The sequence below is a fragment of the Xyrauchen texanus genome, chromosome 36 (assembly GCF_025860055.1).
Source record: "Xyrauchen texanus isolate HMW12.3.18 chromosome 36, RBS_HiC_50CHRs, whole genome shotgun sequence".
Taxonomy (NCBI): Eukaryota; Metazoa; Chordata; class Actinopteri; order Cypriniformes; family Catostomidae; genus Xyrauchen; species Xyrauchen texanus.
In genome coordinates, this window is record NC_068311.1 from 34,782,583 (window position 1) to 34,854,671 (window position 72,089).

At 40.4% G+C, this 72,089-nt stretch overlaps 1 protein-coding gene across 1 annotated transcript; it reads left to right on the forward strand.

Moving 5' to 3' along the window:
• The first annotated feature begins 11,548 nt into the window (after window positions 1–11,548).
• LOC127630064 (transforming growth factor beta-1 proprotein-like) lies at window positions 11,549–49,897 on the forward strand. Its single transcript, XM_052107472.1, has 8 exons — window positions 11,549–12,065; window positions 12,277–13,361; window positions 32,135–32,398; window positions 37,444–37,536; window positions 37,655–37,802; window positions 38,016–38,166; window positions 43,455–43,565; window positions 46,320–49,897. The coding sequence occupies exons 2-8, from the start codon at window positions 13,037–13,039 to the stop codon at window positions 46,365–46,367; spliced, it is 1,140 nt and encodes a 379-aa protein (XP_051963432.1). The 5' UTR covers window positions 11,549–12,065; window positions 12,277–13,036; the 3' UTR covers window positions 46,368–49,897.
• Window positions 49,898–72,089: the final 22,192 nt, after the last annotated feature.

The window sequence follows — 72,089 nt, forward strand, 5'->3', positions numbered from 1 at the left end:
TCATCAATCAGCATCATCTCTTCCACTCACACCTGATTATTCGTATCACCATCCGCAGCAGCCAAAACTGTATTAATCTCCGAAATCACACCACCTTCATCGTTTAGCAACCACTCCTCATCCATAACATCGTCTGAAACCACAGGTCCGGCAGGTGATGAGACTGCATTATCTCTGTTGTTTGGAACAATCTCCTCGCTGAAACTACTGGTGTCCCAGGTGCTCACGAATGCCTCGCCCAGATCGATGTGGTATCCTCATCACTCAGCAAACTGGTAGTGTACAGATCTATATAAAGAATGAGAACAGAATGTGTATTAGCGAGGGAATACCATTTATTTTAAACAATGTTAATGTGAAATCATACTCACCGACTCGTTTAACACTGAATGGAGTTGTCTTGTCGGGGTTTGATCATTTCTCCGTTCTCCTGATAAACTCCTGATACATTTTTTTTTCAACAAAATAGCTTCTCGTATTGTTTCCAGCAACAGGGGATACAGCATGTAATCTGGCACATTGTGAATTCCTCGGAATACTATCCTTGTGAGTTACCGTGCATCTCCGTGAACGAGGTGACAGTGGGGGCAATGCATTTGTTTCAGTCGTGATGAATCCTGGTTATGAAGCAAGCGATAAGTCAACATTTGAAATGACTACAAACACAGAAAATACTGTTTTTTTTTTTGGCAATACTGTATGATCAAGAGAGACAGCAAATAATGTATACATACCTTGCAGAGCATGTCTGTTGACAGAGCCGCTCTAACCCGTTGTTTTATTAATTAACGGAGCAGACACTAAAAATAAAATAATATAGTCACATAATATCTAAACACTTCTAATATATGTAAACTTACACAGTTAATCAATGCGGTCCAAGTTTTCATGGTCGCCGATGTGTCCTGAATTACGTACACATAAAATGTTTAAAATCCTGTTAACCCTCTGGGGTCGACGGACGCGCCGGCGCATCCTGCTGGATATTTCCGTCATTACAGCAGAAACAACTTAAAATACTCAATTTTTGAGTATACAGATAAGTGTAAGACATCATTAGAGACTATAAAGGGTCTACTTTTATTTGTGTACACTCACAATATCAACAACATCTTGTGCTTTTGTAAAATAAAGAAAATAAAAAGGGTGAGCTTACAGCAGTCTCTGTGTTCACGAGCATATTTCAGAAACACGTCACAAAAATGAACTGAATCTCCGCGACTACTTATCACACAAACATGAAACATATGTCCAAAGAAAGCTTAAAATGTCTACCTTTAAAACTATTCAAATTTAAAACAAATATTCTCCTGCAATGTCATCCGTATGAAACAAAGCGATGTACAGTTTTTACTGGCTCAGCTTCATTATCTGTAATGTGATCCCACCCACCAGCAGAGCGCGCCATTCATACGCTAATGTGCTGAGACGATCAATGCAAATGGTGAACGCCCGACAGTGTTCAGAGGTTTAATGTAAACACAACACAGCTCAACTTTTCTGTGTGTTTGTAAACTCCTGGATGTAAGGAGTTATCATTTTCCTCAGAAGAAGAGCGGGACTCTGATGAACGTTTGTATTTTGAAGAGAGGACTTGATCCAGACGGGGATACAATTTCGGATGAGTAAGTCATTTAGTTTTCATTAGCTGACATGCTATTTTATATAAACATGCAGTGGCGGAACTAGAGTTTTATATTTGGGGTGGCCACTGCTACTTTCGGGGGTCCACACGCACGCACGCACGCACGCACGCACACACACACACACACAATGTTGGTTTTCCATGTTTTATGGGGAATTTCCATAATGATTTTAATACTGTACAAACTGTATTTTCTATCCCCTAAACCTATCCATCACTTAAATATATAAATGTAAAAAAAATTTGGTATGTATGATTTATAAGCTGTTTTTCTGGTATTGATACTAATAACACACACACACACACACACACACACACACACACTCACACAGTGCTCACATTGAGGAAAGTATTGGGTCACTCTGTTTGTTTCTACAAGTGTTGAACATCCTAAATATTTTCAGAAAATAAAGTTTAATTACCAAGGAGACAAGATACAGTAGCATGTGTCTGTTACGTTAAATGTGGAGTTTAGTTACAAAAAACCTCACATTTACAAAAAAATACATAAAAGATTTTCACTCAGTACTTACAGAGAGGAATTTGGTCACACTGTTGTGTTTCTAAGTGTTGAACATCTCCTGGCAGCTCTGGCTCACTGTCTTTCTCAGAACAAGAGGTCACTGTGTCATCCCTTGATACATCTTTTTATAGCACAAGAACAATTTGTGTATAATCATAATATAAATGCCACAGCCATCAACAACAAGAACACACATGAACCAACATTTTAAACGTCCAAACCTGTATGACTGACTTTCTTCTGCTGAACAAAAAATATTATATTTTGAAGCATGCTGGTAACCAAACAGTTTTGGTTCCCATCAACTTCCATAGTATAGAAAAAATATATATATAAAGGAAGTCGATGAGAACCCAAAACTTTTTGTTTACCAACATGCTTCAAAATATCTTTTGTGTTCTGAGAAGGTCATACAGGTTTGGAATGGCATGAGGGTGAGTAAATGATTATTATATTATTTTTGGGTGAACTATCCTTTTAATTGACAAAATCATCTCAATGTAAATTCCTGAACTTGGCATGTGACTGACTGCCTGTGTCTGGTAGATGCTCTGACCTGTTGGTGATCCTGAAGTCCTGATGCAAGGGCTGGGGTCTGTTTGTACCTGATCTGCCTGTTTGTGCTTCTTTAAAAATAAATGTTACAAATATGTCTTCAGGTGTAAATGAGAAAATGCACTTTAAATATGCCCATATTAGAAAATCAGCATATTATAATGCTTTCTGAAGGATCATGTGACACTGAAGACTGCAGTAATGATGCTGAAAATTCAGCTTTGATCACAAATTGCATTTTACAATATATTCAAACAGAAAACTGTTTTTTAAATTGTAAAAAGAGTTCAGAATATCAGTGTTGTTTCTGTATTTTGGATCAAATAAATGCAGTCTTGGTGAGCAAAAGAGACTTCTTTTAAATGGTAGTGTAGGTCTAAAATTAAGTAAAGTCTTTATGTAAAGAAAATGTATAGTCAGATTACTTCTTTTAACTTAACTTAATTTTGATCATTAAGTCCCCTCACATTCATTCTCTTTCTGTCACATTCCTCATTGATAGGCCCAGAGGAGTGTGAATCACATAAATATTCGTGATAGTTCACGCCTCCTCGCATATTACCTATCAACACTAAAAGTGTCTTACAAAAGTTAAATTACTATATTATTTTGTATAAATGAATGATCAGGATGGTTTTCACATCATTTTGTAGCAAAACCTCTAGGCTACAAGATCCAATTCTCAAAGGTCTTGTGGACAAATGTTTAGTATGTGTAATATGACCTTATTTCAGTGATTAAAATTTTTTGTTTTTTTAAAAACCATGCATAAATGTCATTTTCTCAAAAATACAAACATGTACACACATGTTGCTCACATATTATTGTATCCCAGTTTGTGCTGAATACAGTGTTTTCAGACTTTAGCCATTAATATGTTTTTAATCATCTGAAAAAAGCACAAATGTCAAGGCATGTCAAAACATCTCAGGGCCCAAAACACCCTCAGACCCCAGAGGGTTAAACATCAAGTTACAAAATGTAAATTTTTCTTGTAAATTACAAATATTTTTTTAAACAAATCGTACAAGCAACACATACTTTTGAAAATAAATGCCATTTTAAAAGAGTAATGCTGAGTTAAACAACCCGCTGCAGTCTTGCGCACAATCCTGAATGTCTGAACTGTGACACATGTACACAAAATACACCTGACATTCTGTTTTAAATAGGGCGGAGTTGCTCCGGAGAGGTGTATCCAATCTGAGAAACACATGTAATGGTCATTTGTTTTTTTTTTTACTATGGCTTAAAATATATTTTTTTTTCGATTGACTACCGATTAAACACATCATAAAACATTTTGTAGGAAAGAGGTATTAACTAATAAACTATATATCCAGGTAAAGTAAAGAACATATGGCGTGAAAGTGAAAACGGCATGCCTTTTACAACTAAAAGAGATAGTTATATTGTTTGTAGCTGCTTTTTAATTAGACTATTATTGATTGTTTTTGTTTCTTTTTAGTAGACGATTGTTTGTGAAGAAACACAGACATGAAATTTACAATATTAACAGTACAAAAGTGTATACAGTGATTCATTGAGTAAACTAATTCTTGGATGTATATTTATTTAAACTCTTTTAGAACTGAATAAAACAACATTGGTAAATTTGATAGTTTAATCTATGCTTGAATTATTTAAAAGGACCCGTTTTTGTTGTGAAATATTCAGATTTGAAATTACACTAATCAAAAAACCTTCCTGTTCCAAGCATATAGACTGCGAACAGGTGACATCATTCTGTTGAAATAATTACTTTTAAAAAACACATACTTCCTAAATATTTTCCCATGAGAATACAGAATACCAATATGTAGCCGGTTCATAAAAAGTAAAAAAAATAATGCATTAGAGATTGGCCCTCTCATGAGAACTAGTTAAATGCAATTGCATTTTCAAATGTTTTAATATACCTCAAATGATGATGTCAGTAGTTAATGAAACCATTCATAATGTAGTTCACACACTGTCAGTATGCTTGTTCTTTTTGTAGAGTATCAACAATCATGTGAATATTAGTGCAAGTACATGTGGTGCATTATAATGGATTCACACACAAGTGGCATGTTTATTTTCAGTCTGTTTTTCATGCACTATTCTGAGAATGCACACTCTCAACACTGTGAAGATCTACAGACCCCAGATTTCCTGACAGTCACCATGTTCTCTCCGTTTAGTAGCCTGGCGTCCTTGGCTTCAGTTTGTGACCGATTTCTCAGATCAGTATTGGTTGTACCAACAAAAACAAATGGTGTTGGATGGAGTTTTAGACTTGTGTCCCACAGTAACCTGAGGGATTCTTGAAGATTGAAGGACAAATGTTTATGCTTAAATTATTGAAAAGTTTGTAGACGAACATATATTGTGCTTACATAAGAATTTATTTAGAAAAACTAAAACTTTATAAATATTTATTGAAATGACTCAGCTGGGCTAGTGAATGAAAAGCAGCCAACGGGTGACAAGCATACACCCGTATGCTAAAACATTTTGACCACTCTCAGTAGAAGCAAATAATGTTGATTATCTCCTAACTAGGCCACATGTCAAGTTCTGAGTAGATTAGATGGTAAGTGTACAATCCATTATTGTTTTTTTTTTATTGAACAAAACACAAATTAACAAGACATAACAGCTTATACAAGTAAGGGACCAGTGAAATACATATATATATATATTACACTCATAACAAAACACACAAAAAAGAAGAAGAAAAAAAAACTTAATTATAGGTGTATAGATATAGTAGTGTCTAAATGTGTTGTAAGTTTAAGGTCTAGGTTAATTTAATGTCATATAATAGTACATGTTATTATTAATTAAAAAAAAAATTCTGGTGATGTTGGTGAGATGGAGAAAGAGAAAGATATAGATTTAAACTTTGATATGGAACAATCAGTTATAATAATAATATTAATAGTAGTAGTAGTATAATACTAGTAATAATAATAATAATAATAACAATAATAGTAGTGGTAGCAGTAATAATAATAAAAACAATTATAGCAGTAGTAGTAGTGATAATAATAATAATATAATCTCAGCTTTATGAAATTTTAGACTAGTCAATAAAATGATTGCCGATATACGAAACTCTCTAGGTCTGGGAGCCGCTCCACCACTGCTGGTGAGCACATCGTCAGCAGAAAGACTTGATAAAATGTACGTTCCTCTGATCACACCATGATTTGTTGATTATAAAACATACACCACCACCCCTGCTTTTATCTGAGAGGTTTTTCGCTCTGTCCGCTCTGCACGGAGAACCCAGCGGGTTCGATGACAGAGTCTGGAATCTCCGCAGACATCCAGGTTTCTGTTAATGATAATGCAGCAATCCCTCGTCTCTCGTTGGAAAGAGATCCACGCTCACAGAGCTTGTTGTCCAGAGACTGAACATTTGCCAGTAGTATACTGGGTAGCAGGGGTCGATTTGCGCGACGTCTCACTCTGATGAGAACGCCAGCTCTTTTCCCCCTTTTCCTTCTGCGTTTCCGCGGCCGGGCAGCCCAGACAAAGGGCTCCTCTAGCGTTTTTGTAAACAGCGGGTCGGCGTTGAGGAATTTGAAGTCCGGTTTTCAGTGTGTAATTGCAGAACCAATGTCCAAAAGCGTTTGTCTGTCATATACATTAAGGCAGACAACATCCAAGACAAAAAAACAAAAAACTGTAAACAAAACAAACAATAAACTGCAGTGTTGTGTTGGAGCTCACAATGCAGCAGCCATACTCTGCGCCATCTTGAGTCCAGTTTGTTTATCTGTGTGCCATTTACCTGGGGAAATGATGGCACCAGGATGCACTCTGAGAAGACGACAAGCTGGTGGAGGGAGTGTGATGTTCTGGGCAATCTTCTACTGGGAAACCCTGGGTCCGGCCATTAATGAGGATGTCAATTTGACAAATTATTTAAGAAACATTTTCTATCACTACATAATTTTCATACTATTCATCCATTTGTGCCTTTTCATAGTGTTGATGGATATAGGATCATCCTTAAGACCACTGCGGACCCAAAACACTCTTCAGTAACCTTGCGATCTGCTCAACTTGGTCAGTGACACAGCTGTTCTCTCACACAAATATTCTAACACACTCAGACACACACGCTCACACACACTTACCATTCAAATCCGCACTTTTGATGTGTGTCTATTGGGGAGAAGTGAAGTGAGTGTTTTTGTTTGGTTTGTACCCCTTCTATTAATTGCTTATTTAATGTGTTCTTTTACATGTACAAATTTGGAGTTGACGTGTGTCTGCTGTTGTGGAAACCTGGTTACTTCAAACTGTGACCTGTATCTGCATGGATTTGCATCCTATGTGTTGTGTGAAAGTGAAAAAGAAAATAAATGAGTTTTTGGGACTGGAACTATTGTTCAATGATTGTTTATTTATTTGTTTGTTTTTTATCAAATAATCTTTTGACTTTGTTATTTAAGTGGTGTTGGTTAAACCCTTTTATGTTCATTAAATTGTAAGAAAATTGTCATAAGAAAAGAAACATAAAATTGAAACATAAAAATGTACAGGGAGTTTTCTTACGCTATCCTGGGTTAAATTACATTGTGACAGGCATAAACCTGGCTGGCGCCCAAACTTTTCAAAAATCAACTAATTAAAAAAAGAGAAAAATGTAAGATTAGGGCTGCCACCACCGTTAAATACTAACAATCATTAGCTGAGTGCATGAGTACATAAACATTATACTGTATCAACGTATCTACTAACATATGTAAATACAAGCTTGAAATAGCATACCTAAAATATACAAAACACCGTTCAGTCAGATTTAAACATTACAACCTTTATTACTCAGCTAAGGGAACTAAAATGTAAAGTGTTACAAATATTACATTTAAGAGCAAAAGTTATTACATTGACACTTTTATTCCCAAGAGTTGTTATTTAGACCCCTTATTGCATAGGACCAAATTTTATTTCATTGAGGGTGTTAATTACATTTAGAAACAAATCTATTACAATTAGAACCAAACGTGCAACTTAATTACATTTTGGACTATAAAGCATTTATAACATTTAGAACCAACTGTTATTTTATTAAAGGGATAGTTCACCCAAAAATTTTAATTCAGTCATTGTTTACTCAACCCTGTGTTGTTATAACCCTATATGACTTCTGAAATCGAATGTATTATTTAGTGAATATGTTCACTGACCATTGATCTCCTGTGTGCGTTCATGATAAGGCACGAGAGAAACATTGGGGCATTCAAGGGAAAACTTTTTTTGTAAAAACAGGTCCTCCCACAGCAATAGTGACAACAAGACACAAGACCGCTGAACATAAAACAGAGAACAGAAATTACTAAACATGTCTGAAAAGTTTGTAGTCAAAGAATTGATGCATTTCTATGCCCAGCCTTATTTTTTTTAACTGGAGTACTCGTAAATCAAACAGAAACATAGAGGAAGATACAGGCAGTCACGATGTGTAAACCGACGGCAAACGACACAAGATAAAAGGTATATTTTTTATACATTCTTTAGATTGCTTGATTACTATTTTCGGCCTCGCGTGGGTAACTCTGTCCACTGTGAACTGGCACTAGTCCAAAAACTTTAAAAAAAAAAATAAAAAATAAGGCTGGGCAGAGAAATGCATAAATTCTTCGACTACAAACTCTTCAGACATGTTTAGTAAGTTCTGTTTTCTGTTTTGTGTACAGCGGTGTTGTGTTCTGTTGTCACTATCGCTGTGGAGAACCTGATTTTAGATAAAACAAGTTTTCACTTGAATGCCCCTATGTCATGAGGGCGCTGCATGAACTGTTGCTCACATACCCTATCATGAACGCGCACAGGAGATCAACAGTCAGTGAACATTTTCACTAAATGATACATCAGATTTTGGTGTGTTTCTCACCAAACCTTATTGTGTGCTTTCATAACAATTATGAGGCTCATGGAATCATTTATTTATGGTAGTCACCATAAAATGCCATTGTATGACATCACTGAGCCCAATTTCTCCCTTTGTGTGAAGAAAAATAAAGTCATATAGGGTTATAAAACACAGGGTGAGTAAACAATTACTGAATTTTCATTTTTGGATGAACTAATCCTTTAAGTGTGTTTATTACATAAACAACTAAAAGTCACTACATTTAGACCCCTAAATTATATGCATGACCAAAAGTGTTTGCACTTTTAATTTAACTTAGTACCAAATGTTTTTTACATTTAGGTCCAAGTTATTAAATGTATCCTCTTTAGTACATTAAGGACCAAAATGTTTTATATTTAGGGGCTTTATTTGATTTAGGGCCAAAAGTTATAACATTTATAAGTTATAAGCTTTTATTGCATTTAGGACCAATTATTACATTAGTACCCAATACACATTAGGGCTCCTCACATTCCAGAACATTTCCAGTGATGAGGGTTACCCATCATTATAAATGATATCAGTAAATTACTGACTTCATGCATGTAATTGGAGTTAACAATAATTAAAAGTTGTTTGAAATTGCAGGAGTTAAAGCTACACTATGTAACTTTTGGCCTTCTAGCGGTTAAAAAATAAAAACCGCATGCGTCTTGCGGAAGAACATTGTTTTTATAATGACGTAAGTTGCGCTTCGGCTCTGCTCCTCTGTGCGGATGAATGTGGTTCAAGGCATCAGTGTACACATGGATACGGGGCATCTTATCAAAGCGAATGAACAAATAAATAATGAAAAAGAAAAAGACGGATAACTGAAAACATGCCATCTGAGCAGGTAAGGCATTTTGTGTGTGATTACAAACCTACACATAAACCATATCAATAAAATATTTTACCTGTTGAGTAATAAAAAAAGTCATCTATGGGTCGCTTTTAAATCCTTTCCGATCTCTGAGTTGTCGCCACCTCTGAAAAACCAAGCTGATGTTGATTTATTATGGACTCTGTCACATTCCCATTTTGCTGGTAGACTCTGTTCAGAGTTTCAACCGGTGATTTCCCCAGAGGTACTCCCACACCATACACACGCTACAGTAGCTGGAGCTTATTTTCTCTGTGCACGGATATGACGTCAACACGCACGGGTGAATAACGTATGTATGCAATTTCCCGCAAAATCCGTCCCGGAATTTTGAAAATATTAATCATCATTATAGATTTATCAAAGTGTATTTGGGTAAAGTAGAGATATGGTTTGGAAGATGGATTTTTGTTACACGCTCTCATTAATAACATTTTGTTACGTAGTGTAGCTTTTTAGCCTTGAAATCATCATATCCTTTCACTGCCCATGTAATACCACAAGGGTGTGCCATAAACCTATCAACATGGATGCTGTCAGAGCATTTTGCAGACAATTTATAACTATATAAAAATAATATCTAAATTACCCCAAACTGTACCAAAGCACAAAACAATTTTACCTTTGTATTGACATTGAAAACAAACACTGTTATGCATTAATGCATCAGTGTAATTAAAAAAAACACCTTTACTAGGTATACATCTCTTTCACACACTAGCTGAAACTTTGTGGAAAACCATAATGGAATTTTCTCAAGTCCAGTAATGTACCTAGCTCCCCTTGACAAAATCATTTCACAAGCAGTAAGATTATCTGAGAAATAAACTAGGGCTTGCAAGGGCATTGTCATTTTGGTTGTTGGAGTGTTTTCAGTGCGTTGCTACAGTATGCAGTTACCAGGGTGTAATTGCTAGGAGGTTGTTTGATAGACATTTTTTCAAAGTTATATCAACAAGTCTTAGTACTTAAAGGTGCACTAATTTTTTCCTCATAAAAAGTTTAACACCTAAAGACATGAATTGTAATTTTGAAACATATGTATAAATCATGACCACTCATGTGAGATGAAGAGTTCATTCATATCTGTAACCTTATAAAAGCTGTTTTATTGTACATGGAGAGGGTCCACACATGGGGGCTGCCATGTTAGAATCACATGACCAGTGAATACTACACACTTAATCTCAGTAACTGTCCTGTTATTGGACACTTTCACTCTGACTGTGAATAATAATAAATTTCTACAATGGCATCTGAAAAATATTGATTTTAAATGATGCTGCATCCAAGCCACTAGGAGTCAGTGTAAGTCCAAGATGACACAAAGACAAAAGTTACTGAGTGTACCTTTAAAAAGAAATAGCACACCTCTCCTTAATAAGAAACCACACAATCTGAGGTATAACATGTTCGTAACACATAAATGCTTGCACATTTTAATACTTTACCTTTGCAAACACCACCAATCAATTACCACTACTAATAATAGTAATAAAATGTAAACAACTACATTAAATACCATAAGGCAAACATAACTGTAGGTGTTTTATAGGTACAGAGGGATCATTCTTTCTTTAAAAAAATATTCTTCAGGCTCTATTCAGCAAAATGAGGATTTGAATCACGTGAATAATCTTTCAGCCTCACATCTATTTCATAAACTATCCTCATTGAAACTGTCATATAGCTGTCATAAACCAGAAAACCAACAAAAAGGTTGGTAAAAACTCAACGCATTATATAAATGTGTGCATAATAACAGTCTCCTTTTGTGCAGTGTTTAGTTTGGTTTGTTGGGGAATTCTGTGTGCCTGTCATCATCTTAATTTGGCACATAGTTAGTAAGGTGTGTGGTTAGTTTGGCCAGACATTAGTGCCATGCCCATGTTATTTACCTGTCTGTTCCTTCCCTATGTGTGTGTGTCTTCCAAATGCTGTGAGAGCTTCCTGGCCAGTATAAGAGAAGGGCTGTGTGAGCAGCAGATGTTTCAGAGAGTCTGTTAGCCTCATTTCCTGGGCGGAGAGCTCTTGACTCTAATAGTGAAGCAACAGGAACCCGAAAAGAGAATGAGAGCAAGAGTGGGAGAGAGAAGTTATTGGAACGTAAAGCTCTCACAAATCATTTTGTCACCAGCAAGCTCTGACAGGCATAAAGGGAGTGTGTAACGAGAGGGAACTAATAAAAAGTGTGCTGTGCTGAAGAGAAAGGAAGTGTGAAGGACTCTTTTACTCAAGACTGAAGTCAAAAGACATAAAAGTGGACGGACAGAACAAAAGTGAGGCGATCATTCACTGCCGGCACTACTGCAGTACACTGTTGGATGCTTCTGGAAGCTCTGTTTATTTCGCTATTTTCGTTTACTCCATCTGTCACTCGAGACTTGTGGGTTGGACGTGGTTCATTTGATTTGCCTGACATTATATCATCGAGACCAAAACGTCAGGGTATTTTCCAAGAGGATCTGTTTTCCTTTCAATTCCTCAGTGAAATAGTGTGTGTGTGTGTATGTGCAGCATTAGGCATGTAAATGGATCCACCACTTGTCATTGAAGGGAACATGAGGTAGTATCTTTTTGTAGATCCAAAACTTCTTATTTTACTAATTTAGAGTGAAGCTTTTGCTCTGTCCTCAGCTATTCGAACTTGCTGGAGTGGTTGACAGCATTGTCCATAATGAAGAGTTTTGAATACAGCTTGTTTACTAGACCTTTGCATATTAACTGAAGTATTTTCAGACTCCAAGTCATCATTACTATTATCTGATTATCTGTAGGCTGAGTCAAAGCTTCCGGAAATTTTATCTGGCCGGGGATCCTCTGATCTATCTTCTAAGGGAATTGCTCAGCTATCTTAAGTGGACACAGCTGGTGTCTTTTTGGGAATGCCGGCTGCAGCACACTGGGTTATTGAGACAGTTAACTGGACTTGTTTAGAGGGTTCTATGTGAGCTGACAAGCCTTTGGGTGAAGCGTCAAGAGCAGAGAAGCAAGCTGTGAGTAGAGGGGAAAAGTTAGAGAGCAAACACGCTTAACAGACGTGTCATTGTGTCTGGACGCCTTTGTGTGTTTTCACAGCAGGGCTGAAAGCTTGTCTAAGACTATTTGAGAGTCAGTCCAGACACGTGGATGTGAACAAGCATTTCTGTGTGCAACTGCCAGCAATCAGACAGTGCTAAAGTTGTGCCAAAAATAAAAAAGCACTCCATTTGCTTGTGTCTCTACATGTCAAGGCTTAGTTGTATTCAGAGTTGCGCCCTAGGAATCCTGCATGCTATGCAACTCTACGCCATCTGGATGTAGCTTTGAGACAGGTGAAATATCAGGAATCTCCCTAATCCAACAGATATCATCTGTTTTGTTGCGTCATTTCAAGGTGCTTTCCAGCATCACCATCAGGTAGCATTACCTCTGCAACCAGTACACACTACTGCTTTTGTTTTTATCCCAAACGCTTTACGTCAATCCCAGGTTTCTGACGAGCCACTTGGCTTCTTTAAAACTGATTCAAGCCAGTTTGGATACAGATTTGCCACTATGAAGTTGTTGTTCTTGTCGTTGATGCCTCTGTTCATGGTGGCTGGAACGGATGGTATGTCTACCTGTAAGACTCTAGACCTCGAGGTGGTGAAGAAAAAGAGGATAGAGGCCATTCGTGGTCAGATCCTAAGCAAACTGCGCATGGCCAAAGAACCCGAAGCTGAGAAAGAAGATAAAGGGCAGAAGGTCCCAGAAGCCCTGCTCTCGCTGTACAACAGCACAGTTGAACTGAGCGAGGAGATGAGGACAGAGCCTGTCCCATTTCAGGCAGAAGATGAAGACTACTTTGGCAAGGAGGTGCACAAGTTCATCATGAAGCAAGGTAAGTGTCTTTTCTCTAAATACATTACAGATGATAATCTCACTGTGTTCTAACTAGGCATGACGTGGAAAAGAATCGCAAAATAAGTTATCTCATCCATGTTCATCTTCCATGAGTTTTTGTCATAAACAGCTGTTACCAAAAAAGTTACAAGCAACAGGACATTTTGTCAATAACATGGTTTCTACTTCTGCATCATCCAACATAGTCTCATGACAACTCGTAATAATTTGTATGAGATGGTGAAATCATAAGACACAGTACTGTACAAAAGTCATAGGCACATAAGATGTTTCACAAAAACATTTGTCTTAAGATTTTCAGCTTTAGTGTGTTAATAGGAAATATACATTTTAGACTCCCAAACGTTACTTTTGCAAATAGAAAAGAAAAGAATAACAGGGAGCCCTGCAACAGATGGCATGGTCCCCACAGAGCCCCCCACTGAATATTGAGTCAGTCTGGGATTACAAGAAGAGACGCAAGCAATTGAGACCGAAAAATAGAGAACAACTGTGTCCTAGGAGGAACTAGGAGAATTGATGCTGTTTTAAAGGAAAAGGTGGTCACACCAAATTTTGATTTAGATTTTTAATGTTCACTGGACTTTATATGAGGCTAATTGATAAATGAAAACTATGTATTGCATTATTATGAAGGCATCCTCACTATGTAAAATCTTTCCCAACTGCCTAAATATTTTGCACAATATTTTATAATATGACTTGGCTCGTATGACAAAGTATATCCCATACAGCCCATCTAATCAACAAATACAATACAAGCATTACATTTTAGCTAACCCCCTTATAACCTGTTTTAAGAGAGAAACATCTGTGAACAAATTTGTTTGCCCAGTCATTAATAAATATGGAATGTCTCAACCATATACATGCCCAAATGTCAGAAGTCATGCATTTTTAGTTCTGTATGCAACACCTTAATTGAAATACACAAAAATAGTTTTTTTTTTTGGTGTAGTCTGCAGAATGGATAACTGAAACATAATTTACATGAGCCTCCAATTTGTTATAGAATAAGCTTCAATATGCCGATTGTCAAAAATCTTGCTTGTGAGACTATGTCTGCAGTTTAGAACATAACTGCAGTTCTAAATCATTTTAATAGTGACAACATTATGAGGCATGGGAACTTAGTGGTCAAGAGAAGTTCATTTTAAGAAAAAAAAAAAAAACATTCGGGGCTTAAGCCCACCCCAAGCACCACTCAAGCCTAACAAATTTCTTCTTGTGAAATGTTGTGCTTGAAAAGTCTACTTGTGCTACAGAAACTTTCTTTAGCATAAATGACATTTGCTTTGATATTTTGTTTTCTAATGCAATGATTTTCAAACACTAATCAGAGACGGATTATGGTCCTAAGAGTCTCCGGGGCACCAGCTTCCTGGAGGCCCCCCTCACTCCACTGCCTCAACATAAGTTCAATGTATGGGACGGAATTTTAAGTGAATCTATTAATTCCATAAATGCTGCGTTTTTGTGTTGTATTTACTGGTGTTATTGCATTATGTGACCCTCCAACTGTCTTACTGATCTGCAACGCGGACCATAGTCAGAGCAGCTCCTGAAGAGCATGTTAAGATTAACTGTGTCTGAAGTGCTCCAAAGTGCGTGCTGCCTGTTGAAGTTCGCTCCATTTTCACGCAAGGATTTTGATAGTGGTTTCACTTTAATTTAATCTTTGCGCAATGGCAAATGTTCTTGTTCATTGTGGGCTAATGAACAGTTTGGGATGATAAATTATACAAGTATCCACGCCTTTGCCTATCTCTATGGATATCAAAACATCGTGACCAGTTTAGTCACGCAAATTATGTTTGATTACTTAATGATGTTCTTTAAAGCAGTAATGACTTGCGTGCAATTAATCATCCTAACCTGTCTCTCATTCTTTTGCATGTGTTCCTCTCATGCGTTTGCCAACATTTCAGAGCCAGTAGGGGGGCAGTATTTAATCCTACATGTGTTAAGATGCCATGCGTTTCCCTCCGAGTATCTGTGGTATTTTAATAAGCCACTTGTTTGTGCTTTTGGCTTCATGTGTTAGATTTTTAAAGGTCTGGTGTCCACATCCAAATCTGCTCAAGTTCTTGCTGAGTGGCAAACATTTTGTGTGCACTTCTGTCTGTTTGATCATTCTGACAGATGTTTGTTCACATAGCACTTTAGAGACCTTAGAGACCTTTTTTGAACTATCCTTTAAGTGAGCAGTATTCGGCTGGTCATGTGATTCTAAAATGGGAGCTCCCTTGTGTGGGAACCCTCTCCATGTAAAATAAAACAGCTTTTTTAAGGTTAAGATATGACTGGAGTCTTCATTTTAATGTGAGTGCTCATCAATTCTTACATATATTGCAGAATTACAGTTCATGTCTTTTAGGAGTTAAACTTTTTTAATGAGGAAAAAATTACTGAGTGCACCTTTAAGGGGGCAATACATTTTTAGATATTGGTGGATATTTGAGATAAAATAGATATTTCCGGTTCTGGATGCTGATCGATACGGCATTGCAGCTGTACTAAAATATATGTTAGAGTAACGGCTATAGCATGAGACACCTGTTCACTATATGACTGCACAGCATCCATAGCTGATCTTTATTGTTGCATAGAAACATACAAGACTATATCTTGTAGTGGTAGGATGGCAATTTACTTGAATCCCTTAATATTTGTATTATTATATATAGCCTACTTTTATAAAAGTAATATGATAAACTGTATATATTGCTATTTTTGCTAATTTAGTTATACACTTATAAGTTATACATCTTTATCATCATTTGTGTTTGCTACATTCTGACAAACTGAAGCAGAAGTTGCCCTACATCCAGGAAAAAATATTTCAACACACACTTAATGGACACTTATTGTTGTATATTTCATATTGTACAACACTCAACATGAGACTTATAATCATGTTTATCAAGTGCAACGTGTCGACAGATCCTCACAAGATCTGCTGAGAAAGAAAAATATTTGTGGTGAAAACATCAATGACCTCTGGGCAACTGGCTCAGTGTAAGTTGAGTTATTGGAAAGAAAAATGTAACATGATATGACACATATTCAGATAATGTTACCTGGGGCAATGCAGTATGAAATATACACTTTATTAGGAAGCCCTTTACACCTACTTATCATGCCATTTATCTAATCGGCCAATCATGTGACAGCAGCGCAATGCATAAAATCATTCAGATATGGTTCAGGAGCTTCAGTTAATATTCGCATCAATCATCAGAATTGGGAAAAAATGTGATTGGTGATTTTGAACGTGGCATGATTGTTAGTGCCAGACGGGCTGGTTTGATTATTTTTGTAACTGATCTCCTGGGATTTTCACACACAGTCACAAGAGTTTACTTTGGTGCCAAAGACAAAAAACATCCAGTGAGCGGCAGTTCTGTGGACGGTAACTCGGGTAACTCCTCTGTACAATTGTAGTGAGCAAAATAGGACCTCAGAATGCACAACACATCGAACCTTGAGGCAGATGGGCTACAAAAGCAGAATACCATGTCTGGCACTTCATTAGGACCATAGTGCCCTTAAACACATGCTCAGTGAGTGTATATGAGATGTAGAGGACATACAATTGTGTTGTTTAAGAAAGATATTAAATAGGTGATTTTATTGCATTAATGACTGAAATGAAGTATTTCCCAGACCTCCAAAATAATGTGTGGTTTTCACTTAGGTGAACATCACTGTTAGCCTGGAAGTGTTGTTGAACGCATGGGCACATGTGAGCTCCAGTTCTCGGGTGAACTGTCCACAGAAGGGCGACAAAACGTGTTGTTATGTTGTAAATTAACGTTATTATTTCTAGTTTCAATGGGACCAGAACTTGTCTCTGAGGCTACTTGCACAACTCTCTATCAGTCATGCCACAAGAATTGGTAAAAGCATTTGAATTGATGCAAAGATGTCAAATCAGAGATGGTCCTTGTTAGTAACTCGGCAGAATAGGATTGATATCAGGGTGCTGGAAAATTCAGAAGATTTTTTTTTTTAAATAGTCCCTGTATGTTATCAGAGACCTATCGTATAAAATAAAAATGAGAAATTGCTCACTGAGAGGATCAACTTACATATTGCCTGTGCTCCATTACAGTATCTCAGAGGAGGTCTTCACTTTTATTGCTAGTCACTTTATTCTTTTGCTCCGCATTTGAATAAAGTTAAACTTTTCTCAATTGTGATACTTTGTTAGATACGCTCATTTCAGTAGTTTGCAAGCGAATGTAATCCTGCTTAGAGAATAGTGTAAACGTTTATGGCTCGCTGTCCTGGGTGAAGGGCTCGAGGCTTGACTTAAATTAGTTATTAATAAATAGATAGGGGAGAAAGGGGAGTTAGAGGGATGCCGGAAGACTCGACACCATGTAGAGTTAAGTGGCAGTTTATATACACTTACTCTAGTGATGTGATTGGTCGGATTAGTTGACCTTGCTCCTCCTGAACCTGAACATATCGTGTTACAAACACTCAATAGGGATTTACTGGCCATAGGGTGAACCAGGACTTTTCCCGGTGGGCCAGACGGTCAAGTAGTGGGACACTTCAAATACTCAGTGTCACGAAACGGTAGCCCCCGATTAAACCACAGTGTATCCACCACCAGCCACAGCACAAAGACCACTTCAGTGGTTTACTTCACCAAGACCAATGTAAACAACTAGCAATGTCATAGCTACCACCCAGAAAATATTAGCAACCACCTAGTAATGCCTTCAAACCACCCAGAGCACCCTAGCAACCACACAGAAAAACGCTGAAAACTGCCTAGCATTATGATGGCAAGTTTTCCACTAGCTGTTCTGCAAGTTTTGCACAAGCTCCAAACTTAGCTTAGCTTCACATACTGTGCATAAGTAAATTGTTGTCATGTAGCATTGCAACAGTGAGCAATTACTACAGTATTAATGACCGTAAATACTGAGAGGCATTGAGATTGCATCAGAATGTTATGATTTATTAACATTTGTTCCGCCTTAACCAAATGTATGAAGCTAAGCCAAAACACAAGCTTGCTATTTGGGACTGTTTCCTCCGAACCTTACTCACACATCAGAAACAAGCAGCCCTTTTTACTGTCAAATGCTCAAAAAAAAAAAAAAAAAAACAATTATAAAAGAAATGAGAGAAAAATCCAGAAACAAAGAGACATGGAGACAGAAATCTCGAGTTACAGGAAAGCCCCCAGTCCTGAGAAATCTGGATGTCTACCCTCATTAACAGATTCTAGCCCTTATTTCTCTTTGTTTGTGTCTTTGTCTTCTGTTTACACCCTTAGAGCTAGCCCCATCTCTTCAGAGGTCTCATTCCTAACGTGTGCATCTGAGCACAGGCCTGATATGATTATGTCTGAGGGGTTTGAAGTGGTTAAAGGAGAAAAAGAACAAAAGACGATACTGTAAAAAAGGGTGTAGAAGGATGAAAGCAGGTGGGTGGCAAGCATCAAATGTGAAGTTAGTTAACCATCAAAACATTTTCAAAAATGAAAATTTTCATGATTTACTCACCTCAAGATTCACTCAAGATTTTTATAAGCACATTTCAGCACTTTTTGTCCATACAATGCTGGTGCCGTCAGGCTGCTGGCTGATTGACGGTCCAAAAGGCATATTTAGGCAGCATACAAGTACTCCACATGACTCTAGTTGATCAATGAATGTCTTCTGAAGCAAATAGATAGGTTTGTGTAAAAAAATACATTGATAATTAAAACTTTATTAACGCTTGCTGCAACCAGTCGACCCATCACAGAGCTGTCGCATGACATAAGCAAAATGGCGAATTCATGCGAGAAGTGGGATATGTGCACTTTGTATACAACAGAGGAACAAACGTCACACAAGAGAAAGGTCATTTCAAACAGAAATACTGTAGTGGGCGGAAGCAACGATTTAAAGTTGAAAACTTTTATTTATGGATTTGTTTCAGAAAATATTTATTGACCGACTAAATATGACTTTTGCACCGTCAAACAGCCAGAAACCTCACAGCACCCATTCCCTTTCATTGTCTGAACAAACGGAGCTGAAATGTGAGAATTATAATTTTTGGGTGAACTAAACCTTTAATCTCAGGAACTGTCCTGTTATTTGACACTTTCACTCACTAATTAAAGTATTCATGGCTGACTGTGAATACTAAATTTCTACAATTGCATGTGAAACTTATTGATTTTAAATTATGCTACATCAAAGCCGCTAGGTGTCAGTGTAAGTCCAAGATCACACAAATACTTGAGTAACTGAATGCACCTTTAATTAGCTATTATTGTGATTATTTTTGTTAGTGGCTTGTAGTATAGCTAACTACATCCATCAAAAAGGGTATCATGACTGAAATTTAACTCATTTAAATTATGAGTAGAGTTTCAAAGTAACTTCCCCGACACTTGATTATAGGTTTTTCAGATAACGGTATTGGTTTACGGATTCTTTAAAGCATCAGTAGATTGTCTTAGAAATAACTAGCTTCTAATCTATAATGACATGTTGTTTTCTAGGTTCTGACCGAGCATTTATCTAATCATAAATTTTGCTGGCAAATAAAGTGCACTCAAAGACACTTCAGTTTACAGCCATGGCCCTGCAGGCATACCACTGATTTTACAAGTCCTTCAAGTGGCATCAGTCTGTTTTTTGCTGCATATGTGTTACATTTCAACTCATGTTATTACATGTCAAAGATTGTGCTGACTGCACAGCTCATCTGCTGGGAAATTGCATCAGGGTTTGTGTGTGTGTGTACGGACTGTGGAGCACTATAGAATGTATGGAAAAGTGTTGGGAGAAACTAACTAAAAGTAGTGATGCTAAAACTAAACTATGTCTAAAAATGGTAGTTATACAATTAAAAGCTACTTTTCCTAACAAGTACAAGAGTAGTGATGCAAAAACTCTACACCACTGGGGGATGACCCCGGCGTGAGCCCCACTCGTTTGCCCTCCTCTTTGTACCGAAGGCGACTCATTCGCCGACCCTCATTGGTAGATTTGGCTGTCAGGCCTACCTGCTAGTACTGGATCCTTCCTTCCTCCCGGCTTCCCCTGGAGTGTGAGCGATGCCGAGGACCATTTTGACCACTTGTAATACCTGACTTAGGTCTCCCGTTGTCCAACTGGGAAACTGTGGGATATCTGGTCCAAGATCCATGGTCCCTGACCTCATCTAGGGGTTTGGGGTTGATGGGGTGTATAGAACTTGGAATTTAGTTCATAGGAAAACCAGGTGCATAATCCGCCTTGTGCGGCCGCGGTCTCAAGGAGTCTGGTAAGGACGGGTTGTTCTCGAGACTGGCCCTTCAGTCTCTCTGAACGATCCCGATGCTTCTAGTTCGGTCCACCCTTTCTCCATGCAGAATGTCAGGACCTCGTCATTGGAGGTTCGTCATGCAACACCATTTTACACCAAATCAAGTGGATATTTCAAGTTTAAAACTGAAGCTCCAACTTAAGACAACACACTGAGATAAGTTGTGGCTCTAATGATAATGCTGGATTTTCTGTTTAATGGTGATGGTAATTTTCATGGTGATTCTGTAAATATGGGCTCAGTTTTATCAGCAATCTATCAGTGCGCTTTGTCCCGGGTTCCACATGTCATGAGTAGTATTTACGCATTAACCCCACGCCTTCGAGGAGGTACTAGAAACTATCGCAGCTACTTCAGGCCAATTAATGCAGGGAAACATCCTTAACAAGTGGATTAAACTGCCTACTGTATAAATCCATGTAAACATCCACATTAAGTGTAAACGCTTTTTCCTCTGCCGAACGTGTAATTGACAACTGGAGCGTGAACAGACAGCATTTCTGCACGTGGTGCCCTACGCAGACTGCGTACTCTGCGTTTAGGGAACGGTGGTACTGTGTACAGAACTAATGATCTAAACACTTTCGACACTGAAAACTGTGACTACACTAAAGTAACAACTGAAAGCTATGAAAGTAGGCATTAAGAAAACATGATCTTGCTTTGGTTTATATTTCAGCATTATATATATATATATATATATATATATATATATATATATATATATATATATATATATATATATATATTGTTCCTGTGGGACGTTGTTCACGTTTTCAATGTAATAATTACTAGAAAGATTTCAAACCCTCTCTTCTTATTGACAAATTCATCCAGATCTGACAAGCCCTTAAATGGATAGTTCACCTAAAAATAAAAATTCTCTCATTTGCTCACCCTCATGCCAGATGTGTATGATTTTATTTCATCTGCGAACATAAATGAAGACTTTTAGAAGAATTTCTCTGCTCTTTTGGTCAATACAATGAAAGTGAATGTGTGGAAACATTTTAAAGCTAAAAAAAATTCAGCATAAATACTATTGTTATCAAGTGTTTGTTTGTTTTTCTTTCAAAATTGTCTAAAAATAAATGTACTTGAGAAGCAACATATATTTGTCTCTTAAAGCATGTCTTAATATCTTATATACTGCTTCTCAGGTGAATGCATATTTTTTTAAAGGATTTTTAGATATTTATTTAAATTTTTATTATTTAACATTCTCAGATAATATTTTTTTTCTTCTGCTAAAGTAAATGTCATTGTTTTAACTGAGTTTAAGATATTTATATTGGAAAACAAGCCAAAACAAAACAAGAAGCGGACTACCACAACTGGAGTTACAAGTTCGAATCTGAGTTACTCCAGTCAGGCTTCCTAAGAAACCATTTGGCCCGGTTGCTAGGGTGGGTAAAGTCACATTGGGTTAACCTCCTTGTGGTTCTCGCTCTTGGTGGGGAGCGTGGTGAATTGTGTGGAGAATAGCGTGAGCCTCCAAACACAACGTGCTCATCAAGCCATGTGATAAGATGCGTGGATTGACAGTCTCAGACGCGGAGGGATCTGAGATTCGTATGCCACCACAAGGACTTAGTGCATTGGGAATTGGGCATGCCAAATTGGGGAGAAAAGGGGAGAAAATCCACAACAACAAAAAAAGATGTAACCCTGAGGGGTTTCCATTAAAGACGAACTCTGCTTAATCCACAATGAAAGTGCTTCTGTATTTACTTATTTGGTATTTTTTATAATTCCCTTGTACTTTGGGATCTACATCACCTGAAGCTGTTTGGAAAATTTAGAGTGCATCTGGACTGTAATTCTTCCATTCCTCTGTCAGGCGTGAGCTGCCGTGCTGCTCTCGCATGTCATCATTAGAGTTTAATGTGATCTCATGTTACGTTAAATGAGATCAAACGAATATTCGACAGCAAACATTTTTGTCAACAATTTTTTTTTATTGTCAATGTTGTTGATAACGTCAACTAATCCTTTCAGCCCTACTTGAGTACTCTTTTAATTGGATACTTTCTTTCTTTAGAAGTAAAAGTACTAACATAAAATAATTGTACTTTTACTTGAGTACAGTATTTGGCTACTCTTACCCACCTCTGCTTACATGACACCTAGTGGCCTGGATGCCTCATCATTTAAACACAGTAGTTTTCAGTTACCAATGCCATTGTAGAAATTCACAATGTACAGTAAACCAGGATTAATTTAATCCATTAGTGAAAGTGTCCAATAACAGGATGGTTACTGAGATTAAGCAGGTAGTATTCAGCTGGTCATGTGATGTTAACATGGCAGCCCCCATGAGGCGCCCCTGCCCCATGTAGAATAAAAGAGCTTTTATAAGGTTACTGATATGACTGTATGATTTTGTACATATGTTTCTTTAGAAGTAAAACTTCCTGAGTGAACCTTTTCTTTGAGTTCTGGTAAATACAACTATGAAAGTATGCTATACTTTAAATGTTGTCACTTACACTCAAATATTTGTACTATTTCGGACACAAATAAGCTAGCCTTAATGAAACGAACTACCTCATGAGTAAATACTAACTCCGTGTATATCCAGAAACAATACTAATTACTTGGACGTTAAGGAATCAGATTTCAAAATTGGCCAACACAAATATTTTGTGCACATGGAATAACTATAGAATTATGATGTGCTAACATCTTCGTACATTGCAAGATCATGTCACCTTAAACTGGATTAACAAAAAACACAAAAGCACAAAAATGACACAAAACACAGCTCTATAATGTACCAATTGTACAACAATATAAACAGTAAAAACTGTGCATACATAGTGAAGACAAGAAGTTTTTTTGTCAAGAAGACAATAAATATGCCCTCAGAACTAAAAACATGACCCTGCCAATTAATTCCATGGGCCAAATATTTAATCTTAATAAAACATTAATTTCTGGCACAGCCCAACTCTGGTCTGGAAAAAGAGAGAAACCTAGATATTTAAAAGAGGACAGTACAGTAAGAGGAGAGGAAACATGTAGGAGAGGCAGATATTTAAGCCTGCTGGAATCTGGTTGCACCCATCAGTAATGATAGACCTGTCTCAATGCTTGTTAGGACAGCTGTCCTGAGCTTACCTGAGCGACAACCTGCGTAAACACACAAATCACTCTCCACCCTCATCTTACTGCACCAACAACAAAGAGCAGCTCTTTCTGTCCTTGACATTTTTTATTTGTGAGCACAGGTGTTGATGCATGGAACACATTGGATAGTTTCCTAATCAAGACAATATTTCGCTCAATAGTGTTGAACAATGGTGTCGAATAGATATTTCTGTTAATAGCGCCAAACTAATGAGAATGAAATGACAAAATTAGCATTCCTGTGACGTCTACGGACATTCAACAGTCTTATGACTGCTCATAATACTTCATACGAGATAACAAAACTGTAAGATATAGTATGAATTTGATCGTACATAAAGGTTTCAATTTTAGACCAAACAAATCGACAAACAGAATTTTAAATCAATACAATACAGGCATAACATTTTAGAAAGCCTCATATCCAACTCGTTTTATTTTAAGAAAGGAAACTTGGTTACTCTTTAGTGGTCAACCGAAAGTGGATTTTGATGATACCGATAAATAAGGTGATGGGAAAGGCTGATAACCGATTCATTGGCCGATAGTTTCTAAAGTTGATATAGAAAGAAAATGTCTTATTCTTTTCTTAAAGGTGCTTTCAGCAATTTTAAAAAGTTTTACACATTAATGAATGAATTGTGTTTTTGTAAAGTGTGATCTGAATGGTTTACGCTCATATGAGATGAAGACTGTACTCCTAATAGTTTTCTTTAAAAAGTGTTTTTATTATACATGATGCGGATCAACGCTTCAATGTGTTTCGCCATGTTGAAATCACATGACCTGCAGTGTTTCACTTCATGTGGAGGAAGAAAATCCTTGCGCTCATTGGATGTTAGTGCAGTGTTGTTTGGTAATGCGAAGAGCAAAATGTATGCAATGGAACATAATTATTTATTGTGCTTTAGAGGCACAGACAACAGGAGATTCAGTAGCTGTACTGCCAAAGAAGCAAGACGACTGAGACCAGCAAAGGCAAAAAATTTGAGTAAACATCTGTACAGCATACACAAGGTGGAATGTATTTATGACAGAGAAAAACATTAGTGATGGCATATGTCTTCATTGGTTTAGTAGCTTGGCACAGCCATTAAAGTACACAAAGAAAAGCAATGCTAACGCTAACTAGAGAACTACTGAATGCCCCTTTAATATGGGGTGCACAGAAAAAGAGTCCAAAATGAATAAAATTCCAGATGTTTTATTGTTCTACCAAAATCCCAATAACAACCAGAAAACAAATGAAGATTTATTGCATAATGCTGAAATTTTAAGTATAAATAATCATGAAACACACCAGGGAATCATATTTTGAAAATAAAAAATTACTATTATGAAAATAACTAGTTATGAAAAAACGATCAGCATCTATCGGCATACATTTTTGCCAATAATGATAGTTCCAAAAAGCAACTATCGGCACTGATTAATCGGTAAAACCGATATTACTATATTACGATATTACTCATTCCATATTTATATATGGAATACAAATGAGTGATGTCACTAGTCTGTAATACACTTCAAAACCCTTATGTTTCCTTTCTATAATGGTACACAATAATGATTTTCCTATTAAAATCATGGTTAGGTTTAGGCTTAGGTTTGGGGTTAAACTTAGAGAAATTTATGAAGTGTTGGCTCATACAAAAAAAAAAACAACAAAAAAAAACTTTTATTTACATGAACCATCAAACAATGTTATAAACATTTTCTGTCTCATACTATTATTATGACATGGATGCAGTTGGGACATTTTACATTTGAGTTTTGGGGGTGAAATATGACCGTGTTCTAACATGTGTTTTTTTATATTTACCCTATTGTTTTGTAGGCTACTACAGAGTTATTGTGTTTCATTTACAGAAAATTCCTATCTTTGATTAATGATTATACAAAGTCAATATTTGTACTGTATTCTAATCTCACTGTGGGTGCTGGCAGATCATGGAGAGTAATTATGGTTTGGTGACAGATAGTTGTTGCGTGTGTATGGATGGTTAGTGGAATTAACCAGCATAAATGCTCCACCCATCCTCCCACATTCTCTACTCAACGGCCAGCATCCTTTGATGCTCTCAACCATCTTAGCATCTGTTCTCCGAATATTACAATGCCAGGGTTTCAGCAAAGGAAGTCCCCTTTCTGACAATACAAGCTCTCCCTTTAAATGTCAGACTAAAAAGAGTTTTGTTTTAATGTCTTTTTAGAAATAGTGACAAAGTTGTGTTCTTTAGGAGGAAATAAGCAGTATACTGTATATCATAATACTTAACGTTCAACTTAAATTTACATGACAATGACAAAATGTTTGCACATGAAAATTAGTAGTATGTCCAAATTCACAGTATTCATGAAACAATAACTGAGATATACCCAGATGTCCTACTGTTTCCAGCGAGATTTTGAAGTGCGGATTGACTGGACACTTAACAATCCCATAATCCCTTGGGAGCTGAGGCAACATCACGTTCAAAACACTGGATTTAAAGGAACAGTGGTGAATTGCAAGGCGGATGCCTCATAACTATAAATGCTATATACACACCAAGATAATTGTTCCTTGCATTTGAATGGTGCTTGTTTAACAAAACCAAAGAAGATAGTTTTCACGGTTGTTGTTATTACATCATATATTCGGGTCACGAGACGATGCCAATGTCCCTGGATGAAGTATGTCCAAAATCTATTCATGCTATACAGGTGAAACTCGAAAAATTAGAATATCGTGCAAAAGTTCATTAATTTCAGTAATTCAACTTAAAAGGTGAAACTAATATATTATATAGACTCATTACAAGCAAAGTAAGATATTTCAAGCCTTTATTTGATATAATTTTGATGATTATGGCTTACAGCTTATGAAAACCCCAAATTCAGAATCTCAGAAAATTAGAATATTACATGAAATCAATAAAAAAAAAAAAGGATTTTAAATACAGAAATGTCGGCCCTCTGAAAAGTATAATCATGCATATGTACTCAGTACTTGGTTTGGGCCCCTTTTGCATTAATTACTGCCTCAATGCGGCGTGGCATGGATGCTATCAGCCTGTGGCACTGCTGAGGTGTTATGGAAGACCAAGATGCTTCAATAGCGGCCTTCAGCTCTTCTGCATTGTTTGGTCTCATGTCTCTCATCTTTCTCTTGGCAATGCCCCCATAGATTCTCATTGAACCAGGTTTTGGTACTTTTGGCAGTGTGGGCAGGTGCCAAGTCCTGCTGGAAAATGAAGTCAGCATCTCCATAAAGCTTGTCTGCTGAAGGAAGCATGAAGTGCTCTAAAATGTCCCGGTAGATGGCTGCGTTGACTCTGGACTTAATAAAGCACAGTGGACCAACACCAGCCGATGACATGGCCCCCCAAACCAACACAGACTGTGGAAACTTCACACTGGACTTCAAGCATCTTGGATTGTGTGCCTCTCCATTCTTCCTCCAGACTCTGGGACCTTGGTTTCCAAAAAATGCAAAATTTGCTCTCATCAGAAAAGAGGACTTTGGACCACTGAGCAACAGACCAGTTATTTTTTTCTTTAGCCCAGGTAAGACGTTTGACATTTGAAGCCCATGTCCAGGACCCGTCTGTGTGTGGTGGCTCTTGATGCAGTAACTCCAGCCTCAGTCCACTCCTTGTGAAGCTCCCCACACATTTGAATGGCCTTTTCCTGACAATCCTCTCCAGGCTACGGTCATCCCTGCTGCTTGTGCACCTTTTTCTTCCACACTTTTCCCTTCCACTTAACTTTCTATTAATGTGCTTTGATACAGCACTTTGAGAACATCCAACTTCTTTTGCAATTACCTTTTGAGGCTTTCCCTCCTTGTGGAGGGTGTCAATGATGGTTTTCTGCACAACTGTCAGGTCAGCAGTCTTCCCCATGATTGTGAATTCAACTGAACCAGACTGAGAGACCATTTAAAGGCTCAGGAACCCTTTGCAGGTGTTTAGCTGATTAGAGTGTGACACTTTGAGCCTACAATACTGAACCTTTTCACAATATTCTAATTTTCTGAGATTCTGAATTTGGGGTTTTCATAAGCTGTAAGCCATAATCATCAAAATTATATCAAATAAAGGCTTGAAATATCTTACTTTGCTTGTAATGAGTCTATATAATATATTAGTTTCACCTTTTAAGTTGAATTACTGAAATTAATTAACTTTTGCACGATATTCTAATTTTTCGAGTTTCACCTGTATGCATGCATGCCTAAAGCAATGTACTGTTTTGCCAGCAGATTAGGGAGTCATCAAATACTGTACATACTGTGACATTATGTGGTTTCAGACACAGCATGGGTCTACGAGTCCATAGTCCAACACTCTATCTGGTGAGCTACAGTGGATGCTAATCTTGCTATATGTGTGTAAATGTAGGCATTAAATGTACATACAAGCATTAAAATGTACCATTTTACAAATTCTACGTTAGAGTACAAGTGTTTTGATATGTGCGAAATATAAGTCTTTATAAAGTCATAATCAGCCATAGGACTGGTGATTTGTGTGAAAGTAAATACAACCCACAGTTGTTGTAATGCCTCAAGAGTTAATTTCACCAGGAAACTGCAGAAAATGTAGAAAGCTGCACGAAAAACTCAGTTTTCAAAAATGTATTTCATTAGTAACATTCATTCTATGAGACTGTATATCCTCAATTTTTGCCTTGTTACTGTTCTAAAACCTTTCTATAACTGTAACACTTCCATACTTGCCCTAGGATGTTCTATGGTATGACTAACGTTTTAGACAACATGATCACAAAATAAGTCGGCATGTTAAGTCGAAAGTTTTGCTACCTTAGGATCAGCTACATTATGGCGACTCACTGACAATCGGCATCTCCTGTCAGACATGTTTGCATGGAGCAACAGGATGCACATTACTTTAGCAGCATAGGAGACAAGGGTTCATATCCCACATTGAAACCAGGAGGTAATCATATTTGCATAAACACTGACAAACGTGATTCGGAAGTTGCATTCCCCCCCCAACTTTCAATTTTTACTCCACTAATGGTTAGGCTTAGGTTTGTGGTGTGGTTGGGGGGGGGGGGTTATAAAATAAACATTTCTCTTCACTGTATTACATCCTGCACAGCTGAAAGCAGCTCGCTTTACAGCTCACACATGCTGATACGCCCAGCAACACTTAAGGATTTGGCCACTGGGGGGCAGTGTTTTGAAATTTCGTCGGCATAGATCGGTCTTCGCTAAAGAAAAGTCAATCTAAAAAGTAATTGTGCTATATACTTAAATTGTATGTAATCGCACTAAATAGAATGATATTATTGTTTCAGTTGATTTTGGTTTTAGTGCAAAATTACTAATGATGGATGAATGGATAAGTGAAGTTTCATACATTATGATAGACTTTATGTTGGTGTTTTTATTTTGTTGATATAGTGTTGTTTGTATAACTATTACTATTAAAGGTGTGAGCTTCACTATTATTATTATTGCTCATATTTGGGGATTTGTTCAAATCTCAGACTTTAAGTATTAACTTTGGTGTGTAAATCGTCCCACATACGAGCTGCCACTAAAGTAATGTATTATGGTGTTACAAATATACAGTACATCTCGCTGTCCTTGTTAAGCCCCAGCTACACCAGTTATAGGTCTTAACCCTTTATACAGACTAATGATGGCTTGCTCTCGAAATAATACAGCTAGAGCCAAATTCAAGTGCAGCATTAGCTTTGTGTAGCCAGACATTTGACAATAAGATGTAAAGGGGTCATGAAATGCACTTTATGTATAGTTTTAGTATCTTCCATGAGTTCTACTTATGTTATTAGGGTTTCTTTTTTTCTTCAGCAAAACAGTCATAATTTAGTAATATATGATAATTTTCCACCCGGTCTCTGGCCCGCTGTCTGAAATGGTCAAAGACGTCCATCTAGCGCATGTTTTCATACACCAAAAATTATCTAGTTAGCGCAGATGGGTGAAAAAACACATCCAAGAACATGTTTGTGCTCAAAACAGCAAGAGGCAGAGCAGCTGAATGAAACTGTCTCATTTTTATGAGTTGTCACTTTTAAAAGGCGCGGTGTCAAGTGCATGAATAAATACCAAAATAATCCAAAATAGCCCAGCTGGGTACCCTTTGATGTTCAGAAATATTGAGGCCACATTAGGACCTGAGCACCTGTGGGTGGGGCCAAGAGTGCGACGATGTAAAGTAGGCGTTGATGTATTTTCACTGCTGAGGCAGTCATGAATTAATGTACCCCTATTAACGGAGGGTAGTCGTGGAATTTGAGAATGAGGCGTTTTTGAAACTTGGTTTCAATAAATGCTTTTATTGCATTCGGGATTCATTTTTTAGTTTTGACATTTATAGTATGTTTTTATAGCAGAAAGACTTCTGCGGTGAAACACTTTCTTATGATTTGTTTAATTCATACAGTAGAAGCGCTTTCACACTGTTGTGAGTGAAAAGGTGGATATGACATCATTGAGGAATTTTCCCTTGGGAGCTTAATAATGTTTCTACAGTTAACAAAAAACAGTTAGAAATGCTTTGACAGATGAAACATAAATACTAGATTACATGCCTTTTCAATGTTTTTTAGGCTGAAATGCTAACCAATATAGCCTTTAACATCATATATAAAGCTAATATATTTATTTAATAAATTTTCTGCATCATTTTACGAACAGAATCCACATATGATCAGAAAAGGATGTGGTTGTGAATACTGTGGGGTTTTGAAGTTTGGAGCAGCAAAAATAGTTAACCTTGTTTAAATTGTCATGTGAACATTTAGCTTTATGCTAAGCTACAGAGCTTTTTCTTGCCTTTACATGAATCTGTTACCAAGTGCGATTTTTATATTTTATAATTCATTCTATGAACAAAATTCACGTTTGAGCATAACTTATTTTCTGAACTTATTCTTCACTTTTTACAGTGAAGTGTATTTTCTTAATTTTTTACTTATTTATAATCAAAACAAGTGAAAAAAATCTGTCAGTGCTAAAGAAGTAATCCAAAGTATTTAGATTGTTACTGACCTTGTGCAATCAACCTGGAAACTATGGTAAATAATAATAATAATAATAAATTTTATTTGTAATGCGCCTTTCTCAGACTCAAAGCGCTACAGCATGTACAGAACAAAATAGTCAAACATGTGAATAAAAATATATATAGAAGTATCAAAAAAGAAAAAATACATAAAAAATACAATTATAAATTGAAAACTTGACTAAAAAGATCCACAGAAGCAGCATCCCTAATAGATGAGGGTAGTGTGTTCCATAATTTAGGCGCGTTATAGGAAAAGGCCCTTCCCTCCATGGTTTTTAATTTACAACGAGGCTGACAGAGAGAGAGAGCCAGCAGAGCGGAGAGAGCGAGCGGGAATGGATGGAGTAACCAAATCACAGATGTAATCTGGAGCCAACCCATGTACTGCTTTATAGGTTAAAATCAGAATTTTGTAATCAATACGTGGCTGAACTGGAAGCCAATGCAGTTGCTGGAGCACGGGTGTAATGTGATGGCGTGAGGATGTATGAGTCAAAACACGTGCGGCAGAGTTCTGTATATATTGCAACATCCTAATAGAATTTGCTGGTAATCCCGCAAAAAGAGAGTTACAGTAATCAAGCCTTGATGTAATGAAGGCATGGATTAGCTTCTCTGCATCAGGCCTAGAGAGAAATGGTCTAATAATGCAATGTTCCTCAGATGGAAAAAAAAGCAACCTTTGTTATGTTTTTAAAATGTGAATTAAAAGTTAGCTGGGCATCAAAAATCACAATCCAAAATCACATCCAAATTACGCACCTGGCCAGAAGGGGACAATTGGGTATTGTCTACTGAAATTTTAAAATCCTTACATTTACTGACATTAATTGGAGTACCAATTAATAAGATTTCAGTTTTGGAGCAGTTTAGTTTTAGAAAGTTGAGTTTCATTCAATCTGGGTGTCATTTGTGTAACAATGAAAGCTCAGGCCATACTTCCGAATGATCTGCCCAAGAGGCAGCATATAAACACTAAATAAAACAGGACCCAAAACTGACCCCTGAGGGACACCCTGACCCAGAGGCACAGTCGGACTAGTGAATCCTAGTGATTAGATCTTCCTCAAAAGTGTTCATTGTATTAGCCCCATACCTTGGACTGTTGCACTACTGACTCCCAGTTGCAGTGTTTGTGCATCAGACAGTCAGTGAATAGACCGTTGACAGTCATTCACATTTTTTTTAATAAGTGGATCATAATCATAATCAATATCTTCTTTATTCTCTCCAATCTCTTTTGCTTTAGTCCAGAATGATACGAAATATCAGCTCCTTTTTAACGTGTCAGAGATGCGACAGAGTATTCCTGACTACAGGTTGCTGTCGCAGGCTGAGCTAAGGCTTCGGATCAAGAATCCCACCATGGGCCAGGAGCAGAGGCTAGAGCTGTACCATGGAGTGGGTGACCAGGCCAGATATCTGGGCACACGTTTTGTCTCAAAGGACTTGGCCGATCACTGGCTCTCATTTGATGTGAAACAGACAGTCAAAGAATGGATGCAAAGTTCAGGTGAGGTCACAGCTGCCTTTAGCTCACATGAACCTCAGCTTCACGAGAGTCAGTGACTAATTTCTAATGACTCTCTTTAACGCAGTAAACACAGTCGTAAACACAGCGGTACTGCATTAAATTGCAAAATGCATTGTTGTCCATAATATTCTCAAAATATAAATGGTAAATAGTCTGCACTTATATAGCGCCTTTTTTAACATTAGAGGTTACCAAAGCGTTTTACACTGTGTCCCATTCACCCATTCTCACACACATTTACACTCACACACCAATGGCGGCAGAGCTGCCATGCAAGGCAGTATGTGTATAACAGATAATGATAATAATAATCAGTTTTATTTATATAGCACCTTTCCACAAGCTCAAGGACACTTTACACTCCATATAAATTTAACAGGACAAAGTACATTAATGTACATTTCAACAGAAGTTACAATCTCAATTACAAAGGGGGAATAAAACATCAGTCAGTAATAGACAGATGAGATGCATTTTAATTTCCTCTTATTTAGTGTCTATAAAATAAAGTCATAACATACAACCCTACTTAATGTAGATAAAGATGGAGAATTTAAAACAATTCATGACTCTCTTATTGGTGTTGAAATGTGAAGTTAAGAATGCAGACTCTACACGATAAGCCAAAACATTATGACCACTCACAGGTGAAGAGAATAACGTTGATCATCTCCTAACAAGGCCACATGTCAAGGTCTGGTTAGATTAGATGTTAAGTAAACAATCAGTTCTCGAAGTCAGTTGAATGCAGGTGAAATGGGCAGAAATAAAGACCTGAGTGACTTTGACAAAGGCAAAATTGTTATGGCCAGACGACTGGGTCGGAGTATCTCTGAAACTGCAAGGTGGTCAGAGTGCCAATGATGACCCTGTCAACCATCGAAGGCACCTACAATTGGCACGTGAGTGTCGGAACTGGACCTTGGAGCAGTGCAACTTACAGGACTTGAAGGATCTGCTACTAATGTCTTTGTCATGTATTACCCTGTCATGTTTCACCTTGCTCCTTAGTTTTCACTTTTGTCCTTTATTTAACTCCATAGTCTCCTTGTTAGCGTTCGTGTTCACTGTCATTGTTCTCACCTGTGTCTTGTTTGTAATCATCCTGCCTTGTGTGTATATAACCCTGCCCGTTCCTCCATTACCTTGTCGTTTGTTAAATGTTGATGTTCGCTTCCATGCCCGAGTTCCTAGTTCCAGTGTTCCAGCATTTTTGTGTTTTGCTTTCATTTTACCCATCGTGGTTGTTTTGTTTGCTCCTGTTGTGTCTGTTTATCAATAAACCCGCATTTGGATCCTCAACATTTGTCAGCCTCCGTCCTCATTCGTAACATAACAAATGACCAACACTATGGATCCAGCGGTTTTACAGGCCAACTGTAACCTTCTCAGCCTACTGCAGGGAAACCGTCCGGTGGAAGAGCACATCCGCGATTTTCTCGCAATTGCCAGTGCCTCCGACTTCCCTGATTCCTCCCTGGTCGTATTTTTCCGGGCTAACCTGAACAGTGCGCTCAAGGAGCGGTTGCCACCGGCAACGCGCGGCTGAACGCTCCGCGCGTTCGTGGAGGAGACTCTACTGACCTGCGGTTCCTTGTTCACCGTGGACATCGTCGAGGAGAACCCCGTAGCTCCTCCCAAAGTGGTAACCCTCCATTCGCCCGTGGTTCGTCCCTTCACATCTGCCAGCGAACCAATCTTCATGCCTGCCGTGATCAAGGAGCCAATGCTGCCAGCTTTGTCCGCCCGGAGGAGAAGGAGAAGAAAGGCTTCCACTCCCCAGTTCACGCCTTCTACGGTCTGCGAGCCAGAGCCCACGCATGTCATTGTGAGCGAGCCTGAGCCCTCGACCGTCCCCGAGCCAGCACCTGTAGCCTCCGATGTCGGTGAGCCAGCACCTGTAGCCTCCGATGTCAGTGAGCCAGCGCCTGTAGCCTCCGATGTCAATGAGCCAGCGCCTGTAGCCTCCGATGTCAATGAGCCAGCGCCTGTAGCCTCTGATGTCAGTGAGCCAGTGCCTGTAGCCTCCGATGTCAGTGAGCCAGTGCCTGTAGCCTCCGACAGCAGTGAACCTACGCCTGTAGCCTCGACCGTCCCTGAGCCAGCGTCAGCAGCCATGACCATCCAAGAGCCAATGCTTCCCGAGCTTTCCAGAGCTCCGCCTCCCGAGCTTTCCAGAGCTCCGCCTTCCGAGCCTCCCGAGCTTTCCAGAGCTCCGCCTCCCGAGCTTTCCAGAGCTCCGCCTCCCGAGCTTTCTACGGCTCCTCTCCCAGAGACTCCTGAGCCTCCTGCGGCTCCGCCCCCAGAGCCGCCTTCGGCCACGCCCCCTGAGCCTCCTACGGCTCCGTCTCCTGAGCCTCCCTTGGCTCCACCTCTCGAGCCTCCCAGGGCTCCGCCTCTCGAGCCTCCCAGGGCTCCACCTCTCAAGCCTCTCGAGCCTTCCAGGGCTTCGCTTCTGGAGCGTCCTATGGCGCCACCTCCCTCGGCTCCACCGCCTGAGCCTCCTACGGCTCCGCCTCCCATGGCTCCGCCTCCAGAGCCTTCCAGGTCTCCGCCTCTAGAACCTCCTATGGTTCCACCTCCATCGGCTCCGCCTCTACAGCCTCCTACGGTACCACCTCCATCGGCTCCGCCTCCAGAGCCTTCCAGGTCTCCGCCTCCAGAGCCTCCCAGGCCTCCTGAACCTGTCCCTGTCCTTTGGCCGCCTCCCAGACCCCTGAACCTGTCCCTGTCCTGTGGCCAGCTCCCAGGCCACCTGACCCAGTCCCCGTCTTGTGCTCCCCTTGGACTGTCTGTCTGCCCCTTGTGCCCCCGTGGACTGCTCGCCTGCCCTCTGTGCCCCCTTGGACTGTCTGCCCTGTCCCCTGTGCTGCCCCCTCTGGCCTGGACTGCTCTGCCTGCCCTCTGTGCCCCCTTGGACTGTCTGTCTGCCCCTTGTGCCCCCTTGGACTGCCTGTCTGCCCTCTGTGCCCCCCTTGGTCTACCTATCTGCCCCTTGTCCCCCCCTGGATTGTCTGGTGTCCCCTTGTGCTCTCCGTGGTCTGCCAGTCCCCCCCTCATTCCTTGGACGATTCTGTTTTGTTTTTTTGTATGTTTGTTTTTAGGATCGTCTGGGATCCGATCCTTTGAGGGGGGGCTATGTCATGTATTACCCTGTCGTGTTTCACCTTGCTCCTTAGTTTTCACTTTTGTCCTTTATTTGACTCCATAGTCTCCTTGTTAGCGTTCGTGTTCACTGTCATTGTTCTCACCTGTGTCTTGTTCGTAATCATCCTGCCTTGTGTGTATATAACGCTGCCCGTTCCTCCATTACCTTGTCGTTTGTTAAATGTTGATGTTCGCTTCCATGCCCGAGTTCCTAGATCCAGTGTTCCAGCGTTTTTTGTGTTTTGCTTTCATTTTACCCATCGTGGTTGTTTTGTTTGCTCCTGTTGTGTCTGTTTATCAATAAACCCGCATTTGGATCCTCAACCTTTGTCAGCCTCCGTCCTCATTCGTAACAGTCTTGGTGCCAGATAACACAGGCAACAGACACCTTCAGGGGTCTTGTAGAGTCCATGCCTTGGTGTGTCGGCGCTGTTTTAGCGGCACTCGGAGGACCAACAACATATTAGGCATGTTTTGGCTCATCAGTTTATAGTACATGATAAGAGCATAATTTACCTGCATTATAACATAATTCAATTTGGTAAAAAGGTTAGAAGTTGTTGCAACTATAGTATTTTCACAAACACAGGTGTGCAAAAAAGCACTGTGGTTTATAGACGTGGTACCATTGTAATACAGTGTTGATTTAGGGCATGTACCATGGTAGTATTCTTTGAACTATATATATACACCATGATACATGAATATGCTTACATGAAATGTTATATTCATTCAAAATAATGTTTAAAGGAAGTGAGCAATTCAATTTTTTATTGCTATATTAGTAGCAAGTACCAATTATACCGATGTTCGGGCTTGTATTATATTATATCATAGAATATTTTTCATACAAAAACTACAGTTATATTGATCTAACCATGATAATGAATGAGTAGCCATACATTTATAACTTAAGCTGCTTTCCATTCAACTCTTCCTACTTGGAAAAGTGTAATAGAACAACACTTGAATTCGGAACGTTCAACCTGGAAACTCCTAACTTCGCCGAGATGCTGTTGCACTGTATGACATCATACATCAAACATAACGGCACCCAGTAAACATACACAAATATACTAAATTTACTTGGAATTAATTAATAAACACCTTATAAATCATTAATATGCGGTTATAACAACATGCATAAAAAGGGTAACTTCATCAAATACTTTTCAATTAGTTAACCATTTTACCTAACATGTTACACATTTTTAAAAACACTATTTCTAAATTAACCTTTGAAAATCTACCTCAATAAATGCTTTGCAGGTGTCCAGTTTACATTGTTGTCAACATAACAGACAGGTACATAAAAGTTCAATATGCTTTAATGGTCATCAGGCTTTATTACATATTATATGCTGAGAATGAGCATGAAGACCAGAAAATTGTTTTTGCAGAGAACTTTCGGTAACTAGGAATAGGTAAAACCATTCTTTTGACATAAATGTAACAAGGAAAGTGAAAACACATGTGAGTAAAGACATTACAGTAATGTTTACAACACAAAGCACACTGTACCAAAATGAAATTATCCCCCTTTTAATCTCAGTATAATAGTCTATATTGATACATTGTGACATGAATCATGAATTAGGATATTTTATGTTTTTGATTTTAAAAGAATGAATGTGTATTAATTAAGAATTTATAACATGTAAGTTAAAATGCTCACTTTTTTGGCAAGTATTGGGTGAAAGTTGCCTTGTTTCTATAACAGCATAAATTATTTATTAGTCTTTAATAACCCATTTATAAACCCTTAAGAAAGGGAACATAATATAAAGTGTGACCAATTATACCTTTAAGTGTTATTGAACCATGACTTTAGAGTTCTTCAAAACTCAAGTAATCGTTTGTGTTTTTGTGCTGAACAGAAGATGAAGAAAGTTTAGAGTTGAGGTTATACTGTGGCTGTAAAACCAACAAAGACCAGCAGAGTGGTGATAACTTCCTCTTCACCATATCAGGTATGATAATCTCATGGCCTGAAATTTAAAATTTAAAATAAATTGAAAGTATGTGGCAAAAAATCTAAAGCTGATATAACCTTTGATATAATCTTTTTTTCTGTGTTTGTCCTTCCAGGACTAGGCAAGCCAAGAGGTGATATGTCTACCTTTGCAGACATGATGGTGAAACCATATATCTTGGCTTTATCTTTGCCCTCTAATGGCAACTCTCTTGCGTCCGTTCGCAGGAAAAGAGCCACTGGCTCTAATGAAACTTGTGATGAGTAAGTCTCTTTCTCTCTCATTCTAGTTTTCACTTTCTGTATTCCTACAAGCTTCAAAAACAGTTTCAGAATCCTATCAAATAGCTTCAGTCTAGATGATGATCAAAATTTAGCTGTCTTCTGCTAATCATTACAGCTTTCTTTTTCTTTTTTGACTGTCAATAGTTGACTTGATGAACAAACTTTCTTCTAATCCTCAAAATTATCTTGCAGAAAAACTGAGACCTGCTGTATGCGGAAGCTTTACATCGACTTCCGGAAAGACTTGGGCTGGAAGTGGATCCACAAGCCCAAGGGCTACTATGCCAACTATTGCATGGGGTCCTGCACCTACATCTGGAATGCAGAGAACAAATACTCTCAGGTAGGGTGTTTATTATCAGTTAGGCTGACTCTGTTCAAGAATAGGGAAACACCATTGCTGTGTCCCAATTCACAAATATATGAACTAAATATACTGCCTATTCTACTGTGTACTCATGTATGTTCTGCATTGGTAAAAGGGAAAGAACATTCTTTTGAGTGTGTACCAAAATGAGTGTTCCAGTATCTACTAAGTTATAAAATTGAATCTTGATACCACAGACCTCGTTGGTGTATACTTTTTGCATTTGCATGTAAGCTAACTACACTTTTACCCAACGCGAGGTGGAAGATCATTCCGCCTTTATGAAATGTTTAGTGCGCTAGGGTAAGTGCCTTAAACTTGATGTGGGCAGCACCTGCTAGCCAGTGGAGTGAGACAAAGAAAGGTGGGGGAAAAAAGGCTGTCTAAGAGCATTGCAGTAGTCCAGTCTATAGATGAACAGCAAAGTGTTTCTCATCATGCTCAGTTGGGAGGGGTCTGATTTTCCTAGTGTTGTAGAGTACAAAACAGCATGACCTAGGGCCTCATGTATAAATGTTCTCATGCCCACGATGGGATTTATAAAAAGTCAACTTGACATGAAAATGTGTTCACAAGCTGTACCCCTTGCATACATACTCTTTTACTGCTGTGTGTGAATTGGCGACACCAGCTAAACAAGTAATGAACTGAACAGACTGATTATAAACTCTGCTTTTAATTAAATACACAGCACTTAGAATAAAAATAAACTCTGTAGTAACGTGTCTAGATGGCGATATGCATATGGTAATTTTATGTAAGAAGGTTACGCATAGTAAAAACAGGCGTTTTACACTCCATTTATGGTTATTTGGGAGAGGAGACGGGATGGGGAATAAATCACTTGCATGTACGAACAATCTTCCGCTAGCTGGGAATTATAATGTGAACTTTGTACAGGTTCTGGTTCTGACTTTTGTGCGTACGCACACTTTTAGGATGAAATCTACTCAGAGTTGTATACATGAGGTCCCTGGTTTTGAGTTGAGTAAAATTGTAGGAGAAATACCTTGTTGACAGGTTGAATGTTTGAAGAGGAGATGATTAGAGACATCAGCCTCTGTGAGAGGAGAGACCGAAAAAAATGAGGAATGTGGGTGTTTGGTGTTTTTGAGTTTGTGGTTTTAGGGTTAGTGGAGGGGGGTTAAGGTTAGTTGGGTTATGGCTTGGGTTAGCAATGAGGATTGGCTGTTGTGTGTTGTTACTCTGATGAAGAATGTCAAAGCCAGGGGCTGAAGGTTATAGATAGCAGCACATTCAGTCTATCCTGTCAATGTGTCAAATCCAGATCTTGGTCAGGCTCAGGATGTAGAGAGCTGACTGACTGTCAATGGCAGGAATGATATCAGCTTGGTTTACTGTTGACTGGCAGTTCCTGGGGAAGACCTTCTTAAACCTACAAATTCATTATTACTTTTAGTTTCATACATTTGAAAACTGCTGAGGCAGTCATGGTCATCGCCTTTGGTCAATTTTCTTCAACTGAACTATAACAAACTCTCCTCCTTGTGTTGTGCATGTTGAGGGCATGTTTAGCTGAAAAGTATGCACAGATGCACACTACCAAACTCCACTAGAAAAAGTATGATCCTGGCATTTTTTGCTTAATGTTTTCAACATACTATGATTTGGGCACTAAAGCACGGATTCTAATTCTGCATACCATTTAATACACATAGTAAGTGAAATGGGACACAGGGCAAGTTTGTTTTCCAGCCTGGACCATTTCCTTGCTCCGGTTCCAGTTAGAAACATTTTTAGGTCAGGAAGACATAACACCACCCTAAGAAGCCGATGGCAGATTTCTGTGAGTTGAAATCTAATAAGCTTGCAATGTTGCACCTGGGGCTGTGTGTGTTACTTAATTTGCAGTGCAAGGGTAGAGTCCACGGGGACATTTGTGGTACTTTCATGAGCGAGTGAAAAGTTGGAAATGTAGGGAAAACAAGTTTTGAATGACTAGTTACCCCAAGGGCAAAAATGCCATACATCTACATTACAGCTTGAATTATAACAGCGATTCAAACTGTTTTGCAGGTTTTTAAGTTGTACATTTTAGGGTTTTTTTTTCCTAAGTTTCAAACTACGTTTAACTTGACACAATATACTAAAAATACTGTTTATGATGCAATGCAACAATATAAGTCTAATGCATGTGTAGCCTACATAGAGGCATCCTTAGAGAAGCATTGTAATAATTCTACCTCTTGTAGATTGTCACATTTAATTGCAAAATGGATTGCTGTACAGTGAAATTGTATGAAATCATACATTTAGTTTGAATAAATTTATACAAATTCTAGATGTGCAAAAACGTGAATGTGTAATGCGGAAATAAGAGAAAGTTGCGCGTGAACATGCTTATTTAATTTTTTCCCCTCCCCTTTTCTCCTCAATTTGGAATGCCCAAATCCCAATGCACTAAGTCCTCGTGGTGGCGTAGTGACTCGCCTCAATCTGGGTGGCGGAGGACTAATCTCAGTTAACTCCACGCCTGAGACTGTCAATCCGCGCATCTTATCACATGGCTTGATGAGTGCATTATTGTGGAGACGTAGCGCATGTGGAGGCTTCACGCTATTCTCCACAGCATCCATGCACAACTCACCACGCGCCCCACCGAGAGCAAGAACCAAATTATAGCGACCACGAGGAGGTTACCCCATGTGACTCTACCCTCCCTAGCAACCGGGCCAATTTGGTTGCTTAGGAGACCTGACTGGAGTCACTCAGCATGCCCTGGATATATATATTAAGTATAAGGTCAAGAAATTTAAAGTAAAGTCAGAACTGTGGCTTAATAATCACACTCGCATCCTTAGGCAGAACCGAAATGGAAGAAAGATAAATTACAGGTCTCTCTTCAAATTTTGAGAGGGATGAAATACCAGACAGCTGTTAGGACTGCAAGAGAAATAAAAATTGGAAAAAATGTTTGAGATTAAATCTGGGTTTCCCGCTCAAGTTATCGATTCTGTGGTGACAACTAGTAATGGTAATATTTTTGACCAGTTTGACCCTGTTTCTCTGTTACATGTTAAAGATATTATTGTTAGCTTGAAGCCCACTTGTTTTTGTGACGCTATCCCCACATGTCTTCTCAGGGAGATCGTTTATGTTATTAATCCTACTATTACCTCCATCATTAATAGTAGTCTCCATACTGGGAGTGTTCCACTTTGCTTTAAACAAGTGGTTGTTCAGCCGCTTCTTAAGAAGCCAAGTGTAGACCCTTTAGAGTTGAAAAATTATCAGCCTATTTCTAAGAGACCTTGTTTATCTAAACTTTTAGAAAAAGTAGTTCTTGCACAGTTGACTTTTTTTCAGGGAGGAATACAATTTAGATCAGGTCACAGCATAGAGTCTGCACTATTAAGAGTTGTGAATGACCTTCTCTTAATCAGAGATTCATGCAATTATACTGCCTTAATTTTATTGGACCTGAGTGCAGTATTTGACACAATAGACCATGCAATTCTTATTAATCGGTTTTCGCAGGTGGCTGTGATTCACTGGACAGTCCTAAAATGGTTCTCCTCTTATCTTGAGAACAGAAATTTTGTGAGATTTGGTGCATTTTCATCATCCTCGGCACCTTTTTTGGGCCCGCTGGAGGTTCTGTGAATATAGCCACTAATTTAAGTCTATGGTTGGCTTATTTGCACAAACATATAAGCAATTTCTTTTTTTTTTAATAAGCATATCAATGCTGTGGCTAAGAGCTGTTTTTTCCAGCTTAGCTAAGAGAATTGGTTTAAGTTTAGCAATGGATCTAAGGATTTAGAGGAGGTCGTACATGCTTTTATTTCTTCTTGTTTAGATTATTGCAACGTTATTTATGTTGGGACCTGTTAGGCTTTGATTTTGTGGCTACAGTTAGTTCAGAAAGCGGCGGCCAGGTTGCTCACGAAAGCGAAGAAGAGGGACTATATTTCTCCAATATTGTTCTCGCTTCAGTGGCTGCTGGTTGAGTTTAGGATAAAATGTCAGGTCCTGCTGTATGTTTTTAAAGCAATGCATGGAATGGCTCCTCCTTATATTTCTGACATCACTTTTCACCAGTCTTCTAGATCACTAAGATCGGCAAACAAGTTACTACTTACTATTCTGAGGTCGAACTAAAACTCAAAGGGGATTGAGCCTTTTTGTTGCGGGTCCAAGGCTGTGGAGCAGCTTGCCACTTGAAATTAGAGCCGCCAACAATATCATTATTTTTAAAGCTTGTTTAAAAAATTACTTGTTCTTTGGCTTTTAAGTGGCAGGATCTTGTGTGTTGTGTTTTGAGTGGTGTTTTAAGTGTACTTTGTTTTATGTTTTATTGTGTTGAAATGTGCTTTATAAAATAAATGAAATGAAATGATTAATATATATGGGGTTCCAATCCTGAACTGAGTTTAGTGCAATTTTGGACCAAAGACGTGAGCATCTACCTCATACTCTGAATGTTTTAGGATGTTCACAGTGTTGTTTAGTTCTACTGACTGGAGAAGTTATTTTCATCCTGGTGGTCAAGCACTCTTGAGATTGCTTGGCAGTGTTAAAGGGGGAAATTGATGTCCCAGGACACACTAATATCATGACTGAACAATAACTGCTGGTTAGGATGCATCTGGTTGTGTAAAACATGTTCTGACTTATGGTTCAATGAGGCCCATTTATCACAATCATGTTTAATGGCTGGTATAGTGCAGTCTTACATGAGAATCATTACTGTAGCAATCGTTAATCTGTGCATCACCAATACGTATATTCAGTGTCTAAGTATAGTGAGCTACAGTGTCAGATTTTATTTTTATTTATTAACGTGCAATATTTGGCCTTTGGAATTGACAGGGATTTTTACATTTTATGAAGGCAATTTTTTGTTCCTGACCATATAAAAACACAGCGCATTGTCCATTTTATGTCCATTTTTTTTATTTAAATTGTTTAATCTCAATAATTGTGGCTGCTACCAAATCAAATACAAAAGTAGCTGTAAATAATGCACAATAAGTCATACCACAATAAACATTCTACTAGAATACATTTTAAAATAATGGGTTAGATTATACAGTGTCATTGTAAATTTTTATGTAGTTTGTTTGTTTTGTGTCATATTGTATGCTCTGTATTTGATCAGGGGTTAGTAGTGCGGTCTCACTGCAGTGTGAGTTAGCACATGATTTAGCATGTAACATGTAGTTTTCTCACACAATAAGACGTGTTACTTCTCTTTTTCGTAGTAACACATAGTGACATTTATCTGTGTGTTTTTTTCACAGATATTAGCCTTGTACAAACACCACAACCCTGGTGCATCTGCCCACCCTTGCTGTGCACCTGCAGTCTTAGACCCTCTGCCAATTATTTACTATGTGGGAAGACAACACAAGGTAAATGCATCTTCATCTATTTTAACAGCATCCCAACCTCATGCACCAGAATCAGAATCAGGCAGGGAGCAACCAATAATCCGCTCTGCAGTCCGAAATGTCCTTGGTAGTCTTCTGATATATGATTTCATAGCTGCACCAAACTAGACAGTTATTGAAGTGCAGAGGACAGACTCAGTGACTGCTGAGTAGAACTGTATCAGCAGCGCCTGTGGCAGGTTGAACTTCCTCAACTGGCAAAGGAAGTACAACCTCTGCTGGGGCTTTTTCACAATAAGTAATACTTTCCATGTACAGGGTAGAAATTGGTGTCCAATCACAGAAATCGTATGTTAGATAAACTATTATCTTAAAATTAACACCCTTAAAATGGTGGTTATACCTCTGCAACCATATTAGTTTTGACCTTCTTGACTGTTTTCAACAATTAAAACCATGCAACAGTGCCATAATCTTTAACTGATGTTACATTTTTTGTAGATAAAATATTTAATGATTAACTTTTTAATAACAAACTTTTTCTTATTAGGGTCATTCCTATAATTCTGTGCCTTTAAGTCCCTAATACAAGTTACTGTGTTTATAATGTTTAATTTAAACCAAACGTTGCTGCTGGCAATGACAATGATGAAGAAGATGAATTAAAGAACCCAAGTGCAATTTATTAACAAACGGGAAATCCCCCCCCCCAAAAAACCTAACTATAAACTTAAAACATTAACTTGACATGAACAATGTTACCAAACATATAATACCTGACAAGGGAAAATGAAAAACATGAGGGCTTAAATACTAGACATGGGAGAACATTAACCAATGAACAAACAGAACTCTAAACAAGATAATCAAACAATGAACCAGTGAAGACAAGACATATGAACATGGACGGAAAACAGTACATCACATGACCAGGAAACTCATGAAATGAAATGGGAACTAGAATTACAAAATAAAAGACACGATATAGATGAACACACACATTAAACATTACACCACTAGGGGCGGCTCCTGATGCCCCAAAACATGGACAAACACATAAAACACGACATAGTTCTGTAAGGAGCTGGGGAGGGGGGCCTTGAGGCATGGGGTGTGGCCTGGAGAGACAATACACGGAGCATGGGACCAGGGTAGAGTCAATGGAAGGTGGGGCCCTGAGAGGCTCGACGGTTGGTGCTGTGAAAGGTAGGGTTGTGAGAGGCTTCAGGGGCAGAGCCATGTAAAGCAGAGCTGTGAGAGACTTGAAAGGTGACACCATGGAACTTGGTGCCCGGAGAGCAGCCGAAGACTCTAAGAGCCAGGATGAAGCCGATGGCAGGGAGGACCAATGCGGTGCTGGAGGCTCGGAGGAGCAAGGCGGAGCTGGGGGATTGGAAGACTGAGGCAGAGCAGGTGGGACTGAGGACCAAGGTTGAGCCGGAGGGAAGGTGGTTCCCGGTAGATCTGACGGAGTATTGGAGAGCCAAGGCAGAGCCAGGTGACCAACAGACCAAAGAGGAGCCGGAGGTTCCACGTCATGGGAATGCAGAGCCGAGGTGATGTCGAGGGACCAACAGGCCAAGGTGGATTCCAGGGCTCAGAGGGTCCAGGCAGGGTCAGAGGGTTGAAAGATCCCCTTGCCTGCTCAGGAGAACTAAGGGTGGGTACAAGGGCAGGAATCATCTCCAGGTCTAATAGCTCAGATGTGGCAGACTGAGGTGTGGCTGTGACATGGCATGGAGCAGACTCAGGCATGGCTGTGATGTGGCACGGAGCAGGCTGAGGATCCAGGGCAAAAGACGCTGCTAGCACAGCAACCATGACGTGGAACTCTGGCTCGCCGGCCATGACGTGGAACTCACTCTGGCTCGCCGGACATGACGTGGAACTCTGGCTCGCCGGACATGACGTGGAACTCTGGTTCACTGGCCATGACGTGGAACTCTGGCTTGGCATCGCCTCCCCCACAGTATATGTAGAACCCGTAATCAGCAGGGCAAGGTCGATATACTGGACCAGATTGAGGGAACTGCGACCACCAGGCATTAAAGATGAGACTGGCTCACTCAATCCAAACTGGAAATAGTCTTTGAACACAACCTCATTAAAGTCCACCTGACTGGCCAGATTGCAGAAGTCCTCTACGTAACTTCCAGGGGATGACTCCCCTGATGTAGGCGAAGAAGCCGAACTGCTGGGTTCATAATGGGTGGTCAGGTATTTCTGTAATGTTGCTGCTGGCAATGACAATAATGAAGAAGATGAATTGAAGAACCCAAGTGCAATTTATTAACAAACATGAAATCCCCCCCAAAAAATAACTATAATCTTGAAACATAAACTTGACTTGTCATTAACTTGACTTGACATAAACTTCATTTCCAAACATATAATACCTGACAAGGGACAATGGAAAACATGAGGGCTTAAATACTAGACATGGGAGAACATAAACCAATGAAGACAAAACACATGAACATGGAGGGAAAACAGTACATCACATGACCAAGAAACACATGACATGAAACAGGAACTAGAATTACAAAATAAAAGACATGATATACATGAACACACATTAAACATTACAAATTACACTTTAACATTATAAATAGTCTTTATTATTTTTTACACACTGTTTATTTCATGGCCTGTTTTGTACCCTTTTGGTGGAAAGTGCCAGGGAACACCCTGAGCCCCCACCCCCCATTGATTCACAGACTAATGTAGAAATACATTAACAATGTGAATGAGTCATTCTGTCTTGTCTGGTTCTAGGTGGAGCAGTTGTCCAATATGGTGGTGAGAAGCTGCAAGTGCAGTTAGTTTATCTAGCCGCAGAACATCTGTTTATCTCCAAAAGCTCTCCATGACTCTCCCTCTGGACCGTAAACAAGCAAACGCATGATCCTACAAAGAGACGGACTTATAAAGTTTCTGTGGCCAAGGAAATGAGGAGCTGACATGGAAAAATCCACAGGATTGAGAGATGGGGAAAGTCAAAGGAAAAGACAAAATAGCAGACTTTAGATTTCTTTTTTGGCTCTACCCCTCCACACCATCACAAGAACACAAACATTTCATAAAACATTTCACCAAACAAGCTCAATATTAAACCAAATATATGCTTTGTTATGTTTCTAAATGTTTTTTTTTTTTTACATTATTCATACCCATTAAATTATTTTGGTGGTTATGTTAATGATTCGATTGTACCATAGAGGCAGCCGTGTAGTGTTGCATGCCAAATGTACAATGAAGATTTCTTATGGTGCTGTATTGAGGAAGGAAATGATGTCACAGGAACATCCATCTATGCATAAATCAACATTAAATAACACACCTAAAGAGACGACAACAGTCTTTGCACTAAAAGATGGAGAGGAAGACTAGACTGAAGGTCCCAGGAGTTCATGACAATGGTTCAATTGTTTTTGAATGTGCAGACAGCTTCCTTCATTTAAGGATCTTACCTGAACAGGTGCATGTAAGAGACCCTGGCTATGGAACCAGTTGATGTCATCTCTTGGAAGTGGGAATAATTCAAGGAACACTAGACCATAGAAATGTAGCCAAGTCTTCTAGCAAATATTCATGACACTGATGGACCATGAAGGCCACGTCCTAAAGTGGTCATGTGGTCCTTAATTACTGCACACTATCAAGTGTCAAAGGAGTACTTCTTTTAAAATCCCCTTCAGGTCCTCCTGGGGTCAGTCCGTTATTTCAACATCAAGTGATTTTAAAGGTACAATATATTTCAGTGAATCTCACCAAAACATGTCCAGGTCATATATTGCCACAAAATCAAAAGAAAACATAAGACATTATATTTTACATAAGGTTTTTGTGATTTTATTTTCATGGCACTTACTTAAATTGTCTCTTACTGTAATGCAAACATTACTTTAATTACTACAATGCTTCCATATGTTTGTCTTTTTTTAATTTTTTTATTCCATTATTCCTAATGGTGATTCTTATTAGTTTATCATTGCTGTAATTCAGTTCCTTTTTATTGTATAACAGTAAAACAAATTATTTTAATACACCACAATATTTTTGTCTTATTTTCTGGTACAAGTATCTTAACATCCTTGTACTGTTAAAAAAAAAAAAAAAAAAAACGGTACAACATGATTTATAAAAAAAACTTTGTACAATTTTTATATATATATTTTTTTAATGTTTTAATTTTGAGAATTTGAAGAGGAAATGTGCTTTATACTGTAGTTGTCATTCAGTTCTTACAACGCAAAAAAATGGTAATGATCCTAAAACTAGGCAACCATTTTTAATGTAAAAACATTTTCAAATTAGTTGTTTTTTAGTGTGACATAGGACCCAGACATGTTCTTGACAGGTTTCATGAGATTCACCCGTGTTTGTGCAAGTGTGTAACTTTCTGTTTGTTTAAGTGTGGAATCTGTGTCATTAAATAAATAGTTCACCCAGTAATGAACATTCTCCAACCATTTCCTCACCTCCATGTCATCCCAAATGTGTATGACTTTCTTCTTCTTCAGAACACACATTTTTAGAAGAATATCTCCAGTCTGTAGGTCATTACAATGCAAGCGAATGGGTCACAAAAGGTACATAAAGGCAAAATAAAAGTAATCCATAACACTCTAGTGGATAAATAAATATCTTCAGAAGGGATATGATAGGTGTGTGTGAGAAACAGATCAATATTTCAGACAGATTTTGCAAGAAATTCTTCTCCCTGCCCAGTAGGGGGCATATGCAGGAAGAATGTGAATCACCAACAACACAAGAAGTATGTGAATGTTAAAGTGGAGATTCTCAAACGGAAGGCTGCAGCTTAGCAAGGCTGCGTCCTTCCTAGAACAATCCTTCTGAGGCTGTAGACTAGAATGAGACTGTCTAGTAAGCACACGTGGCAAACCATATGCTTAGAACCATGGGATTTTTTATTTTTAGAAAACCATATACTTATAAGAAAACAAGATATATGTCTTTAATCCCTTAATTATGTTAATTATGCCTTTATATTATACATTTTGCAACACAAATTTTAGACTACATCAAATGTGAAAAAATGGAACCCTAGACTTGAATTTGAAAAGCTTTAAAACTTTTAAAGCTTTTCAAATTCATGTAATTTATTGTATTGTCTAAACTACTTGCATACTTTTCTACATATTGTCATTGCTGAAAATGCAAATACAAACTTGAAGAGAGAGAAATTAAGCTGTGTCATAAAGGTCTCCGCCTCCGTTCTCACGCAACGTTTCCGCTAAACCAATTTGGGACATATGCAAAGGATTGTATATGATTAAAGGCCACAAAGATTACACAGAATGTATCCTCCAAAATATGGCAAAGAAGGCTGCGAAATTAGGCTGCCTTCCAAGTATCCTCACAATTGAGGCAGCCTTCGAAGATGCTTGATGACATGGCAGCCGAGATATCCAGCCTATTGAGGCTGAAGCCTTCCGATTGAGAAGCACTCATTGACTGAGCAGAGAGGAGAATTTATAGTAAAAACAGACTTAAATATTGATCTGTTTCTCACCCACACCTATCATATCGCTTCTGAAGAAATGGATTACTTTTATGCTGATCTATGTGGTTTTTGGAGCTTTAAAATGTTGGCACCCCTTCACTTGAGGACCTACAGAGTTGAAATATTCTTCTAAAAATCTTAATTTGTGTTCTGCAGAAGAACGTAAGTCATGCACATCTGGGATGGCATGAGGGTGTGTAAAAGATGAGAGAATTGTAATTATTAGGTGACCTATTCCTTTAACGTGTGTGTGTGTGCGTGTGTGCGTGTGTGTGTGTGCGTGTGCGCGTGTGTGTGTGTTCTCAGCTGTGTTGGCTTTATGTTGACAACTGTATGAGGAACATTAGTGTGGATATTTATAGAGACTTCATGTTTTTCCGCAATGTCGAGTAATGGGAATTATGTTCTGTTTGTTAAAGATAACATGGCCGAGCCTACACATGTTGCTTCCCAATGCAATACAACCTGGTTGTTTTGGGCTATTAACAAAATCTTTTTATATGTACAAGTTTAAATGTTTTGACTGTTTTAAACATTGTAATTGTAGTGTTTTAAATGTGAGTGTATGTCTGTTTCATCAATTCAGTGATGCAGGTGTCTCTTGACACTCATTTTACATACACACAGTGTTCAATAACATAATATCATGTTTTACCTATTGTTTGCACTTATTCTTATTGTGTCCCATTCACTGTTTCAATAAACACAACTCTATACCAGTCTGCTGACTTGTCTTGACAAAAATACAGATTGTAAGTAGAAGGTTATTGCCAGTGTTCTAAGCATCAACTTTATTTTAGGGATCAGAATTAGACAGTAGTAAATGACTAATAATTAGACTCGTAAGGGACTGGTTAAGGATGAATTTAGAATTATAAGGTATTTATTAGGCCTTTGTTCGCTGATTTCTTACCCTTGCCTAATAGCCTCTTTATATTTATACAAATGTATACAAAACAAAAGATACTAATAGCTAGTAAGGTGCAAAATAATTTTCTTTAGGTTCTCATTACACTGTTTGAATATGCAGCTTGTAAGTATAAAATAAATATAAGGCAGAGACTTTTGTTAATTAGTGTAAATAGAAAAACAAAGTGCAAATAGTGTTCGATGCAATTTGCACCCCTAATTGAATCCTTCCATAGAGAATAGGGCCATCACTGCAGCGTGTTTATTGTCTTTATTTAGAGTCCCACTGACACCCTACACTAATGGCACATTCCACTGCTGTTTAGTGCTGCCTCAACGTGGGTGGGATTATAGGCTGATCATTATAGTTGTGCCGCCTCTACTGCCGTGACATCATCTTAAACACGACACAACCGCTAGCTGTTTGCTCATTGTGCTGCATTAAGCAGTTCTCTTACGAGAGGTTCTCTCGTATTGCGTAAGCTAGCTTACGCTACGGGAAAGATTCATCTTTTCTGAGATATTGAAGCCAAAAAATTATCCTTAATTTTTGTATCCATTGTCAACGCAGTGCGGCAGCTGCAGACCTTGAGCGGGCTAGCTAGCGAGCTCATAGGTTGCTCTGCGGCAACTGCTGCAGCCTATAGACGAGCTTGGGCGAACTCCGCATCCAATGAGAGGCGTCCGCGCTCACTGCATCAAAGCCCGCCAAAAGGGCGTGACTAGAGTGCATATAAGCGTAGTTCAGTAGGCTGGAACCCTGATTTTCATCTCTTCAGCGAAGCTCACGCATCGCTGACCTGGAAGCCGCGTCGCCGTTTGAGGGGCATCTAGCAAGCGTGGACAGCGCTAGAAGAAGCCGGCCGTCTCAGCCACCTTCAGCCATCCTGCGAGCTACGCCATCCGACGACGTATCCTTTTATTAAGCAAGCTAGTTCTCACGAACTATTCACAAAAGAGTACGGGCGTCTTTTTCAAGATGCCTCGCTCCACTTGCGCCTCATGTCGCGCCCTTCTCAGCACAGGAGACCGCCACATCATCTGCGCTCTCTGCCTGGGACTGGGGCACGCAGAGCTCGCCCTCACTGAGGGCGGATCGCGATTCTGCGAGGAGCTACCGATGTCGACCCTGCGGGCTCGACTTCGAGCCGATCAAAAGCAGAAACCGCCAGCGCCGCCTACCCTCAGCAGCGCAGGAAGAAGCGCCGCTCACAAAGGCTGCCGGAAACTGTGGTTGAAGCGACTGCCTCGCCGGAGCCTCTCCCTCGAGCATCGCTTTCACCCTCCCCGCCCCGGGGCCAGCGCAGTTGCCGCCGGCGGCCGCACTGCTGCCATCTCGGATGACGGCGGAGGATAAGGGCTGCTGTTCCATCATGGCTTCGGACAGCGAGGAGTGGACAGGCTCCCAAGCCTCCTCCTCAGCCCAGGAATCCAGCAGGACCAGCGCCGGGTCGAAGGGGAGTTAACACGCCTCCTCACACAGGCCGTCGACCGCCTCGGGCTCGAGTGGTCACCGCCCCTGAGCAGGCACCCAACAGACTTCGGCGGCTGCTTTCTTCAAAGCCATCGCCGCTCTACACCCGCGGCCGGGCGCTCCCTTCCTGCCGGAATTACATACGGAGCTTGCAAAGTCGTGGAGCGCTCCGTTTTCAGCCAGGACCCGTTCACACGTCTCCACCTCTCTGGCGTCGGTGGGCGGCGCCACTGAGAGAGGCTACTCCTCCATCCCCGGTCGAGGACTCGGTAGCAGCACACCTTTGTCCGCCCTCCGCGAGATGGCGTTCCAAGCCTGTGCTCCCGTCTAAGGCCTGCAGAGCGACTTCCGCCTATGTTGGCGCGCCTATTCCGCCGCCGGCCAAGCCGCATCTGCTCTGCACTCAATGGCCATTTTACAGATCCTACAAGCAGACCTTCTTCGGAGTGGGATGAGAAAGGCAGGCACCCAGAGGCTGTTACTGATCTACTGGCCGACAGACCTGCGCCCTTCGCGCTACCAAAGCTGCAGCCCAAGCTCTAGGGAAGTGCATGGCCTCGCTGACTGTGACCGAGAGACACTTATGGCTAACACTAGCCGACATGGGAGAAGCAGAGCTCCACGTTCCTCAACGCACCGCTCTCTCCAACCGGTCTCTTCGGCTCCGCGGTGAGTGGCATTGTTGACCGCTTCTCAGAAGTCCAGAAAGCCACCCAAGCCATGAACCTCTTCCTGCCGCGTCGCTTAGCTCCTCTGCAGGCCGCTCACGTGATCAGCCTCCTGCACGAGCCTCTTCACAGCGCCCAGTTCAACAATCTCAGACTTCTCAGCGTCGACAGGGCGGCCGCCCTCGATCAGGCTCAGACAGCCGCCGCGAGACCGCCTCCCAGCGGGCCTCGATCTAAGGTAGCGCTGAAACCCGAGCAGCCGAAGTCTTCCTAACTGTGTTGAACAAGCGGCGGCTCAGTCCGCCGCGGCCGGACCACTGTCAAAGCTTTACCCCTGTCAGTCCCCTTCTCTCAGGCTACTACAGTGGTGAATTTAGCAGCCAACAAGCCGGTGACACTGCCCGCTTGCCTGCACTCAAACGCCGTTTTCACGGCGACCCAAATAAATCTTGTAAAGAGCAAACATGTCTTATGTGTAGAAAAAGTGCCCACAACCCAGTGTTCAGCCCCTACACACAAGCATAACACATCCCGTGCCCCTATCAGAGCACGCTCTCATAAAGCGATTCATGAACCGCTCGAGCGTCAGAGTCAATGAAGGCGCCCACAAATGCGTCTTGTGCGCCCATTCTCTGCCCGCTCTGTCACACGACCAGCCCTATGTGTAGAAAATGTGCCCACAATCCAGTGTTCACTTCTGCACACAAGCACTGCATGTCTCGTGTCCCCACCAGAGCACGCTCACATAAAGCGATTCACGAACCGCTCGAGCGCTAGAGTCAATAAATGCGCCCACAAATGCGTCGCGTAGCGCCCATTCTCTGCCCGCTCTGTTACACGGCCAGCAACCATTCCTCTGTGTGTAAGTCCCGTGCCCATGACTATGCTTGCGCATCACGTAACAGATGTGACTCTTTCCCCATTCATTCCAATCGGAAGTCACTCACAAAACAGCCTGTTCATGCTGTCTGCGAGCAATCATGCATGAACACACTAAACGCGCTCACACATTTTGTTCAGCGCTCTGTGTGCGGCAATCAGAGCGAATTGGCCATTCACCCTCTAGCGTTACGCTTCAAAGCGTGGGAAGCTATTCCAGGGATATCCAAGTGGGTGTTAAGCACAATACAACAGGGCTATTTGCTACAGTTCGATCGCCGCCCCCTCGCTTCAGAGCGGCTCGAAACCACTGTGAACACGGAAGCAGCGTGCATGCTTCGTTCAGAAATAGCAAGCCTTCTGTGCAAAAGGGCCATAGAAAAAGTGCCACCCTCTCTGAGCGAGTCGGGGCTTTACAGCCGTTATTTTCTTGTTCCCAAGAAAGACGGCGGCCTCAGACCCATATTAGATCTCAGGGTTTTGAACAAGGTGCTTGCAAAAGACCGTTCAAAATGCTTACAATCAGGAAACTCCTCGCGCATGATGCGCCAGGGGACTGGTTTATTTCTCTCGATCTGAAAGATGCATACTTTCAGATTCAGATAAATCCCGTCACAGGCCATTCTTGAGATTCAGCCTGACGGCCAGGTTTATCAATACACCGTCCTTCCGTTCGGCCTGTCCTTAGCACCCCGTACTTTCACGAAGTGCATGGATGCGGCGCTTCGCACCCCTGCGTGAGTCAGGGTTTGCGAATTCTGAACTATTTGGGCGACTGGCTGATTATGGCTCAGTCACATATGGAGCTTCTGTCTCACAGAGCAGTTCTCCTCAGCCATCTGAACAGTTTGGGTCTTGCAGTCAATTGGACCAAGAGCTCACTACAGCCCAGTCAGACCATTTCCTTCCTGGGAATAGAACTAGACTCCGTGGCAATGGCGGCTCGCTTATCTACACAGCGCGCGCGCCGTGTTCAGCGACTAGCCGCATCTTTTCAGATGAACAGCCTCACGCCTCTGAAGAAATTCCAGAGAGTGCTAGGTTACATGGCCTCAGCCGCAGCAGTACTTCAGCTGGGTTTACTGCACATCGCCCGCTTCAGCATTGGCTAAACACCCAGCGTCTCGCCGGGCTTGGGCCACAGGCCGCCAGCCCATCAAGGTGACTCAGACCTGCATATCAGCTCTGCAGCCCTGGACAGTGGCGAATGGTATCAGCGGGGAGTGACAATGGGAGCTGTATCTCACCGAAAAGTCATCTCGACAGGCGGCGTCCAACACGGGTTGGGAGCGGTCTCGCGAGGGCTCTCGGTTTTCGGCCTATGGTCAGTTCAGGAAAAGCTCCTTCACATAAATTGTCTGGAAATGATAGCGGTCGAGTGCGGCTGCGTCGCTTTCTCCGGTCATTCAGGGTCACCACGTCCTGGTCCGTTCGGACAACAGATCTGTGGTATCCTACCTAAACCGTCAGGGCGGTGTCAGATCCAGGAACCTCTTCCATCTGACAAAGCGCATACTGAGTTGGTCCCAGTGCCACCTGCGCTCGCTGAGGGCGGCGCGCGTGCCAGGCCACCTGAGCGGCGGCCCGGACAGACTGTCCAGAGACAATATTCCCCAGGGGAATGGTCCTGCACGCTCAAACAGTCCAGGCGTTATGGCACCTATTCGGCAGAGCAGAGATAGACCTCTTTAGCGTCCAAAGAGAACTCTCACTGCCCAGTATTTTTCTCAGCGAGGGCCAGCTGGCCCAGGACTGGCCCAGGCGCCCGCTTACGCCTTCCCTCCCGTCTCGCTATTGCCACAGGTAATGCAGAGGATCAGGAAGCAGCGTCACTCGGTGCTCCTCATAGCCCAGCGTTGGGAGAATCAGACATGGTTCCCGGAGCTTACGCAGCTGTCACTGACAGCGCCGTGGCCCATCCCAGTGAGAGCAGATCTCCTCTCTCAAGCTCGCGGCACAATCTGGCATCCCCACCCAGAGCTGGGCTGCATGCGTGGGTGATCAGCGACTACCCGTCGCTCTGCCAGAAGGAGTAATAAACACCATCATACACGCTAGAGCCCCTTCCACGAGAAGACTCTATGCGTCAAAATGGTCTGTGTTCTCAAAATGGTGCACCGACAGAGACCTGGACCCACGGACATGTGGGGTGTCGTCAGCTGCTCGTATTTCTACAAGAGCTGCTGGATGAGGGCAGATCCCCATCCACGCTCAAAGTGTATGTGGCGGCCGTTGCGTGTCGCTGAACCCTGCACGGCCAGTCATGGGGTAAAAGCGAGCTGGTCATCCGGCTTCCTCAGGGAGCTAGAAGGATGAACCCCAGCGCCCCCATCGGTTCCTATCTGGGATCTTTCTATAGTTCTCGAAACTATGAAAGCCCCCTTTCGAACCACTTCAATCCGTGGATTTGAAATACCTTTCACTCAAAACCGTTTTCTGACTGCCCTGTCATCAGTCAAGCGTGTGGGAGACCTTCCGCAGCTGTCTGTCAGCGCTGCGTGTCTTGAGTTTGGACCAAGTGACTCCAAGGTCATTTTAAAGCCTAGACACGGCTATGTTCCCAAGGTGATCGGTACTCCTTTCAGAGCACAGGTCATTTCCCTATCGGCTGCCAGCACCGGATAGCTGACGCGGCGCCAATCTCCTTTGCCCGGTCAGAGCACTGAGATTGTATACTGCACGCTCCGCTGCTTTCAGGCGCTCGAGCAGCTTTTCGTTTAGTTCGAGGGCGCACAAAGGTCTCGCCGCCTCGAAACAGACACTATCTAGATGGATAGTGGGCGCTATTGCTGCTGCATACGGCGTCAAAAGACCTGCCATGCCCGTTGGGCATTAGGGCTCACTCCACTAGAGGCATGGCATCCTCGTGGGCATGGTCCAGCGGAATTTCCATTCACGACATATGTGTGGCAGCGGGATGGACTTCCCCTCCACCTTTGTCAGATTTTACAATATGGAAGTGCCCGCTCTGCAGGCAAAACTACTAGCGGTTTAATACGCTACAGCTCCCTGGTGAGCTGCACTGATGGGACACATTCCACACAGACCGGCACCGCCGCTCTGTCGTTCCGTCCTACTATGTGCTTATGTATTACACAATCAATGACCCGCATTCTTGCCGGCCAAATATTATTTCCCCACTCATAAGGGCTCCCCGGGTCCCCCTTAATTCCCTGGGGCTTATACAGTGGATGCTTGGCGCGCATGGCGTTGACAATGGGTTCCGTGGCGTAAGCTAGCTTACGCATATCTGAGAGAACCTCTCGTGAAGAGAACGTGTCGGTTACCTAACGTAACCTCGGTTCTCTCTAGATGAGGGAGCGAGTATTGCGTAACCGGCCGTGCTTCGCGCCCACGGCGACTTTTCAGCTTCAGTCAATGAAAACCAGGGTTCCAGCCTACGAACTACGCTTATATGCACTCTAGTCACGCCCTTTTGGCGGGCTTTGATGCAGTGGCGCGGGCGCCTCTCATTGGATCGCGAGTTAGCCCAAGCTCGTCTATAGGCTGCAGCAGTTGCGCAGAGCAACCTATGAGCTCGCTAGCTAGCCCGCTCAAGGTCTGCAGCTGCCGCACTGCGTTGACAATGGATACAAAAATTAAGGATAATTTTTTGGCTTCAATATCTCAGAAAAGATGAATCTTTCCCGTAGCGTAAGCTAGCTTACGCAATACTCGTTCCCTCATCTAGAGAGAACCGAGGTTACGTTAGGTAACCGATACGTTTTTACATGGTGATTTTACACAAGTGTAACAGTTAAATTGGCCTGGTTGTTTTAGAAGCGAGCTTTCCAGCTAAATAAACTAAATAAACTATACTCTGCTTGAAAGCTTCACTTTATTTAGTTAACATAACAAAACATACCATCCTCCATCGTGTCTGAGTCCAGGGCACTCTCTCTCCCATTGCTCGCCAGTTTAGATGGCGTCCATTTGGTCAAATCACTTCCACTTTACCTTGATGGTTCTGTAGTCACTTAAGTTGTTTTACACTGTTGGTAGGTCCGGTGGTAGCCATTTGCGGCCAACAGCTGAGACACTTCATAAGAGACTTTCGTTTTGCTGATCGCTAACGAGTGGACCATCTGCACCTCGTTTATTGACCACGGCGTGTTTTTGCGCACAGCCATATCTTTTTCACAATTCGAAAGTCTCTTGAACAAATGATACTGTTATCGCTGTTGCTAACTTTAAAACTAGCGGGTTGATGTCGGAAATCCAGTGACACTGGTAGTGACTATTCTCCCTGACCAATCAGTGATCTGCAGGATTTTGACGTCACATTTAGTATCAGCTTGGCTCGCTTGAAACCTCGACCGAGGTGGTACTAAAAGTATCAGGTACCAGGTACTATCCGCAGTGGAAAACCCCCATAACCCCTAACCCTAAACCTTATCATCCCTGCTTTGTTGAAATACTATATGCATTCTACATGTATTTCATACTTATAAGCCACACATTCACATAGAGTACTGACAACCTATATAGGATGTAATTTGCATCATACTAGCCATTGATATGTTTTGTTTTTAGTAAATAATTTCATTGTTATGATAAAAGCAATTGTAAAGGGGCTATAAAGTAAGAATAAAAAATCAGTCAATAAAGGCATAATAAGGCCATAACTAGTCGCTTACAAGTGTAAATATTAGTCATGAATAACTTTTAATTTCTGATCCCTAAAATAATGTACCATTATTTCATTTAAATCAGATGTCTGTTACCAGGTGTATTGTAAATCAATCAGCAGTACACAACAACCACTACCATGGGTATAAAAAAAAAAATCATATTTTTAATAAAATGTGTTTTTTACTGTAATGAGAGAAGATTGAGCTATTTTGCATTATGCTAATGAATTACAGCATAAGAAATTCTAATGGAGTCATTTTAAAGGATGTCCCGCTCATGCGGAATTCCATACAATTACAGTTTATGCACTCATGAATGTGCAAATGAGCTATGGCAAAAGTTTTCACTGTAAAATAACTTTTTTAATTTTGGGTTGTTTTTACAGAGACCCTTAGAGGACAGGCAGAGACGGGGTAATGATTTCTGAGGCCTTAAGCAACTGTCCCACCGGTAGGCCCAAGGGCGGGGCAATGTGGCTCAAAAACTTATATCTCGATATTTTTCAGGCTGTTCAAGATATTAGAAACATATCTTGATAATTGTTTATTTGCTCAGAAATTACATAAGTAATTTTAAATCATATTTTTTTATTCATCCTAACAGTGTAACGAATGGGAGGCTTGGAAGGCAGACGAGGAGAGCGGATCTAAATGCAGCTTTAACGTTTATTAAATAAACAAACAAATAAACACAAAGGAAACAGCCACAATAGGAAAACAAGAAACAAAACACGATGAGACATAAACTGAGAACTCGGGCAGGGAACACAGACCAGGTTTGACAACATTCATCTACATACAACGATTGACCAGGACTGAACCAAAAACCAGGGTATAAATACATGAACATAAGAAAAAGGGGCCAATGAACAAACAGAACTCCAACAAGATAACAAGGGAATAAACAGAGGCAAATGGCAAATTAACGAGGGCAGGTGCAAACAATGAACAGAGAACACGAGGCTAACAAGAAAACGATGGAACTACAAAAGGGACAAAATGAAAACTACGGAACTACGAAAGTGACAAAAATGACAAACAAAGGGCAAACGTGAGACAAGGCAAGGTATACATAACAGAGCCCCCCCTTTAACTCTTTCCCCGCCAGCATTTTTTAAAAAAAGTTGCCAGCCACCGCCAGGGTTTTTGACGATTTTCGCTAACTTTTAATGGCCCGCAGAATATTTTCTTCCATGAATATATGAATATGCTATATATCACAATAAAGATCTGAGCCTCTGCTTTTAGGCAAAAAAAACTATTTTATTTTATCTTCATGTGTTCTTTTTTTATTGCGACTTGAACAGAGGTCGGTTTTGTCAAAAAACAACATTTCAGACAAAAAGCTGATAAAAAGGCATGTTTATGTCTGATATTTTGAGCTTCTCAATACTCCACTTCTTCATGTTTGAGACGATCGCAGTCTGTTTCTTTGATCAAAGAGTTGCGTACTCTTTCAAAACATGTGCAGGGGTCTTCCTTACCGTATAACACCTAAAACACGGAAACCCGGAAAATTCCGTGTTTGGCGGGGAAGCGTTTTTTCATAAAACACGGAAAATTCTGTGTTTGGTGGGGAAAGAGTTAAGGAGCGTATTCCAGACGCTCAAAAGTACTATCACATAAAACAAATGTCCATTGACTGGGGGGGAAGCTTGTGGTGGGCAGACAGACCAAGGGGGGCAACGAAGGGCAGGGAGGCAGTCCAGGGGGCAACGAGGGGCAGACAGGCAGTCCAGGGGGCAACGAGGGGCAGACAGGCAGTCCAAGGGGGGTACAGAGGGGGCTGGGTCAGGGGGCCTGGGAGGTGGCCACAGGACAGGGACCGGTTCAGGGGGCCTGGGAGGTGGCCACAGGGCAAGGATAGGTTCAGGCGGCCTGGGAGCTGGCCACAGGGCAAGGAGCAGGCTCAGGCGGCCTGGGAGCTGGCCACAGGGCAAGGACAGGCTCAGGCGGCCTGGGAGCTGGCCACAGGGCAAGGACAGGCTCAGGCGGCCTGGGAGCTGGCCACAGGGCAAGGACAGGCTCATGCGGCCTAACCGTGGGAGGAGACTCTAGATGTGGAGACCTGGGAGGCTCTGGAGGCGGAGCCGAGGGAGGTGGCACCGCAGGAGGCTCTAGAGGCGGAGGCCTGGAAGGCTCAGGAGGTGGAGTCGATGGAGGTAGTGCCGTAGGAGGCTTTAGGGGCGGAGACCTGGAAGGCTCTGGAGGCGGAGCCGAGGGACAGTCCAGGCTACAGGCGCTGGCTCAGGGACGGTCGAGGCTACAGGCGCTGGCTCAGGGACGGTCGAGGCTACAGGCGCTGGCTCAGGGACGGTCGAGGCTACAGGCGCTGGCTCAGGGACGGTCGAGGCTACAGGCGCTGGCTCAGGGACGGTCGAGGCTACAGGCGCTGGCTCTCTGACGGCTGAGGCTAATGGCTCTGACTGGTTGACTGGGGCTGACGAGGGCTCAGGCTCGCAGACCGTGGCTGACGTGGGCGCAGGCTCGCTCACCGTGGTTGACGTGGGCCCAGGCTCGCTCACCGTGGCTGACGTGGGCGCAGGCTCGCTCACCGTGGCTGACGTGGGCGCAGGCTCGCTCACCGTGGCTGATGTGGGCGCAGGCTCTGGCTCGCTCACAGTGACAGGCTTGGGCTCTGGCTCGCAGACCGGGGCAGGCGTGGGCTCTGGCTCGCAGACCGGGGCAGGCGTGGGCTCTGGCTCGCAGACCGGGGCAGGCGTGGGCCGGGAGGCAGAAGCCCATCTTCTCTTCCTCCTCCGGGCGGACGAAGTTGAGCGTGCCGGCTCGAGGATCGCGGAAACGGGGCACACCGGCTCTGAAGCGGACGAGGTTGGCAACCTGTAAGTCAGGACGGGCATGGAGAGACGAATCGTGGCAGACAGGGGGAGTACCTTCGTGGGAAGAGCGGAAGCGTTATCCTCCAGATCGTCCATAGTGGGCGGCGATCCGCTGACTCGTAGGGTCTCCTCCACATAATTGAGGCGTGTCCAGCAATGATTCGTCGGCAGCAACCGCTCCCTCAGAGACCTGTTCAAGCTACCCCGGAAGAATACCACCAGGGCGTGGTCGGGGAAATCAGAGATTTGTGCCAGCTCCAGAAAATCTTGGACGTGGTCCTCCAAAGGGCAGTCCCCCTGCTTTAGGCAAAGGAGCCGGTAATTCGCCGGATAAGCTGCTAGATCCATTTTGGTCAATCGTTCTGTAACGAATGGGAGGCTTGGAAGGCAGACGAGGAGAGCGGATCTAAATGCAGCTTTAACTTTTATTAAATAAACAAACAAATAAACACAAAGGAAACAGCCACAATGGGAAAACAAGAAACAAAACACGATGAAACATAAACTGAGAACTCGGGCAGGGAACACAGACCAGGCTTGACAACATTCATCAACATTCATCTACATACAACGATTGACCAGGACTGAACCAAAAACCAGGGTATAAATACATGAACATAAGAAAAAGGGGCCAATGATCAAACAGAACTCCAACAAGATAACAAGGGAATAAACAGAGGCAAATGGCAAATTAACGAGGGCAGGTGCAAACAATGAACAGAGAACACGAGGCTAACAAGAAAACGATGGAACTACAAAAGGGACAAAATGAAAACTACGGAACTACGAAAGTGACAAAAATGACAAACAAAGGGCAAACGTGAGACAAGGCAAGGTATACATAACAAACAGCCACTAAGGTCAAGTAGATTCAAAATGTTTAATGAACTAAAACGTTTTCACTAAATGTACAGGAAGAAATAAGGAAGAATGGTATTCGATTTAAAATATAATACATATAATTTGTATGCACCAATACAGTAATAAAAAGGCAATGTTTTCCAACATATAGGCTATTTAAATGCAAATGTACAGGGTGTGCAAAAACTACAACTTCATTCACTTACTGCATATTTTGGAACCAAGATCAAAATCATTTATTGTTGTCATTCAAGCTGAATTCGTTTTATTATTTTGAGGGCTTGTTTTACACAATAGTAATATATTTCTGTCATATTTAATTCACCTGGAACTTTTTTGTGCTGCCCACCTCTCTGGACCCATTGCAGTTTGCCTACCGCAACAACCGCTCCACTGATGATGCCATTGCATCTACAATACACACTGCTCTCTCCCACCTGGAAAAGTGGTGGTGGTGTAGTGGTCTAAAGCACATAACTGTTAATCATAAGGTTGCTTGTTCGATCCCCACTGCCACCAACATTGTGTCCTTGAGCAAGGCACATAACTCCAGGTTGCTCTGGGGGGATTGTCCCTGTAATAAGTGCACTGTAAGTCACTTTGGATAAAAGTGTCTGCCAAATGCATAAATGTAAATGAAAAAAGGAACACATATGTGAGAATGCTGTTCGTAGACTACAGTTCAGCATTCAACACCATAATGCCCTCCAAGCTTGATGTGAAACTCCGGGCTCTGGGCTCTTAAAGAGCTGGCTGTGCAGCTGGATCCTGGACTTCCTGTCAGGCAGACATCAGGTGGTTAGAATGGGCAGCAACACCTCATCATCATTGAACCTCATCATCACTGAACCTCAACACTGGAGTCCCGCAGGGCTGTGTTCTCAGCCCACTCCTGTATTCCCTATACACACACATGACTGTGTGGCAAAACATAGCTCCAATGTCATCATTAAGTTTGCTGACGATACGACGGTGGTAGGTCTGATCACTGACAATGATGAAAGAGCCTACAGAGAGGAGGTGCACACTCTAACACGCTGGTGTCAAGAGCATAACCTCTCCCTCAACGTCAGTAAGACCAAGGAGCTTGTAGTGGACTTCAGGAGGAAAGACAGAGAGCACAGCCCCATCACCATCAATGGAGCAACGGTGGAGAGAGTCAGCAGCTTCACTTTCATAATTATATTCTCCACAATACAACTACATTATATATATTTTTTATATACTACTATTTTTTTATTTCTATTGTATATTGTGTATTCTATATTGTGTGTATTGTTTACTGTACATTGTATATTATTATTGTTTTGTGTAAGTATGTGTACATTTGATATGTAAATTGTGTTGTGTAAATATGTTGTTTATTGTAATTGGTATATGTCTCGTCACTGTCATGACTGCTATGTTGCTCGGAACTGCACACAAGACTTTCACCTACTGTTGCACTTGAGTACATGGTAGTGTGACAATAAAGTGATTTGATTGATTTGAGTTATTTTGACAATAATAGTGCACTGCATTGTCAGTATGTATTTCAGTTTACAATGTTCCTAATTATAAATCTTGTGAAACTTTTTCACCTCCTCCATTTCAGTGATACCGTGTCTTTTTTTAGGTTTGTATAAAAAATGCAAGTGACTTAAGGATAAACCTGCAGCATTTTGCCTTCACAATTCACATAAACGGCTCTGCAACTGCTGAAAACAGTGTATCCACATGTGAACACAGAACATGTGTTTCACTCCATGAGGGTTTTGCTGTCCGTTCGGGGCCCCATGCAATTGCATGGTTTTTAGCAACTTTATTGTGGATAGGTAGGGAATTTATTTTCTGAAATAGTTTGCATTCCCTCACAAACCTTTTGGTGTTCCCTCCAAATAGTTTTATTCCCTTGAGTTGTAATAAGTTTAGGTTTTTCTCGCAATAAGATTCCCTCATAATATTTTTCATGCCCTTGCAATAGTTTCAATTATGGTCACTACAGAGGCAAGAAAAATATGTGAACCCTTTGGAATGAGCTGCTTTTCTGCATTAATTGGATATACAATGTGATCTCATCTTCATCAAAGTCACAAATATAGACAACACAATGTGCTTAAGATAATAGCACACAAACAATTATAATCTTTACTGAACACATCCTATTAAACATTCACATTGCTGTAAATGAATCCTTGGATTTAATAACTGGTTGATCCTTCTTTGGCAGGAATAACCTCAACCAATCGTTTCCAGTAGCTGCAGATTAGCTCATTCAGAAGGAATTTTGGACCATTCTTCCTTACAGAACTGCTTCAGATCAGCCATATTCTTAAAATGTCTGGTGTGAACGGCTCACTTGAGGTCATTCCACAGCATCTCTACTGGGTTAATGTCTGGACTCTGACTGGGCCACTCCAAAAGGTTGATTTTCCTTTTTTGAACCCATTCTGTAGTGGTATTACTTTGATGTTTAGGGTCATTGTCTTGCTGCGTCACACAACTTCTACTGAGCTTCAGCTGGCGCACAGTCACCCTGACATTATCATATAGGATATATTTGTTAAACTTGGGAATTAATTTTTCCCTCGATGGCAAGCGGTCCAGGCCTCCGAAGCAGCAAAGCAGCCCCAAATCATGATGCTCCCTACACTGTACACTTGAGATTATTTTTTCATTTTGGTATGCAGTGACCTTTTTACACCATACATAGTGCTGTGTGTTCTTCTCAAAAAAATCAACCATAGTTTCATCAGTCCACAAAACATTTTCCCAGTTGAGTTGTGGAGTGTCAAGGTGGTCTTTGGCTAAATTCAGGTGTGCATGAATGTTTTTGTTGGAAAGCAAATGCTTCCTTCGTGGGGTCCTGCCATGTACACCATAACCGTTTAATGTTTTCAGTATAGTAGACTCATGAACAATCAAATCTTTCAAATCTTTAGCTGTCACTCTAGGGTTCTTTTTAACCTCATTGAGCATTCTGCGGTGTGTCCTTTGAGTCATCTTGGCTGGACGGCCACTTCTAGTGAGAGTAGCCACAGTACTAAATCGTCTCCATTTATAGACAGTTTGTCTACCTGTGGACAGATTAATTTCTAAGCTCTTCAATATAACTTTTTAACCCTTTCCAATTCTTACAATTCTTGATCGTAGTTCTGCTGAGATCTCTTTTTTGCAAGGCATGGTCCTCTAGTTAAAACAGATTGTGTTTGTTCATTATTGTAACTTTTAGACAAAACTGTACATAAATGAATGTAATTCCAAAGAATTCGTATACTTTTTCTTGCCACTGTATAGCAAACCATGATTAATATTCATAAGGGATGAATAAAGGTCCTGCGAGAGAACCCTAAATTATTATGAAGGAATGCATCTACTACGATAGTTTACGTTCCCTCACAATAAGTTTTGAGTTCCCTTGCAATAGTTTGTGTTCCCTTGAAAAAGTTTGCATTCCTTTGCAATGCGTTTTTTGTTCCCTTGTAATTATTAAATTATGGTCACTATAGTAAAACCATGGTTCATTTTTGTAAGGGATGGATAAAAATATTGCGAGAGAACTCCAATTATTGTGAAAAAGTGCAACTATTGCAATATCTCACGTTCCCTTACAATAGGTTTTGCATTGATTTGCATGATTAGACATTGGTGGGCAATATTTAAAACTAAATGATATTGATTGAACTGTAAGATTAATGTTTAAGTATCTTTAAAGTCAATCCTGAAATGACAGTGGAAGAGAACATAGATGCAGTGTCCTTTTTTATTTGGCTGAAGAAGGCCATAATTGGCATTGATTTATTGCCATGTATTTAAGAGTGTGTAGTTTATCCTATGACCAAGATGATGGAGGCAGAGGTCAGTGAGGTGTGCTTGATGATTTATGGCAGTTCATTTTCCGGGAATTCCATCCTAAGTCCAAGGTGCAGGCCGAGGGCCTGTGAAGTATCCCTTGTTGTATGGTTGGAGCTGGCTGCATTTCATCCTCTGTAAAGCCCATCATAAAATATAGGCAGACAGTGATCACTGAAGTGCACGTTACCAAGCACAATCATATTTTTTTTATCAAGATCATTCATGTTGGATCATAATTTCTTTTTTCTAGTAAGACCTTTGATATTAGGGCAAAAATTATATTCTTGATAATTATTTTTATTTTTTTTCCTGTAAAAATATATAAAAAATCCTTAAAACAAGATCCATTTAATGTATCTTGTTTTAGAAACAACACTGGATAAGATATTTAGGTTATTCAGAGAATGTATTTTTAACATGTGTATTAGTCTTACTGTACTTTTTTTGTTTTTATTGTCAAAATAAGTGAAAAACCTACTTCTACCAGTGCTGAAGTAATCCAAAGTATTTAGAATACGTTACATACGTATCTAATGTAATCTAACGGAATACGTTACAAAATACATTTTACAGCATGTATTCTGTAATCTGTAGTGGAATACATTTCAAAAGTAACCCTCCCAACCCAGGCTATGATGCGCTTAACTTTTGTTAAATAAGACTTGATATATGGTACTGCTGAAGTCAATCAGCAGTACCATATTTAATATTAGCAAACTACAATTTTACCAAGTCGTTTAAGACATATACTTTGTGCATGACACAAGGAATCTCACAATTCCAGTGGGTCAGAAGTTTACATACATAAGTTATCTGTGCCTTTAAGCAGCTTGGAAAATTCCAGAAAATGATGTCACACCTTTAGACAATTCGCCAATTAGCTTTAGATAGGAGGTGTCTTGAAGAGGTGTACCTGTGGATTTTAAGGCCCTTCTCAGTGCCTCTTTGCTTGATATCAAGGGAAAATCAAAAGAAATCAGCCAAGACCTCAGAAAAGAATTGTGGACATTATGACCATCATTATGTTTGGAGGAAAAAGGGAGAGGCTTGCAAGCCGAAGAACACCATCCCAACTGTGAAGCATGGGGTGGCAGCATCATGTTGTGGGGGTGCTCTACTGCAGGAGGGACTGGTGCACTTCACAAAATAGATGGCATCATAAGGAAGGAAAATTATGTGGATATATTGAAGCAACGTCTCAAGACATCAGCCATGAAGTTAAAGTTCATCGCAAATGGGTCTTCCAAATGGACAATGACCCCAAGAATACCTCCAAAGTTGTGGCAAAATGGCTTAAGGACAACAAAGTCAAGGTATTGGAGTGGCCATCACAAAGTCCTGACCTCAATCCGATAGAAAATTTGTGGGCAGAACTGAAAAAGAAAGTGCGAGTAAGGAGCACTACAAACCTGACACCGTTACATGAGTTCTGTCTGGAGGAATGGGCCAAAATTCCAGCAACTTATTATGATAAGCTTGTGAAAGGTTATCGAAAACTTTTGACCCAAGTTAAACAATTTAAAGACAATGCTATCAAATACTAACAAAGTGTGTGTGTAAACTTCTGACCCACTGGAATTGTGATATAGTCAATTAAAAGTGAAACAATCTGTCTGTAAACAATTGTTGGAAATATTACTCATGCCATGCACAAAGTTGATGTTCTAAACAACTTGAAAAAACTAGAGTTTGCTAAAATTAAATCTGTGGAGTGGTTAAAAAATTTGTTTTAATGACTTAAACCTAAGAGTATGTAAACTTCTGACTTCAACTGTGCATAAAGTAGATAGATAGATAGATAGATAGATAGATAGATAGATAGATAGATAGATAGATAGATAGATAGATAGATAGATAGATAGATAGATAGATTATTTAGACATTTAGAATGCACATTTTATGTTGTATTGCATTTATTTCATTTCAATTTTTATTACATAACGAATCATATACCCTATTTAACTAGATGCATCAATAGTGTGCTCCTTTGTGCAATGGTGTGCCCTTTTGTTTCTCTCTGTGCTCTGTCCTAATGTTCCACAGATGATGAGGCCCAACGTTCCAGCAAGTCTTAGGAGGGGGCCTCTATTCTGGAGAATACGATAACAGAAGATAACACCTCCACACATTGAATGTCTAAATAACGTATGTCGCTGAATTATTTATGGTTATTGTACCCTCTCAAACGTGACTTTGCCATAGATGAAAACAACTTTCAAGGATTTTAGTTGCTCTCCTTGGTACCCCTTTGACATAAAGAAATAAGGAGTAGCCACAACTGATAGCTAAACTCTGATGTCTGAACATAAGTTTGTCTCAACCAAGGATGGGACCTGGATTCATGTTGTGGCTAACAATTATTGTTTGCATGAAGACGGAAGCAGTCCATATTTGTAATATGTTAACATGTTTGAAGCAGTTGACCTACCAGAATGCTAGAAATTGTGGTCCGATGACAACCTTAATGTAATTTGCACATGACTATAATTGCTTTGGAAAGTTTGTAAAACTTCACTTCAACTTCCTGTCTTTTTAACTGTTCTCCTTGGAGCCTGATTCTAACCAACCTCATGAGAGACGTTCCATGAGTACTGATGGTCTCACACCATCAGCACTCGGATGCTTCACTGTGTGTATCACTCCGCTTGTGTTCGTGCCATCTAAATTAAAGTGTAACAGCAGTGCAGATTTGTTAAAAGCTATCTGTCTATTTACATTTAATTTTGTGACATTACATATTTTAGCCAGCAGGTGGAGGCATAAGACAATTTTTGTGTGTAATATGAGCCAGTTCGTGATGTGAAGTGAGTCAGTGTCAGTCAGTGTTTACATACAACAGCACTCCGTGATCGCTCGTATTACTGCTACAATACTAAAGCTAAGAAATAGCTTTAAATGGCTTTAAACTAACAACTTCAGCATTAAGGCTCATCACAGCTGAGAGACACAACAGACTGATTAATTACACAAACTCAAGGCACTTACCTCTTACTAGAGTTTCCACTTTGGAGAGGACGTACTTTTCAAAATGGAGGAAGAGATTGCAGTTTCTATAGTGAAAGACTCTTGCGCACCAGCTACCATGAAATAGGGAGGAATACCCTTGATTTCTCAGCTACTTTTCCACTGAGAAAATAGGAAATTTCATTATCTTCAGAAAGCTGACTAACAGACTGCAGCATTATCAACAGGTGATCCTACATGCTCACTCTCTCTCTTTGTCACACACACATCCTTTTTTTCAAATAACATGTTAGAAATAGCCCAAGCATGATACAAGTAGTTTCAAAGTGATGTATTTTAAGAGGCTTGTACGCATCATTTGGTTTGAACCGCAGATTCTGATCCATCACGTAAGAAAGTAATTCCATGCACAAATGTGTTTTTTATGACCATAATCAAGTTTTTCCGCATTCTTTTAAATTTACTTGTTCATTGAAATGTTGTATATGGGCCATTCTACAGAATTGGTGCAAACTGCTGTCCCTCATCCAAAAAACACATTTGAAAAGCATTTAATTATTAAAATCTTAGATGTTTACTAAGATCCTTCAATTATCTATTGAAACCCACAATAATATTTAAGCTATCAGTAAGCTTTATATATATAAAATCATCATTTATGGGCTACTTTCAATTAGGAGGTGGCTGTCCCAAACCCTAACCCCTAAATTTCAACTTGTGAAAATTATATTGACAATTTTTTTGCACATTTTTCCATTCTTGTTTTAAAAAAAATATTTTTATTTATTTTTTTAAAATGAAGTTAAAAAAATTATTTATTTTATATTTTATTTTTATATCTTAAACTTTATCTAAAAAAAACGTGTCCTGCATTTTCATGTCACTACCAAAACAGTGAATGTTGTAGTCCATTGGCTGAGACTGATTTTAACCACACCCCTACATTTTTGATCATGAAATATTCCTGTGTCCCTCTCTCTCATGTGCTATATGGTGAGTAGATTGATCCCATCATTTTGAGGTAAACGTGTTCTAAAGTCTAAAAATATGTGTGTAACTTTAAGGAATGTCACTACCAAACTCATTTTTTCTGCTATTGAGAAAACTTTTTTGGATGTTATTCCATAAAATTTAGTTGTTATATGTGTTCAACTGTTCTGACCAGTGATTGCTAACCATGTGCTGATTAGCATCTTCGAGCTAGGCTCAAAGTCTCTAAAATTGTCACTACCAAAACAGTCACAACCGAAACATGTCTTGAAGTTTCGGTTGTGACATTATTGTTTTGGTAGTGACAAAAGGGAACACATAATCCTTTATTTGGAGGAATAAACTACATTTTAGTACAGTTATGCAAATAATTACTACTGTAGTATGTTTTAGTAGTGTTTTAGTATGCAAGATTCCGTTAAAATTCTGTAATGTGATGAGGTTACAATTACTTAAGGTTGCAGTCCATGATACTAGCTTAGGTGTAAGGTTGTTGTCAGTAATGTTAATTTCTATGATTAACTTGACAGGGAGAATGACATAAAACACCAACATGCATAAAAAAAATAGAAAAACTACAACAGAGAGACAGAGAGAATACAAACAAATGTTGAGGGAAGACCCAGTGAAGTATGAGGAATACTTAAGGAAAGAAAGAGAAAGAAATAAGAAACGAAGGGAAGAAGGAAAGTTGAAGAGTATCAGTGAATTATCTGACAGGGAGCAAAGACATGTCAGAAAAGCATGGAGGAAAAGACAGAAAAGACACGGGATGATGGTGAAAAGACAAAAAGAGGTAGAGACATTTTGCAGGGCTTCCACACCACCTAGCACTTCCAGTGAGGGTGATCAGACACCAGTGCACATACACACTGGGGGAAAAGGGAGAAAACGAGCAAAAATCAGTAACTATAGAAAATGTCAGAAGTTAGAACAGAAGATCAAAGAAATCCAGAGGAGAGAAGACAAATATAGAAAGCGATATCAAAGGTTGAGGCAGAAGTTGACACCAGACCAATGTTCTCCAAGGTCGAAGACTCAGAAGGATGTAAAGAAGCACAGACTTCCCAAACAAGTCAGAAAGACTCTTCTTTTTCACAACACGCTTATGCACCAAATACAGGATAAATGCAAGTCTGCAAGTTATAAAGAGAAACATTCACTCAGAAGAGCTTTCACAAACGGCTTCTTAGAAAATACAAACTTGTCTCTATGATAAGAAAATGTGTTGGTATCTCCCACAAAGTGTTCAACAAATCTGAAAACCACCAATGTCTTGGGTTCACCTATCAGAGCAATCACAAACAAAATAACATGAACATAGTCAAACATTTTCTAAGCCGAGATGACAATAGTCGAGTATCAGCAGGGAAGAAGGAAACCATCACAAGATTTAAAACAAAGAAACAAAAGAGGTTTCTCTCTGACACAATGATGAATTTGTAAAAACTGATGCTGGAGATGCCCGACCTGAAGCTATCCTATTCACTTTTCTGTAGAATAAAGCCGTTTTGGATTGTTGCTCCAAACATCAATAATAGGGAGACATGTGTCTGCAAAGTGCATGACAACGCCCAAATGAAAGCAGATAGGCTCAAGCAGCTTGGCATCATTTACTCCCAGAGTTTGAGCAAAGTGGCAGAGGAGTTGTGCTGTGACACAAAGGTCAAGGCTTGTATGTACAGAGAATGTATTTCATGCAGGAAGAAGTCGCACACACATACCCAAATTACATCAGAAACAGGGGTCACATGGTGGTACCAGTGGCTAACAAAAAAGGAAGACTATGAAAAAGAAAAGGATGGGAAAAGAGAGAAGATCACTGTGACAAAAACTGTTAAGCAGAGATGTGAGGGTAGGACAATGCACCTATTGGAAGAGTTTGAAAAGGAAATGAAAGACAAAGTGTGCAAGCACCTATTCAACATCCAACATCAATACACACAGCTACAGTGTTTGCATAGATCTCTGAAAGATGATGAGGTGATTCTTCACATTGACTATGCAGAAAATTGGCAGTGCAAATATGCAAAGGAGGTACAGCAAGTCCATTTCGGAGCGTCTCATAGACAGACAACACTGCACAATGCTGTTTTGTACACCACAGATAACACACAGACATTCTGTGCCTTGTCGCCCTCAATGAAACATGATCCTGCTGCCATTTGGGCTCAACTTGAACCAGTTCTTCAGTTCCTGAAGGTGAACCACCCAAGGGTTCAAAAACTCTTCTTCATCAGCGATGGGCCAACTATGTAATATAGAGGCAAGAAGAATTTTTACTTGATGAGCACTATTCCTTTCCAGATGGGGTTTTCTGCTGTAAACTGGAGTTTCCTGGAAGCTGGTCATGGTAAAGGGCCTGCTGATGGTGTTGGAGCTACCATTAAGAGAATGGCAGATTCACAGGTAGCCAGAGGTACTGACATACCAACAGCGAAAGCACTCTATGACACACTCCTTCCTCTCACCAAAGTCAACCTCTTATATGTGGAAGAAGAACAGATTTCTAGAGTAAGTGCACTCCTGCCAAAAGAGCTGACCACCATCAAAGGCACACTAAGCATTCATCAGATAATCTGCACTACTCCAGGCACAGTCTATTCTAGAGTGCTCAGTTGCTTTTGCAACAGAGAAGCCATTTGCTCCTGTTTCCACCCAATGTCCACCAACATTGCACCACAAGTACAGCCTGGGAGAAATGTAGTTTCTCCTGAGCCACCAACCCCTGAAGATAGAAGCCATTCTACCTCAAACTCTGGGTGTAAAGGGACTCTCTGTCCAGTCGAGGATATCACCGAAGAACTTCTTGGAAAGTGGTGTATTGTCGCATATGAAAATGATCCATATCCTGGAATCATTGAAAATGTGGATGAAGGTGAGACATGTTCATTCTTCTTACACTTATTTAAATAAGTGGATTTTTTTTTAAATCATTGCATTGCATTTCTATTCCATTTTAATATTC

Bases quoted from the DNA above. Each gene is read 5' to 3' on its own strand.
- LOC127630064 (XM_052107472.1), top strand. From the start codon at position 13,037: ATGAAGTTGTTGTTCTTGTCGTTGATGCCTCTGTTCATGGTGGCTGGA. The intron at 32,399-37,443 runs GTGAGGTCACAG...TGTGCTGAACAG, and splicing joins AGAATGGATGCAAAGTTCAG to AAGATGAAGAAAGTTTAGAG. The intron at 37,537-37,654 runs GTATGATAATCT...TTGTCCTTCCAG, and splicing joins CTTCCTCTTCACCATATCAG to GACTAGGCAAGCCAAGAGGT.